At 32.5% G+C, this 65,783-nt stretch overlaps 2 protein-coding genes and 1 pseudogene across 2 annotated transcripts; 2 read left to right on the top strand and 1 right to left on the bottom strand.

The window, feature by feature from the left end:
• The first annotated feature begins 32,692 nt into the window (after positions 1-32,692).
• Positions 32,693-36,339, top strand: LOC120079871 (CASP-like protein 4A3). The gene is made up of 3 exons (XM_039034322.2): positions 32,693-34,322; positions 34,485-34,620; positions 36,053-36,339. The coding sequence occupies exons 1-3, from the start codon at positions 33,646-33,648 to the stop codon at positions 36,239-36,241; spliced, it is 1,002 nt and encodes a 333-aa protein (XP_038890250.2). The 5' UTR covers positions 32,693-33,645; the 3' UTR covers positions 36,242-36,339.
• A 1,412-nt stretch (positions 36,340-37,751) lies between these two features.
• On the top strand, positions 37,752-40,288 carry LOC120079873 (NADPH-dependent alkenal/one oxidoreductase, cytosolic). Its single transcript, XM_039034323.2, has 4 exons — positions 37,752-38,554; positions 39,028-39,351; positions 39,509-39,668; positions 39,760-40,288. Exons 1-4 carry the CDS (start codon positions 38,345-38,347, stop codon positions 40,026-40,028), a joined length of 963 nt encoding a protein of 320 aa, XP_038890251.1. The 5' UTR covers positions 37,752-38,344; the 3' UTR covers positions 40,029-40,288.
• A 12,069-nt stretch (positions 40,289-52,357) lies between these two features.
• LOC120079874 (uncharacterized) lies at positions 52,358-58,311 on the bottom strand (annotated as a pseudogene).
• Between the last annotated feature and the right edge of the window lie 7,472 nt (positions 58,312-65,783).

Consider the following 65,783-nt stretch of genomic DNA (forward strand, 5'->3'; position numbering starts at 1 on the left):
CCTAAAACTTTTCTTCAACTTAGAGCCTTGGCTGGAGTCCTTGAGTGACAGAGCAGCATGGCAGCTAACTTCTAGGGAGATGAACACTACCTGGAGAAAAGGAAAACATTTGAAACGAGTGAACTACTAGCCCAATGAGTGCCTAATAAAACATAAACATCATGCTTTATACTGAAAATTTCCAAGCAAATTCATACTTAATACTTTTAAACATAAAATCTCTGAAAACATATATAGTCATAATCCTTAGTTGAGAGAACCCTTTGCTCAATCCCTCAATATCAATCTTTAGTTGGTGTGGAGTATTCTCAACACCACCAACGTCTACTCTACCTACGTGCACATGGTAATAACTAAGTACTGTCATACCTTAGGTACTACTGCCTAGATACCTTCTCAAAGTCCTTCAGTATCGAGTTTATCATAATCAACATACATACTTATTCACTGAAACATGGATACTTGAAGCATGGATAACATAAACATATGCTTTAATTTCTTTATCATATCATCATGAACTTCTAACATATGCTTAGTAATCATAAGGTATATAAATACTTGGAACATGCTTTCCTAAACTTCTTTTAACTAAGCATGAGTTAATAGGCTCTTTGAAAACTAGTTTGCTTGGAAACTATCTTAAAAATTCTTTTAAATAAAGCAAGCATGAGTCTAAACTTTTAAGTAAAACATTTATTACTAAAACAATTGGAAAACACTTAGTTTTGTCACTCATAGTCTTGGGTGCTTCTCCTAGGGTTGATAAGCATTTTCTATTGGCGTTAACCCTGTGGAAATGATAAACATGTTTAACCAATACCATTAGTCCTCTTGTGAGACTAACTCACCTAAATCAGCTCAACGTTTAACTTAAAACATCACCTTTCACCTCAACACATACCTTCTCTATGCGTTTAACACTTAGGAAAATTCTTGGTTGTTAAGGCTAAACCATGCAACCAACAAGCATCACCCATGTGCAAGTACATGCCTATGCGCCCACTCAGCCACGTGCCCTTTTTCACTCCGCACAGCCCTTGTGTTCAGCGCAGCCTTACACTCAACTTAACCCTTCGCACGCACTTGCAGCCTGCCCGTATTGAGCTGCCTACTTGATCAACTGTTGCAGCTGCTTGCTTATTCAAACCAAAATTCCAAATTCAATTTTGAGCTCGAATAACTTATTTTTTAGATCTTATCTTGGAAAATTTCCTTCTATAAACTTGCTTAAAAATGCCTTAACTTGCTTACCTTAAAATTTGAGTTCTAAATTCCATGTGATCTGGTCGAAATTCTTCAATCTCTAGCTCTAGCCTAGAATCACCTGAGAGCCTGACCTTCTTGAAGAATTCTTCAGATTTCAACTCGAATCTCTAAGAATTTTCTTCTGGCAGCCCAGGAGCATCAACTACACTTATCACTCGTTAAAATGGCTTTGAAATCACTCTTTTAACACGAGTAGTTTGGCCAAACCGAGTTCATGAAGTGAGGCTTGCTTTATATACTAAGAACTGCATGTCCTCCTTTTAACCTTAGGCTGCCAACTCGCCCATTAAGTGGGTTTAATTTCCTAATGTTGACAGCTGACCCACTTAGGTCGGTGATTAAGCTGATAACTCCCTTTAATCACCAGCGCAAGGCCCATCATACTCTTACCAACATAACTTCACTTGGATACATGTCTCAACACCTCTTGTGCCCATCGCCTTATCTAAGGTCATCGCATGGCTTCTTTGCACGCAACCCTTCACCTAGCCAACGCATGCCACATCCACAATGCCTAAGGCCATCTTGCCCCTTGCCGCATGTGTTCATGTCCTTCTAACCTCAACATGAGGTTTGACTAGCGCATTGCCCATGCTTCAATGCATGGTCTAACTCTCGGTCACACTTAGCCATATAGCTAGCGCCTTTCTTCACACCTTTACCGCTCAACTAACCTCAAGATGCTTAGACTGCCGCACACCTCAACAAGACCTTTAACGCATCAATGCCTCCATACTTAGCCAAATTTTCCTTATTAAGTGCCTACATACCTTACTACCCGAGAGTTTCATTCTCAAAACTTAGAACATTTTCTCTTTCTTTAATCGTCCTCAAGCTTCTTCCCTACAACATAATATTAACTTACACTTAATCTTACTTATCATACTAATTAATACACTTAAGTAGGAAAAAAAGGGTTCGGGATTTACACAGAAAAAAATTGATTTTGATCAAATTCAACATGCCGCTAACTTGCATCATGGCTTGATACCTAAAACCATCATAAGAGAGTGGCGAATATTCAAGGTGGAAAAAATCCATTTAGTATGTCTCTTTTAATTTAAATTGATTTAATTTTTTTTCAAATTTTTGAAATCCAATTTCAAAATTTAAAAAGAAAAACAATTTTATAAAATATTAATTCAAAATTAATATTATATAAAATTCATTATTTTTTTAAAAAAAATCCATAATTAATTTTGTATAAAATTAATTCTTAAAAATTAATTAAAATAATTTAATATCAAATATTAAATTAATTGAACACATCAATTCTAAACATGAATCCCTATTCATGTATATAATATTTAAATCACATTTAAATATTTTTCTAATTCTCTAATTACGTAGAATATGATAAGTAAACATATAATTAATAATTCTCTTAATTTAAATTTGAATGTTTCAAATTTTCTCATCATACAATTCTAAGGTTTAGTCTATTTGTGAGCTAGTAGGGACCTAATGGACCTACAGGTCATGAGCTCCAAAGATCCGAAATTAATTTGATAAACTCTTTAAACCGAATCAATCAACATTCGTTAACTACTAAGTAACTCCAATAAAGCCCAGTAGCTGCACTCTCTGAAGGAACTGTAAAACTAGAGGACCTGTGAGCAGAAGCGGACCGTTCCAAACTCCGTTGTGAAAGAACACGTGAAAGAACACATACATTAATAGTCATACAGAAACGATTATGCATAATAGATAAATTACAACATGCTTCTTAAAAAAATAAAAGGGATTGAGTGACAATACTTTTGAAGAACTCTTTCTTCACGTATTTTCCTCGATCGTTCAGCAACGCAACAATCAACTCGAACGCAACGAGCAATTGGAAAATCCTTGATCACCAACGAGTAAAACTCGATCCTCGAACAGAACAAGACACCATCACAAGGTTACCTTGGTATTCTCAGCGTGAGAATCTAGAAGTTGTGGGCTCTGTATGATTTTGGATAGAGGGAATGAGGAAATAAATGATCGAGTATCAGGCAGCACTATCGTGTAGAAGAAGAAAGTCTATCGCATAGACTCGACACTCAATCGTGTGGTAAACAAGTACTATCGTATAGTAGACTCAGCGCCTATCGTTTAGTCTCTTGAAAGTTATCTGATAACTTATTTCGTGTGTCATCGAATGAAAATGAAAAACCATTTTTCTTCTTTATCCCACTTAGCCATAAAATCGTCATAAAACCACCCACTAAGGTAGTTATTTAGAAAAAGAAATATATATTATCATATAATTAATAAATTATAAATAAATACAATAACTACCTTATCATATTATATTTATAACCTATAGTTTTAAAATTGCATCATATGCAACACATAAACCATAGTTCTTTTTCTCTTTTTATGGCATTTAATATAAATCATATTTATATTAATTCCTCCAATCGAATAATGTATCAAATATATTATATCAATTATATCATATATAATTGAATTAATTTAATTATATCATATATAATCAAATTCCCCCTTGTTAATTTGAACATTTCAAACTAACCCAAAAACTGATTCTCAACTTGAATCCATTAAGCTACAAAGGGGACCTTATGGACTTGTAGTTTGAAGCTCAAACGGTATGTGAATAATTGACTAAACTCTTTAATCACGATATCCACCACCCGTTAACTGTCGAGCAGTCCACTAAAGACTAATAGTTGCACTCTTCGCACTACAGATATATTTCTGTGTCCATTGGATATAACCAATCAACAGTACGATGACCCTTCACAAATCGCTTGTAAGTACAGCTAGACCAAATTACCATTTTGCCCCTATAGTTACATCTAACTCCTTAAATACCACTAATTTCTCTAATGAAAATAAATCATAGTCCCACTATAAACTTCAATAGAGTTAGCAACACTTATTTCCTCTTCCTGGAGTTTAACTTGGGAACTGACACTACTGGTTTTGTCATCCATCCCTCTATGCTTGAAAAGTAAGAACTGATGTTAAAAAAAATCTTGCAATGAGTCATGATCTCACGTGCAATGATTATGTTCTCAACCTTTCTGGCCAAAACATCAGGTATGCTAGCCAATATGTGAAGTCGAGCCAATGAATTAGCCTTTATCCACATCTCATATGCATTGCAAACACTTCGCGGTGCATCAATGGTCAGGACTTGAGGACATTTCTCAACCATGACAAATTCGAGGTCATTTACCACGAAATATGTTTTACAAGACTCTTTCCACTGTATGTAATTGGTCAAATTAGAGGCATTACAAGAAAATACAAATATGTTGCTGAAAACAAAAAAACACATTGACCGAGAGATTGTAGCCTAGTCGGCCACAAATTTGTCCATGTGTTTGAATACGTATATTATCTTTTGGATTTAAGTAAGAAAATAAAGAGATTGTGAGGATGAAAATGACGTTAGGTTTTAAGCAAATACCCATTGAAAAACATACAACATCCAATAAGGTTTAGCAAAACTAACATGACCCCATGTGACATCTAATTTCGCAATGACGCTTCAAAGGTTTAGGACAAAAGCCGTTGAAAGGAGGTCAATTATCCCTCCTCTAAATTGAGAAATTCTCAACTAGTCATTAATACCAGAATAACTCTTGCTCCTATAACGACTAGCCATCATTGATTTGGTCAAGAAATCATTAACTTACTTAACAATCTCCCGTAAGTGTGACCCACCATTTTAGGCCCTAGAGGTCTGCCCCAAGCAACCAATCCGAAGTGAAAAATATGATTAGGGTAAAACCTAAAGCGACCCTATCCATTTCTGGAGTTCACCTTGATCTTGACCAACTACACAAAACCCATCCGAAGGGGGACGCTCCAAGGGCGCCACGAAGGAGTACAAAATGATCTCACGATGCGAACCAATGACAGAGACTGTAGGACGTATTGACACACACCCTTCACCCACTTACTATAAACACTCTCTTCGTTCACCTTGACATCAACTCATGCAAACACCATCCAAAGAGGGATGCTCCCAGGGCACCACGAGGCCAAGCATGAATCTCACGACGTGAACATTCAAGGAGAAACGTGAGTGGAATCATTGACATATCAGATACATCTCTTCCTCCCACTAAGTATTTTATAACCTAGAGTTTAGTTTACTTAAAAAAAACACGGTTAAGAATTTTAACTAAGTGACTTTTTAGGTTTGCCCAAGAGTAACTTTTACCTTGGATAGGTGAACAACTTTTGATCATCATCCATTAAACTCTTTAACGGAGTCTTTGACCAACTGCCGCATGCTTGTGAAAAATCTATCTAATTCACCTTTCCAGGTAGGTTCCCAGGTAGGGATGTTTCGTTTCCGTCAGCTTAAGTACCCCAGCCTAGACAGAACCCGCCTTAGACAAAAGGTCCCTTATAGATAGATTTAATACCATTTTAATCTTTTATGTCAATCAATTTAATCCTATTAAATTGATTTAAAAAGATTAAACTAGGTTACTAATCCTATTAGAACCTTTGAACTTAGGTCTATCTCAATCCAATTTTAAAACCCTTTTAAAAAACATGAGTTCACTCTAAGTCCGCATGCAACTTTTTCTTATTGATTTTAGTTCAAATTTCTATTATAACGCTTATAACAAAAATAACCAAAACCATTCATAACGCAAAGCAAACACATACAAGGCATTCATAATGCTTATAAACAGCCTAAGTGTCATGCTCCATGCATTGTTCATTCATTGCTACCTTTTTATTTTATACAAACAAGCAACGAACCAAGCAAAACATGTTTCCATTCACCCTTATATTATAACGTTTATAATATAAAGATGATGCATGAATATGCTTACTGCATGCACAAATATAACTTTTATATTTCATGATGCATGCACATACTTTCATGTAATTTCTTCATGCCATATTAACTTATAATACATGATGCATGAATAATTGCACAACCTAAGATGGGTTTCAAAACTATATGTCAAACATTTTGTCATATAAACCACATACATCTCATGTATAATAAACAAAAGTAGATGAACTGGGAAAAATTGCCTCAAAATTTTTAAAACTACAAGGTAACTATTACAAAAAAAAAAAAAAAAAGAAGTCTCCAATTCAAACAGGAGAACCGGGTCTTGAATCATCCGGTTGAAGCTTGCGTTTCCACTGATTGTGTACCAAAACTTCTCCGCTATCGTCTACACGAAAGAGTAAATGCTTTACTCAATCGTTTACTTATGATTCCAGAGCTAAGCGATTGTTTAGCAACGATCGTGTACCTTTTACTACGCGATGAAGCACAAGGTACGCGATCGTGCAGCGCACTCCATAACGCAAGCCTTATACGATCGTCTAAACAACAACGATGCTGTCAATTAAACCTGTCTCTGATACAAATTGAAGAAAATCAGACATGAAGATTTCCATGAGCAGTGGAATGATCGTTCCAAATTACATTCGTATTTGAACATAAACAATTACAACCACGAAACGGAAACATATAGGCTATGCACAAAACGAAATTACAGCATGCTTTACTAAGATCAAGGGAAGAATTGCACATATCTTTGAAGACTCATCTTCAACACCCTTGATCACGAACGCTCATTCACAACAAGACAGCAAACCCGAACGCTTAAACACTATGACTACAACATAGCATGATCACAACAATCACGAACACAACGATCTCTAAGATCACGAACACAACAACCACCACATGAATACTGCGTACACAGCGAATGGTCTCCAAAAACCTTGACTATGTCGAGTTAAGTACGACACCACCACAATGGCTACCTTGGTATTCTCGGTGTGAGAATCCAAAAGTGTGGGCTCTGTGTGGATTTGGTTAGAGGACGAGACTGAAGGAAGAAAAATCGTGTAAACGATTGAGCAAGTGGGAGATGACAAGGTCTATCATATAAACAATGCCCAATCATTTAACAAACGTTATCCGATCGTTTAGTAAAAGCTTTGCGATCGTTTAGCTAATCGGCCAGCTGAGTGACTATCGTGCAGTGTCACTCCACGATCATCTAGTCTCTCTTCAACTATCGTTTAATGAATCTCATTCACTTGACAACCACCGTGAGAACTTTTTGAGAATGGAAAATCTCAATCTTACAACTACTAAATTTAGGAAAACATTTTTCCTTTTATCTCACGGTTACCATGAAACCACCAATAACCTCCCACTCGATTGGTTATTAGAGAAAAAGAGATAATTATCCAATAATTAATATTGTTATAAATATATATGATAACCAACTTACCATATTATATTTATAACCTATAGTTTTAATATTTCATCTCATGAAATATATAAATCATAGTTCTTTTTCTAGTTCATGATCCTTAATGTAAATCTCATTTATATTAATCCTCCACTTGATGTATCTCATACATCACACCGATCATATCATATATAATCAAATTTTCCTCTTGTCAATTTGAACATTTCAAATCAACACCAAGAACTGATTCTCAACTTGAATCCATTGGGATATCAAGGGGACCTTATGGATCTGTAACTCGAAGCTCCAATGATACGTGAATAACTGACTAAACTCTTTAGTCACAGGATCCGCCATCCATTAACTGCCAGGCACTTCACTAAAGACCGACAGCTGAACTCTCCTTACTACAAATATATTATGTCCATATCAACCAATCAACAGTGTGATAACCCTTCACAGATCGCACATAAGTATAGTTGGACTAATAACCGTTATGCCCCTGTAGTTACATTTAACTCCTTAAGTACCACTGATTCCTCTAATGAACATAAGTCATAGTCTTACTATGACTTGAGTCCTCTCTTCCAAATAGAAGTTATGACTACTATGTTCAAGCCCCGCAATCAGCCCTTAAGGGAGCAATCTATCTACTTACCCTTTCTTTGGGGAAGGAGTGAATTCCATCTTGTGTAATTGAGTTCCCAGTTCCTAAATCAGATAAATCCCCAAAAAGGTAGACATGTTGAGTTGGCAATTTGGCCACTCTCACCCATACTAATCAAAGGACTGCCCTTAAAGGCAGGAGTTCCCAAAATACTCAGGATTGAGATCATGTCACCTATGGTCGTTTAGGTGAGATGTAAGTCTCCAATATCAACGACGTTATATACAGAGACGAATCATCTCGTGGTCCAGTCTTATACAAACTCTTTGTATATGACACCTCCGCTCGCATGTCTCCACATGAATGGTCAGGATCTACCATTTGTAGTAGTTCACAACACTTGCAAACCTCTCCAAAGCGGGTTGTATCCATAATGTTACCAAGATCAGGTATCCTTTCTTAATCTTTATACTACAGACCTATTAAGGTTATCATTTAAGGCATGATCCACTGGTATATCTCATATACATACTTAAGTTTACATACGATAACCATGGAGCTTTATTTATTAGATATGAGTAAATGCCAGATAAAATAACTCTTATTTTATTCATAACAATATGTATAGATTACAAACAACGAGACTTCAGGAGAATTAGGACACCAATCCCAACAACAAGAATAAAACCGGTTGAACCATCTAAACTCGTTTTTCCTTGCTCATCAAACCAGTTCAAACACTCTGCTCGACGCTCGATCGATTGAAACTTGCTGCTTGATCATCAATATGAGCAGCGTTGCAACGCTCAAGGGCAGCGTTGCAATGCTCCTGGATAGAAGCTCAGCAACAGATTTCTGCAACTCAGCCTTCTTCACTTATTTTTTCAATTACAACTTAATTTCAACTCTAATGATTCCAAATAAATTATAGACTCTTGAGCACACATATAAGCTCATTCATCAAGAGCCAATTACAAATTTAACAAAGGAATCAAAGAAAATTTTAATGCCAAATCTCAGAAAACCATATTAGTGCGCCATTTTCATATATCTCATGAAAAAACATCCACCAAACCAAAATTAAACTAGATTGAATGCTTAAATGATGCTGTGATACCAATTGTTAGAGTTAGAAAACACATAGCGGAAGTAAAACGGATCATTAAGCATTATAATTTATTAATTTTGGCTTTAAATTAAGCATGCTCATAAACTAATAAGAGAGTTTCATGACATACCTTTGAAGAACCACTTGAAACTCGAATTATAACTGCAAATCTCCTCTAAATCTGCTTGTGAACCATCTCAAGGCCTTCCCTACTATCCTCTTGGTGCCTTAGACTGAGTTGTAAGACTCAAAATAAGCTTGGATTACGGAAAATTGGAGATGAGGTTACTGCATCACCATGGTTGAAGACCTTCTTCAACCTCAAGTTTTTCAGCAATAAACATTCAGTTGCATGCCCGATTCTCACTTCAATCTTCTTTATTTGTTGCATGACTTTCATGCAAAATGAATTGTTGCATGAATTTCACCTCATGCTTGGAAGATTGATTGGCAAACATGGTGGAGTATGTGTGAGCTACTTTGTTGAAAGTGACTTTTGGGATTTTCCATTTTTCATCTCTTTTCAATTTTTTATTTACTAATTGATTTCTAAAATAAATTTTGTTTTCAAAAATGAAATATTTATTAATTTTACAAAATTAATTCATTAATTAATTTTCTAATAACATTAATAATAATCAATTAATTAAACAATTTAATTAATTCCAATTAATTCAATATCAAATATTAAATTAATTTAACACTAAATCCACCATCATGAATCTCTATTCACGAATTTAATATTTAAATCATATTTAAATATTAATTGATTCTCCAATTCCGTTTAATTCCAAAATTAAACACGTAATTATGTCACATATAATTACTAATTCCCCTAATTCTAATTTGAACGTTTCAAATTAACTTATCACGTTACTCTAAGGCTGATCCATTTATGAGCTAGTAGAGGGACCTCGTGGATCTACAGATCATCATGGACTCCAACGATTCGAGATAAATTGGCTTAACTCTTTACACCGAATTAACCCCTATTCGTTAACTACTGGGTTACTCCACTAAAGCCCAGAGTTGCACTCCCCTCATTGTAGATATATTATGTTCACTCGATATAACCATGATTAGTAAGTTAACCCTTCACTTTGTTCGTAATAACAGCTGGGTCAAATGGATGTTTTAACCCCAAGATTACCTCTTGTTCCTTAAGTCCCACTGATCCTCTAATGAACAATTGGTTTGCGATCCAATCATCAAATCAAGTCCCTTTCGAGCCAATGAGAGGGTGGGGCCCCTTGTTCAAGACCCGGAGTCAGCACTTAAGGTAACAACCTCTCTACTATCCCCGAAAGCGGGTAAGAGTGAATTCCATCTTGCACCCTTATGTCCCCAACTATCTACCCGTTTTTACCCTGAAATAGAGGTTTATTGAGTCGGCATTGTTGAGCCACTCTCACCTATGCAAATCTAAGGATAATCTCGAATAAACAGGAGTTCATAGTTAGCTCAGGATTAAGGTCAGGTTACCTAGGTCATTGCTTTGAAATAGTCAGTCTTAAACAATAAACAATGTTATAAAGTAAAAGTGACTTATTTCGTGGTCCGATCTTGTACAAACTAATTGCACAAGATACCCTCACTCTTCATGTCATGACATGTACGAATTAGGATCACTTCTTCTATAGCACTTTACAACTCCTTGTAACAACTACAGAGTGAGCCGCATCCGATAGCGTTACCAGAATAAGGCACCCAACCTTATTCATATACTATAGATCATTTTGACTATTTACTCGAACCTAATCTACTTTTATGTCTCCACATAAAGTTCAAGTACTCATGCAATAGTCATGGATCTTTTAGTTTATCGGATTTATTTCTAAAACGAAATAAGCAATTCATATATTCAATAACAACTTATTGAATTTTTAGAATAAGTTTAATTGTTTACAAACCAAGAGTTTTAGGACATAAAACCCAACAAGCTCCCATTTGGACTAAAACTCCAGTGGTAACATATATATTTGAATATATAATATGAGTTTTTTAGTTTTTACTGAGAAATACAATAAACTAGGGCATCACATACCCATGATTTATCATTCGGTATCACATACCCAGTTTTTCTCCCACTTGTCCTAAGTTATATACCTGATAGTCCTAGTCTTACTAGGAGATTCTCAAACACTTTAGTTGAGAGAATCACTGTAAACATGTTAGTATACAATGGATCTCTTATTAAACTATATGAGGAATGCATCTTATCACCATAACACTTGTTTCTCAATAATGGCTAGGAAGTCATACATTCCTCCCACTACATCGAGGTACTCTCAACTCTTTGAGTAAGACGCATCTAACCTGTCTGAAACAACTTTTGTTTATAGTGTCAGTTTTAATCAATAACTCTTTATTGATATATGCAAGCTTTTATGGAAACAAATAATACAAGGTGATCTCGAACAATATTCCAATACTTAAGGTTTCGGTATTAACATTTATATCGATCTTTTCAAATTTTTGAACTATGTAAACAACTTTTGCATTTCATAAACAGCTTTTTCTATATCTCATATAGAATTTCATAAATACCTTAAAATTGGAATGGTGTTGGAAAAACAATCAAGGCAACTAGGTGTAAAAAGTTTTTACTGGATTTCATGTTCTATCAAATAGTCCTAGAAATCTCAAACTTTCTAGACTTTGATCAAATCAAAATATTTCGGTTTTATTTTTTCTAATAAGTTTTGTACACCTTGAACTTTTCAAGTATTCTAAACTTATCACTTAGGTTAAATAATTATTTTCCTTTATTGATATCTAGCCATTTTAAATATCTAAATATTTGCAAATGGCTTATAACTAAGTTGGTCCTAATAGAAGTTGCTTTGCAACAGAACAAACATAACTTTTGTTAATGAGCATTTCATTTACAACAAAAATTTATACAATTTGTTCTTTATAACAACACAAAATAACTTTTATTACAACAACAAAAGTAGATAAGAATCATCTTCTGATAGCAACATCTCCCACTGGTCAACTTGAGGACAATAAGCAATCTTCAAGAACTAGTTTGCCTGTTTTGCTTTCTTTGCAAGGTACTGAGCTCGAAGAACTTTCTGATCGAATATTGTTCGTTGCTATCGTGATTCGCACTATGAGTGTATTGTATAAACTGATTTGGAAAAATAAGTTCTAAGTATGAATGATGTGTTGATGCTTTAATGCGTTGATGTATTTGTAACACGTTGATGTATTATAGATGTGCAACAGAACGTACGACACTCCACTATTGGCGTTCAAGTTTTCCTAAATCAGACCCCCAAGTATAAATCCAAATTAGGTTTCTGGTAAGTCCAGGGTCGAACTCAGAGATTCAGTTTAAGCTAATGCAAACCTTGCATTGTAGCTGTTATAAGAGTTTCCTAAATGCTTGAAGAAATGTGTTATTTACACTAAGGTGTTGTGCTTGTGTAAGAAGATACAAAAGAGTTGAGTAGATAATAATGGGTCGTGTGGAAATGGGTTTTAGTGCAAGTGGTATGCGTCGATCTAAGATGAATGTACACGAACTAGAATGGGATGATTTGCTTATCTTTGTTTATGCGTTAGACTCTTATTCGACACTTCTCAATGCGAATAACATACAAAACCTATCTCTAGGATGTATGCGTCGAACACAGAATGCAATAAACACTAGTAAGTCTATCTCTAGATGTACTTGCCGTTCTACTTGATGTTGGCTTATTTATTCTCTCTAATAATCTAAGCTAAGGATGAATTGATCAAGTTGGCTTAAGCATTTGAAATGAAATTTTGCATGAAGTATAGATGCATTCAACATAAACAAGAAATAAACAATGGCAAAGTGTGATAGATCAAATATATAAATTTATAAAGAAGCAGATTGTCTTTACAAAAGAAATACTTAATCAGATGAAAAGATGAAAGCGATAAATGAGATGAAAGGAACTGAGTCAAGCCACAGAGTACAATCTCTTGTATCTCTTTGGCTCAACTCTAGTTGTGTACAATCACTTGTATAAGAATTGGACGAAGTGTCTCTCTCAAGCTCGGCTTCCTCCGCTCCTTGATCGATGGTGATGGTGGTTCTCTTCCCTTCTGCTCTTATTGGCACCACAGCACAGCTCTAGAGATCTAAAACTAAGACTAAGCTAAATAATGAGAGTGAGAACTTGAAATTTTCTGAACCTGAACTCTGGAGGGATTTCATCTAGTTATAGGTGTTGGTCATCTCCAGCTTGGTGATGGCAGCATTAAAGTCCATGCCCTAGTCAGCTGCCTGACATTCAAAAGCTCTTTAGACGCCGCCTGCTGCAGGTGCCCATGCTTGCAAGTAGTGATTTGACACAAACAGCCTGAATCAATGAATCTTCTCTGCGTTGAATCCCTCCGACGCATGACCCATGCGTTAGAACTTTGCCTGCGACACTTCTTAGTCATGTGTTAGTCTTTTGTTGAAATCCTGCAATATAATGCGTTAGTGTCGCAGTATTTTAGTAATAAACATCTTTTTGCATGAGTTTGCTAATGTTTGACTAATTCCATGCGTTTCTTCTAAAAATGAGGAGAATTTATCATTAAAAACATTAGTTGTTCTAACTTAAGAGCCAAAATAACTTCTATTTCTACAAGTCATCAAATATCGTAAATGGTTGATGAACCTCGGTTGGACTAATCACTTCCTATTGTGGACCCGTTTACAGTGGCAATGTTATAGGGAAGCTCGGAATTGAGACAAGACGGCATCAACTGCAGGCTATATTTCGATCAGGATTACTATATGACAAGCTGAGTGAGATCCACTCCTCTTAGAAAGGGAGAAGCTGCATGCAAAAGCTTCCATAAAAACGGAAGGGTCGGACCTGCACATAGTTTCTCTTCTAATGCCCTTCTTCATTTCAATGGAAACATTTTCCTTTATATGCAACATTAGCCTTGCCTCTTTTACCAGCGTGTTTTTTTTTTCTTCCCTTTTCCCTTGTTCTTCTTAACTGTAATACTCTTAGTCTGTGAAGAAGAAGCAATATCAGGATTTTTGAGGACGTTCCTCTCTTCTCAACGGTAGTAATATTTACTTCCAGTTCCAGACCTTTTGCTCTCATTATAGTCTGGTAAGCCTGTAGCTCATTGAGAAGAGTAGTCAAGTTATATTCTATTTTATTCATAAGTGCGTTCGTGTATAACTGCAGAAAACTCTTCGAAAGAGATTCTAGAATAAAACCAACTTGACTTTTCTCGTCAACGACAACCTCATTTACTTTTACCACATTGAAATGGACTATCATATCCAGGACATGTTTTCTAACAGAGGACCCTTCTTTCATACGACCATTGTTAACATATTTAATAGCATCATGCCTCAGAGAGAAAGACGGTTGTCCATACATCCCACGAAGAGATTCCATAATCTCTTTGGCAGACCTATATTCTCGTGTTTCTTTGTCAAAACATTAGATATGCTGGCAAGAATATAGGCATGGGCTTTGTCATTTGCCCTGATCCATTTGTCGTATGCATCTCGAATAGTTCGATTTGCATTTGAGCTAGGAATGGGAGGACAGTTCTCAGTTAAAATGAACCATAGATCATCTATCACTAGTATAGTATTAAGGTTTGTTTTCCAGGTGACATAATTATCCCCAATAAGTTTATCATATGCCAACAATTGTACTAGTGAACTTGTCATTGTGAAAAATATAAACAAATTTTATGAGTAAATTGCTTTTTAAATCCAATCAAGTTTTTAGCAAAGTAATAATATACCCAATATTATTTTTGCAACGACACTACAGCAATACAGTTTTTACTAAATACTATCTCCAGAATAACTCATATTCCGATAGTCATTTAGTTACCATTTTTTTGTCAGAAATTACTAACTCTTTAGTAATTCTGTAAGTGTAACCCTTTGTTTTCAGACCTCAGAAGTCGGCCCCAACGATGCTTTGAAATTTGGAAAGTCAAAGTTGAAAACGACTTTATAAATGCTATCTATCTCTAGAGTTTAAGTTGTTCTGAATCCTATGTTAAAACCCTCTGACGGGATAGTCGTCGTTAAACGACTAGCGAGGTCGACTTAAAGACGATAAGAAGGCGCAACATAGAAATCTCACGGTCCAAACCAACAGAAGAGACCGTAGGATATGTTGACACATATCCTTCACTCACTTACTATGAACTACTTCCCCCATTTACTTTGATCTTTACCTCATGACGAACACTTTCCAAATAGAGGTCACTCCCAGGGTGACACGAAATGCTGCACGGATCTCACGGTGGGAATCTTCTAGGGACGTGAGAATTGAAATCAATATATCATATATTTGATTTTCCATTGAACAACTTCCCCTCATTTACCTTGATATTGATTCATGCAAACTCTTTCCGAATGGAGGTCATTCCCAGAGTGACACGAAGTGCCGCATGAACCTCACGATGTAAGCATCTCGGGATGTGAAAATTAAAATCAAAACATCACTTTTGATTTTAGGGTGAACAACTTCCCTTATTCACCAAAATCTCGATTCATGTAAACACTTTCCGAATGGAGATCACTCCCAGGGTGACACGAAGTGAAACATGAATTTCGATCGTAAATTATGTGACATGAAAAGCCTAATTTTCACATAATTAAACTTCAGCAATTACACTTAAATGTCCAAAATTTCAAAAACACCCTCAAATAATAAAAATTACTAAAATTACACTACCACAAACTTTTGTGGTGTTACACTAATCCTCTAATGAAAAATTAGTTTGCGGTCCAATCGTCAAACCGAGTCCCTCTCGGACGAATGAGAAGGTGGGGTCCCTTGTTCAAGACCCAGAGTTAGCATTTAAGGGAACAACCTCTCTACTATCCCTGAAAGCGGGTAGGAGTGAATTCCATCTTGCACCCTATGTCCCCAGCTATCTACCCTGTCTTACCCCTGAAATAGAGGTTTATTGAGCCAGCGCTGTTGAGCCAACTCTCACCTAAGCAAATCTAAGGATAACCCGAATAAACAGGAGTTCATAGTTAGCTCAGAATTAAGGTCAAGTTACCTAGGTCATTGCTATGAAATAGTCAGTCTTAAACAATAAACATCATTATAAAGTAAGAGTGACTTATTTCATGGTCCAATCTTGTACAAGCTCATTGCATAGAACACTCCTACTCCTCATGTCATGGCATGTACGAATTAGGATCACTTCATCTGTAGCACTTTACAACTCCTTGTAACAACTACAGAGTGGGTCACATCCGATAGTGTTACCAGAATAAGGCATCCAACCTTATTCATATACTATTGACTATTTACTCGAACCTGGTCCACTTTTATGTCTCCACATAAAGTTCAAGTACTCATGTAATAGTCATGGATCTTTTAGTTTATTGGATTTATTTCTAAAACGAAATAAGCAATTCATATATTCAATAATAACTTATTGAATTTTCAGAATAAGTTTAATTGTTTACAAACCACGAGTTTTAGGACATAAAACCCAACACTTATAACACGTATCCATAATGTTACCAAGATAAGACAACCAACCTTAATCCATATACTATAGACCTTTTAAGTTATTAATTGAAATATGATCCACTTGTATGCCCATTATATACTGTTTCAAGTCTCGTGAAATAACGTTGGATTTTTTTCATAATTGATAACTAATTATTGCAAATTAAAATAATAAAATATTATATCAAATAACTACAAGGTTTCAGGAAATAAATCGCAACAGATTGATGATTCCAACGCATAAGGCAGAAAAGAAAGGTTCTCTCAATAAACTTCATCTTTTTCCTCAAGCTTTCTCTCACACAAATTTCTCGTTTCTAACCATCCTTAATATTTGTCTGGAGAATAATGAGGAAACCAAGTGGTAATGTCTCACTTGGTGTTCATGACTATTTGCCAGATTGACACAAGGAGAAGAATTTTGTTAAAGGCGGTCTTCAAGAGGTATTCTTCTCATTCCTGAAAAGCATGTTGCAGAATTAATGTTTATCATGTACATGTTCTATATATTTTTTGTTTTTCAAGTTTTCCAAAATGAATTTCATTGGCACATACGTTCACACATTTCCATTGAGGAATTCGATTTCTTCAATATAGCTATGTGTCGTGGCCCTAAACAAAGAGGGATCAACAGAAAATCGAAGGAGGACTACAATGTGAAAAGAATGATTAATAAAGTATAATAGCAAAAAATATTAGTGTACTTACTGATAGACGATGGAACAATCAGATGATAGACCATAAAAAGTGTAACTTAGACATTGAAGCAAGAAGAAGACAAAAAAAAAAAAAAAATACAATCGGTCAAGAGATTTTTTTTGGGATGTTGTGCGAGGGACATCTTGTCGTTTGGGAGTAAATTTGGTTAAGGTTTGAGGGTAGTTTAGTCATTTTAATTTAACTGTTCAATTACAACTAAAAGGTAAACAGACACAATCATGATCAGACTACTTTTGAAAACATATATGGGAAACCGTAAAAAAAAAAAAAAAACAATCCACCCATTTTACAATTCAAGTCCATTTCGGTTGATCCATTAATTGGAATGCAACCATTACACAATTGTTCATTCCAGCGGGGTAAACGTGACCTGAATGTCTTTATAAATTAAATTTAGCATTACTTAACATATTTCTATATTATATTATTTAATCACTTAAAATAAAAATAAATGAATATTTTGTATTAAATATTAACTAAAAATAATTAAATAAATATAAATTAATTAGAATATTAATAATGAATAAATAAAATGTTGTATTAAATAGTTAAAGATAATATATTATTTGAAATATATTAAGTCTAAATAATATATTTATACTTAATAATTAACTAAAATTAATAATTATTATTAATTGATATTATTTTATAGTTCATAAACTATAATTGTACACGAGTTTTAAAATTTCCTAGAACAATAATAGCGTGAGTTTTAAAAAATTATATTAAATATCTACCGAAAATTTTATAGTAAAACATGCGAACAAACAAACACTTAAAGGTTGTTTGGGGCGCAGAGTTGAGATAGGATGTCTGAAGTTTATATGTCTGTAGAGTTCATATGTCTATGGTTGGAGTGTAGTTATTTAGTCTATGTTCAAGTCTATGTTCATATGTTTGTTTTTAGGGTTCAAATTGAGTTCATATATCTGGGTATCTGATGTAGTTTTTTAAACTTTTTTATTCAATAATATGCTTTATGATTAATATTTTTGTTTTGAAACTTTTTTATTCAATAATTCTACATATCTTTGTTTGAATAAAATATGGATTGAAATTTTCTCTTTTATATTTTTATTTAAAAAACAATTCTTTATTTCTTTCTTTCTTTCTTTCTTTCTTTCTTGGGCAATGAACAACAATTTACACATTACATTTCTTATAGAAATATGTTTAAATAAAATGAGAAACCAAAGCAAAATCAAAACTTTTGATTCCAACTAATTTTTCTCCATGAATTTCATTATCATCATCATTTTCTTCTCCTTCTTATTGTTGCTCTATATTTTTACTATGTCATTAATGTTTTTAATTAAATCTCCCTCATCATCATAGCACATTTCTTCAACAATTTCACTTTCATTTCCTCTCATTTGGAGGAGAGAACAAATCTTTATTTTTCACTAATTCTTATTGGAAAATGTTCCAGGAAAAAAAATTATTTTATGGTTTTTTTTGTTATATGTTACATACTTTTCAATTATATACATACTTTTCGTCTAAATATTCTTAACACTCATTTGATATGTGAATTCAATTAAATAAAAAAAAAATACAAATTTTTACGTATAAATATTGCACTTAATGTACACAAAATAATATTTTTATATAATCAACAACCCTACAACATAAACCGTCATCAATCTTATAGTAGTCAAAAGTGGTTGTCGAAGTTGATTATTGAAAATGATTTTGGTTGGAGTTTGTAGTTGGAGGTAATTGTCGGAACCTGAAGTTGGTTGCATGAAGGTGCATTAGAGTTGGTTGTCAAAGTTTGTCATCATAGGTGGTTTTTGAATCCCAGAGTTCGTCAGGCGAAAGTGGTCGTCGAAGTTGATCATCGAATATGATTTTCGTTGGAGATTGTAGCCGGAGGTGATTGTCGAAGCCCGAAGTTAGTCGCATGAAGGTGGTATTAGAGTTGGTTGTCGGAGTTTGTCGTCGAAGGTGGTTGTCCAAGCCTCGAGTTGGTCATCGGAGTTGTTCACTCAAAGGTGATTATTGAAGGTGATTTTCATCAGAGTTTGTAGTCGGAGGTGGTTGTTCAAGCCTACGAAGGTGGTTGTCGGAGTTGGTCATCAGAGTTTGTTGTCGAAGCCAATTGGTCGTCGGAGTTGGTAGCGCGAAGGTGGTCGTCAGAGTTGGGTCATCGAAGGTGGTTGTCGGAGGCCAGAATTAGTTATCGGAGTTGGTCATGCGAAGGTTGTTGGAGCTTTGGAGTTGGTCGTTGGAGCTGTCATCAGAGATAGTTGTCGAAGTCCGAATTCCGTTGCAGGAATTATCATCGAAGGTGGTTGTCGTAGCCCGGAGTTGGTCGCCGGAGTTGTCATCGAAGGTGGTTGTCGGAGCCTGAGTTAGTTTTCATAGTGTGACAGTGGCCGATAGTAGAGCCATCGAAAAAATGGGAAGAAGAGAGAGTTAGGGTGAGTTGGTAAAATATACCAACTCAACTCTACCAACATTTAAAGTTAGCGAGTCAAACAATGAGTTGGTATATTATACAAACTTAAATCAACTCATGTTACCGTGTCAAACACCCCTTTAATATTTTTAATGAGGAAAACTCCCATTTATTATTAACTTTTTTTACTAATTTTTAGAAATTCTTATTAATAGAAAAAATATGAAACTACTTACCCATATAGCAAAAAAAAAAAAAAAAAATACGAGATTAGCCTATTTGATAAATTTTGCTATATGTAAATAGTTTGCCCTATTTTCTATATTTGATTTTTTTTTTTTTTTTTTTTGGTATCTTAATTTTTTAAAAATTATTTAAAATAATTAAAAGATCAGGACCATCAATCAAGAACGGTCCAGATTCAATCCATTCGTAAATAAAACCTAATCAGCAGCCACTTGTACTTTAGTTAGTGGCATCATGGCTGGGCCCACACGACGACAGAAGAAACAGCCAAAATTGAATTCGGCCTTCCAACTATTCACCGCCCAATAAGAAAATGTGACACCTTCACCTTATTGGTTTTATATTTTAATTCATTATTGTTTATATAAAAAAGTATTTTTTTGAGTGTGAGACAATGGGAAGAAAAAAACTTGTGATGTATTAAGTTAAAATTATGATAAATTTATATATATATTTTTTAGTATAACATGTGTCATGTAGGAGTGGATAAATAATGCTGGAGTTGATACATATAAAATAATTTTTGAAAAAAATACCTTTTTGATTTCGGGTCTAGTTTCTATCCGATCTTTAATTTTCAAATGTCCTTAAATTTTGAGTTTTGTTTCAATTTAGTACTTACAATGTTGTAAATTTACCTTTGAGCTTTGACTTTTATTTCAATTTGGTCCCTAGGTTTCAAGATTTTACATTTTTAATCTTAATTTTTCATTAAATACTTATTTTCAATCATTAACATCAGTTTCTATTAATTAATTAAAAATAATTATGAAGTGAAAATTTAAAATTAAATTTAAAAATGATAAAAAAAAATAGTGAAACTTAATTAATTATAATTCTATTAATGACTTTTAATTTATTAACATAACTTAATATAAAAGGTGGAAAATGAGTATTTAGTGAATAATCGAGATCAAGAGTGTAAATTTTGAAACATAAAAACCAAATTGAAGCAAAACCCAAATGTCAAAGCTAAAATAGTAACATTTTGAAACGTAAGGACTAAATTGAAACCAAACTCAAAACTTAAAGACCAAATGTATAATATTATGAAATTTGGAGACTAAATAGAAATTAGACCAAAATTTAGGGACAAAAATGTGTTTTTCTCATAACTTTTAGATTAAACATGTAGTAGTGGATATACAAATCTCTAGTCTCGTGGTCGAGGTATAATATACCACCCGAGTGAACTATTTAAGACAATTTTATGGTTATAGTTTGGGGAAGAAGATTGATATACTATAGTTAATAATATATTTATTGACATTTTTTTATCCATATAGTAACAAAAAATTCAATTAGTATTTTTACGAATTAATTATTAATATTTAATGATAATTTTAAAAATCAAGCGTGAGTAGATACATTATTTTAAAACTCAATCTATCATCATGCTCTTTCTAGGCACAATAAACATTAAACTGTTGCATTCCATGTTAAACTCCACAACTAGGCTTGAAGATGACATTCTTTGTTATCATGACAAATTCACCTAAAATTTTTATTTGAGCTATTTATCATAAGGTCAAGTATATGAGTAGATAGAATATTCAGTCGTGGCTTGCCTCTTTTTTAGTGTGAAGTTGTATTAACCAAATGACTGACAAGAGAAATAGTAAATTTTAAAATTTTCTTTAGAAAAATGGTAAAAAGGTTTCAAAATTATAAAAATAGTAAAATAAATTTATATAATAGAAAATACTAATGAGTAAATGACAAAACTACCATAAAACAACAAAATTAAGTACATACAAAGATACACTGCTTCAAAGACAACTCGAATATCACAAATACACTCTATTTAAACATTCTATAACCACAAATACTATCTAAACATTCTAGAATCACAAATATACAATATCTAAATATTCCAAAGGAAAAAATTAAAATCACCCAATATGGTCCTTAATGCTTCTAGCCGCCTATAAATGCGTATGCGAGAGAAGATCACAACCAGGTGGTGGGGATCATTAGAAACTTATGGATGTCTGCAATGATGGACTTCCTCCAATGTGAGGAAGAGTAAAGTTGATTGTATTAGTGAAGTTGTTGGCAAGTGAGTATTTGAAAGAATTGCTACTTATGTGACTATTAGAAATATGATTGCTTTTGACACCAAATCAGTTGTAAGGAGTTTTATCTTATTCATTCTATTGTGACAATTTTGATCATAGGATCTTGAAATCCAACTTTAAATATTATCAATCCTAGAATGTCATTGTTGAAAATAATGTTCAAAGTAGAAATAAAAGCAAAAAACATGGGTGCGAGTGAAAAAGGTCGGCGACCTAGCGAGGGTGGTCGTCAAAAGCTAGTCAAGACGATGAAATTTACAAAATGGTTGCTGAACCAACGATCGAACACATGAGATTGAGAAGGAGATAAAGAGATTTTGGAGGCGGCTAAGCGAAGAAGATGAGATTTATGGTTTTTTTTTTGTTAATAATAATAATAATAATAACAAACTAAACATATATATTTATATATACATGTGCATGTTTTAAATATTTAAAGTTTAATGTCCATTTAGATTACGTGTTTTATATGAAAAACTGAAAACATCGAAAAAAATGGGGAAAAATCAAATTAATTTGATAACAATATGAATAAATGAAAAAAATAGATACAATTGAATTTGTAACAAATATTTAAACAAATTGAAAGTTAGATAAAATTAAATTTGACAATAAAAGATAAATTCAAATATAAATTAGAAAAAAAATCAAAAAGTTTTTGTTTATTGTGATTAATTCGATAAATAGCTAGATAAAATCTAATTTGATAATAAAATATAGATTCAAATATAATTTGGGAGAGAAACATCAGAAAGAGAGCTCGTTTATTTACAATTACACTGTATTCATAATTTAATTTTCATTTAAACTTCAACAATTACACTATATTTATAACTTCATCAACCATCAAACTGTAGAAGCTTAGCTCGTTATAAAGGCATAACAAAAACAACAAGATTACAAAAGTGAATAATGATTTGTTTGTCAAAAAGATAAATTAATGATATAATGATATAATAAGATGATAATGAATAAAAAGTTATTAAAAATATAAAAAATGATAAAAATTAAATAAAATATACAGTTTGTTAGATAATAATATGTATAAAATATTAAATAAATCCTAATCAGGATAAAAAAGATTAATTCGAATTTAAAAACAATCAAAATAAAAAAAAAATAATGTAAAATCTAAATATATATTATAAAATTAAAATCACAATGATGATAAACAAATTAAAAATTGATTAATTTTAAATATTTTAAAAAAGTGGTTAAATTAAATCAAAACAAATATGAAATTTTTAATTCAAATTTTAAAATGGAAGAAAATTTTAGCATCTTTATCTCTTGAGTTCGTTAGATTGAAGTCTCATAATAGACGACTCAATTTACATTGTATTTCTATTGAAAATTGATATACCGTCTCATAACTGACGGTTTCATATTTCTATTGAGAATTTATACACGCATAGCAATTATACAGTACTCGAAAATATGGTTAGTCGACCATACCAAGGACAATTTGCAGAATAAATATATATATATCATGTGCACGGCATGCTTTTGCCAAAAATCTTATTATTTCCGTTTTTTTATAAAAAAACAAAAGGCACCCCCGATTTTGCTATTTCCTTCATTGTCCCTAAACCAAAAAAATAGGGTGTTCTAATGACTTGACAACCCGATAACTCGAACTACTCAACCCAAAATGCATTGTGTTGGATTAATTTTTTTTCCTATTTTTGTTGGGTTGGGTTGAGTAAAAAAAAAATGGGCAACCCAAAATTTTAAGTACTTAATAATTTATCCTATTAAATGAAAAAATTAACCTATTATCCTCATCCTCGACGGATAGCAGGAATCAAACCCGCATCTTTTTCTTGGCAAGGAGAAATTTTACCATTCAACTATATCTGCATTTTTTTAAATCTGCAATGTATAATATACATCAGTGTAGAGCTAGCCTATTATACTAGACTATTAATACTAGGTTAGAATATACTAGGCTATTTTTAGATAATTTAGATATTGATTTAGCCAATTATATATATATAAAAAATATAGTTTCTCTATTATCAATATCTAAGTATTATTATATACTTTATGATATATTATTTTTATGTGAATTATGTGAGATATATTAAATTTTGTCAATACAAGCAAGAGATCCCTCTCTCTAATTTTTTTTGATTATTTTGTATTGTTTAATCGCTAAATTTTTATTTTTTTTATAACTTTTATGATATTCCTTTGTTTAAAGTTTGTAATAAATATCATAGATATTTAGTATTATATGTTATAGATAAATTTACATATTTTAATTAAAAAGAAAAATATAAACTATAGCCCAACGACCCAATCAAAGTTGAATTTTAAGGGTTGGGTTAAGTTGGTTTAGACATTTTATTTGGTCTTTTGGGTTGCCAACCCATCTAATCCAAATCTTTGGGGTTGGTCGAGAAAACACCTTTAACCCAGTCCAACTCAACCCATTTACATCCCTACAAAATACCCATTAAGGCTTCGTTTTAGATTGGTTTTTAAAATAATTGTTGAACGAGAAATTTTGGACCAATCACAAGTCACCACATTGTTTGCTAAATTAACGACAAATTTCTAAATCATTAACTTTGGGTCCAATTAGAAGTTGACACATGTCCCGAATTGAATTGAAGACAAGTTTCGATGGCGTCACACGGATGAATCGAATGAGATTAAATTGGTCCAATTTGATATTATTATTTGGGCTTAAAAGTACAAACTACAAAAAAAGTTGAATTGGACCTAAATCCCAGATCAGGCCCAAAACCAACTAATTGGGCCTAAGGATCAGGCTCATGGACCAACCAAGCCCACGAATCCCACCTGAGAACTCTAATAAATAGAGAAGTTCTCTTCATTTGTAAGAGCAACATTTTCTACACTCAAAAGACCCAGAGAGAATTCACTAACAAGCAGGGGACTCCCAAGACTCCTGAAGCTGCACTTCTATAAGATAGAAGACCTTTTAAGACACAAATACTCTTCCAAGACTTCTACTTCAAGCTTCCAAGACTCTTGAAGCTGAACTCCTATAAGAGAAGACCTTTGAAGACACAAATACTCTTCCAAGACTTCTACTTCAAGCTTCCAAGACTTCTGAAGCTACACTCCTATAAGGTAGGAGACCTTTGAAGACACAAATACTCTTCCAAGACTTCTACTTCAAGCTTCCAAGACTCCTGAAGATGCACTCCTATAAGGCAGAAGACCTTTGAAGACACAAATACTCTTTCAAGACTTCTACTTCAAGCTTCCAAGACTCTTGAAGCTGCACTCCTATAAGGCAGAAGACCTTTGAAGACACAAATACTCTTCTAAGATTTCTACTTCAAGCTTCCAAGACTCCTGAAGCTGCACTCCTATAAGGCAGAAGACCTTTAAAGACACAAATACTCTTCCAAGGCTTCTACTCCAAGCTTCCAAGACTTCTACTTCAAGAACGTTCGGCGCTTTTCTTCTCCAAGTCAAGCATATTCATCCAACTGAGAGAGAATCAGAGGATCAAATATTAGAGATCGAACCACATCACATCAAATCAACTCCAACACCAACACCAACACCAACTCAAGTTCAACTCCACGAAACACGTTTCTTTGGAAACCTCGCATGAACAAATTGGCACGCTCGGTGGGACATCTCTACCTCTCATCTCTCTCTCGTCATCCAAGTCTAACAAATCTACAAATGGCACTAAAGAAAGTTGTATCCAAAGCTACCATCGCAAACAACACTTGCATAAACTCTGTCATCACGGAGGAAATCTGGGACCAGCTGATGGAATCTCCTAAAGGCGGGATCGTCATCAGAAAAAACCCCTTGTTCGACAATTATGCTTCTACTACTGAACTATCAGAGAAAGAATCACATCTTGATGTAGTGTTTGTCATGATGATTGACGTAACGACTAAGTCGACCATGGCAGAGATGGAGGTAAAGATAAACCTCCTAATAAAGGCTGTAGAGGAGCGAGATCATGAAATCGCTACTTTTAGAGATCAGATACAGGCTCGAGATACTACTGAATCAAGTCAATCCCCAGCTACAAAAGTCAATGACAAAGGAAAGACTGTCTTGCAGGAAAATAAGCCACCACAATCCACCTCTGTTGCCTCCCTGTCAGTTCAACAGCTCCAGGATATGATCACAAACCCCATAAGAGCTCAGTACGAAGAACCGTTGCAAACCTTCTATATGTACTCCAAGCCATACACTAAGAGAATCGACAACCTGAGAATGCCAACTGAGTATAAACCTCTAAAGTTATAGCAGTTCGATGGAAAGGACAATCCAAAACAACATGTTGCACACTTCATTGAAACCTATGAAAATGCAGGAACTAGAGGAGACCAGCTAGTCAAGCAGTTCGTCCATACCTTGAAAGAAAGTGCTTTCGATTGGTATATTGATTTAGAGCCAGAAGTGATTGACAGTTGGAAACAACTAGAAAGGGAGTTCCTGAACTGCTTCTACAGTACAAGGCGTATTGTTAGCATGATGGAGCTGACAAACACTAAATAGTGGAAGGGAGAGACAGTCATCGATTACACCAACCGATGGAGAGCTTTAAGTCTGGATTGCAAAGATAGACTTACTGAATTATCTGCAATGGAGATGTGCACTCAAGGCATGCACTGGGAGCTTCTCTATATCCTACAAGGGATAAAACCTCGTACGTTTGAGGAGCTGGCAACACGCGCTCATGATATGGAGCTGAGCATTGCCAATAGGGGGAACTAAAGATTTCCTAGTCTCTGAAGGGAGAAAATACAAAAATGATGCCAAGGGCACTGAAAAGATCATGGGTAGTGCCACAAAAGAATCTATGGTCGTTCATGTGACTCCGCTGAAATTTTCCTCCAAAGGAAAACAAACAAAATTTGAAAGAAGGCACAATGAGGGTGAGAAGCATCGTCCAACTCTTAAAAAACGACAAGAGAAGGTTTATCCATTCCCTGACTCTAATGTGGCTGATATGTTGGAGCAACTACTAGAGAAGCAACTTATTCAGCTATCGGAATGCAAGTGGCCAGAACAAGAAGGAAAAATAGATGATCCTAACTACTTCAAGTATCATCGGGTCATTAGTCACCCAGTTGAAAGGTGCTGAAGGAACGAATTATGAAGTTGGCTCGTGAAAAGAAGATTAAGCTAGATTTGGATGAAGTAGCTCAGACAAATCACGCTACAGTAATGGTGACTTCAAATGTTCCAATACTGTCTGTGTCTCATGCTCAAAGACAAAGTCCGATCCAGTTTGGAGAATTCAAGCCTATAGTTGTTCGGTTCCAACAAGAGATTCAAACAGCAAATTCCGAAAAGAAAGATGAGCTTGTTGAAGATGACAACGAAGGGTGGATAGTAGTGACTCATCGAAAGAGAAGACAACCAAACTCCACCCAAAAAGAGTCGCGTTCCTATCGAAACTATAGAAGAAGAAACAAGACTCATAAAAAGAAAGGAAAAAAGATGACACGGAAGCCGAAGCCTGCTAAGAAAAAAGACAAAGACTTCCCTCAATTCCGACGGCCGGAAACTTTGGCAGAATTTCTCCCAAGAAGCTTTCTCAATAATCATCCAGAGAAAGTATTAGAAGTTATTTCATGTCACACTGTCGGCATAGTGAAAGTCGATAACAATCATATAACTGTCGAAGAAGTCAACGACTCAGAAGAAATGAAGCAAAGAACTTCTGTCTTCGATCGTATTAAGCCTTTAAGTGCTTGATCTTCAGTCTTTCAAAGATTGAGTATGGCCACGGTAGGAGAAGAAGACCAATGTCCAATAACTACTTCTACTCAAACTTTAGCTTTCAAAAGGCTAAGTATATCCACATCAAAGAAAGATCAACCTTCAACATCTACTTCTGATCGTCTCAAGACAACAAGCAATCAACGTAAATAAAGGATGAAAATCTTGAAGCCAACGTCATTCCATGAAGAAAACAATGACGAAAAGATTCACAGTCGTGTCCCTTCACGCATGAAGAGGAAATTTTCTGTTGACATAAATACAGAAGGTTCCTTGATAGTGAAGCCAAAACTCATCATATTGACGAATCCTATAAATGAAGAAGATAATCAAAACCACGATGAAATAAGAGCTTCTGAAGTTTAAATGAAGAAGGTCTTCATCGCAAGAGTCTAAACTGCATGATGCTCCTAGCCCACATGAGCTTAAAATGTGAACGGCCCAAAAAAAAAAAAAATTGTATGAACTACATTACGACTTGATTCCTTTCATTATAAAGGGTATGTAGGCAACTTAAAGAAATTTAAGTTCAGTCGCGCATAAAAAGGAAAAAAAAATCTCTTCGAACTACATTATGACTTGATCCCTATCATTAAGAAGGGTATGTAGGCAGCTTAAAAGAAACTTCAAGTTTAATTCAGTTAAAAAAAAAAAAAAAAACTTGAACTACGTCATGATTCGATCCCTTTCTTTAAAGGTACGAAGGAAACTTAAAGAAATTTAAGTTTAGTCCATCAGAAGAGGTATCATAACCACCTAAGTATAATACTACAAGATTGATGTTGATCATCCCCGTCAAAGAATGACATTTCAGATTGAAGATGTTCATCTCTATTGGGGGCAACATAATGGGTTGAAGATGTTCATCCCTCGTAAGCAGCCAACACAGTAAATAAAAGGCACACACGTGGAATGCACTTAAACTTAATACGCCCCTCCATCTTCAAGTTTAGAGGCTCCAACGATGCTTCATCTTCATGCTCAAAGTCACAAAGTCAAGCCTACTGCCAAAGCTTCATGCTTCGTCAAACTCAAGTGCGAAAGTCTCATCGATGCTTCTCCATATTTAAGTTCAAAGGCTTTATCGATGCTTTTCCATCTTTAAGTTCAAAGGCTTCGTTGCCTCTTCATCTTTAGGTTCAAGATTGGCATGCATGGCCCCACTTCCATCTTTAAGTTAAAGGTCGGTGTGCATGACTCCGCTCCATCTTCAAGTTCAAGGTCGGTGTGCATGGCTCGGCTCCATCTTTAATGACTCGGCCTACAAAATCATGACGCAGCTTCACTTCATCTTCAAACTAATGACGTGGCTTCGCTTCATCTCCAAGTCGTGGCGTGACTTCGTTTCATCTCCAAATTGATGACGCGACTTCGCTCCATCTTCAAAGTCGTGGTGCGGTTTTGTTTCCTCTCCAAAATATTGGTACAACTTCACCTTTTCTCCATAATTTTTGTAGCTTTGCTTCCTCTCCAAAAATGTAGGTGTGGTTCCACCTCATATGCGAGATCAAGTTTAGTTTGTCTAGCTCTACCTCATATACGAGGATGACTTTATTCCATTTGGCTCCACCTCATATGCGAGGAAAACTCAGATCCGTTTGGCTCCGCCTTGTACGTGAGATCAACTCTAGCCAACCTGAATCCATTCAAAATCTTGATGGCACATTCTTCTCATCTTCAAGGTTTGATGGCATATCCGCCTCATCTTCAAATACTCAATGGCATATTTCCCTTATCTTCAAATTTTGATTAAGGAGTAACATAACAAGGCAAACCTTTCGAAGATCCTCCTTAGGGAGATCGAATGGGAGAGTTGTATGCCTTTACGAGGCCCATTTCTATGACGATCAGGATACATGAGGGCGCTACAAGGTAGACCCTTTCGAGATCCTCCCTAGGGTGATCGAATGGGAGAGTTGTAAGCCTTTGCGGGGCCCCTCCCATGACGATCAGGATACATGAGCAGCGTTACAAGGTAGACCTTTCCGAGATCCTCCCTAGGGTGATCGAATGGGAGAGTTGTAAGCCTTTGCGGGGCCCCTCCCATGACGATCAGAATGTACAAACGGTGCGGGATCCACCTAGGGTGATCGAATGGGAGAGTTGTAAGCCTTTGCGAGGCCCCTCCTATGACGATCAGGATATACGAGTGCACCAAAGACGGGTCGATGAGATTAAAAAAAACTTGTTTTATTGTGCTCCTTTGGTTGCACAGTCACTCCTATAAAAAAAAAAAAAAAAAAAAAATTAGTAGAGGGGCAAGTTAGTAAAAATAAATAAATAAATAATAAAAAAAGAGAGCAAAAAAAAAAAGAAGAAAAAAAACGAAAAAAGAAAAAAGAAACTTCTGAAAAAAAAAAGAAGAAATAAAAAAAACATGTGAAAAAAAAAATTTAAAGAACAAAAAAAAGGAAAAAAAATATATATGAAAACAAAAAGGAAGGGAAGCCCTAATTCCCATCTTTCCTTCTTCCTCCCTTCTCCTCACTTACAGCTTCCTACTGCAATTCAAGGCTGATTTGCAATCCGAGTCCGATTGACAAAGGATGTAAAGAACGTAAGATCGAAAAAGAATCACAATTCAAACTGCAAAGGACGTAAGAACGAAGGAGATCACACTACAAGATAAAAAAGAGCATGCGTCCTACCAGTATTTATATAGCTAAGTTCGATGGGATTTTTTTCTACTAATCAGTTGAAATCTGATAAAATCACGGGTTACTCGAACTAAATACTATTTATTTTGTTGTGGAACTCCGATTTTTACTGAAATTAGTTAAGAGTCAACAAAAAAGATCATGCTCGATTGGAGGCTGCCTGAATTAGGGGTCACGGTGGAGTTTTGAATCCCCAGATTCAACGGTGAGGAGTTTTGAGCTCAAAACTTGAGAGAATCTGGCATAAGCCAACAGTATGGAGAAGGAAATCTTGCTAAGGCTGGTATCGCTAGCCACAAAGCAGACGACTACCTGAGATTAAAAAAAAGAGGAATAATAATAATAATAATAATAATAATAATAATAATAATAAGGGAGAATCTTGCTCGAAATCCTCTCGCTGGTGTCGCTCTCTCCCAAAATCTCGCTTGAAATGCTCTTGCTGATCTCGCTCTTTCCCACGATCTCGCTCTTTCAATGTCGCTCTCTCCCAAAATCTCGCTCTCTCCTAAAATCTCGCTCTCTCCCACGATCTCGCTCTCTCCAGTGTCGTTATCTCCCACAATCTCGTTCTCTCCAGTGTCGCTCTCTCCTACAATCTCGTTCTCTCCAGTGTTGCTCTCTCCTAAAATCTCGCTCTCTCCACTCTCTCTCTCTCTCACTTTCTCGCTCAAAATCTCGCTCTCTCCAACAAACTTCACGTGGTAATTGCAAGCACTGCAAACAGAAGATTATGAAAGGAGAGGAACTTATGAACTTAGTCACCGCCTTGGTGCTTTCAGAGACAACATGTTTGGCCAATTCTTGAAGATATCGTTGATGAAGCTGTTCATGATACCCATGGCCTTACTGGAAATACCAATGTCTGGATAAACTTGTTTCAGCACCTTGAAGATGTAGATCCTACGTTTCTACACTCTTCTTCGTCCTCTTCTTCTTCTTGTCTCCGGCAGCAGAGTATCATTCCTTCTTCGGCTGTTAAACGAATCGAATTCGATTCTCAAATTACGTTCCTGGTGAAGTTGGTAGGGTATCACCATGAAGTTGGTAGGGTATCACTGGTGAGGCTTGGTATCGCTGGTAATGGCCTGATCTCGCTGGTAATGGTTTGGTATCACTGGTAATGGCCTGATCTCGCTGATAATGGCTTGATATCGCTGGTAATGGCCTGATTTCGCTATTAATGGCTTGGTATCTTTGGTAATGGCTTGATCTCGCTAGTAATGGTTTGGTATCGCTGGTAATGGCCTGATCTCACTACTAATGGCTTGGTATCGCTGGTAATGGCCTGATCTCACTGGTAATGATTTGGTATCACTAGTAATGGCCTGATATTGCTGGTAATGGTCTGATCTCGTTAGTAAGGCTGTCTTCCAATACTTTGGCTCTCTAAAATCTCTTCCATTTAAGTTCAAATTCATATTCCATTCAAATTGAAATTAAAATCAACTGTTATTCCAAATCTCAGTCTAAAGCCTCTAATCCAAATTTTTTCAAGCCAGACAAATCGAGTGAGATAAATGTCAAATACGTCCCAAATTAAAATTTGGCCATATCCCAAATTTTATCAATATTTGAATGGTTAACCTTGATATTGAGTTATGAATAAAATGCCGAGTCAAAATTGGCAATATTCCAAATTTTATCTCAAATTTAAATCAACCTTAGTTTCTATACTCATTTCCAAGTAAAATTGAGCATATCCCAAATTTCTATCTCAAACCAAAATTGATCAAGATTCAATTTCACCCCAAATTCTATTCCCAATTCAAATTAAAATAAATTAAATTTGCAATAAAGTGGAACATAAATCCCACTTTAGTTGAAATTAAAGTTTACTTAGCGAAAGTGTGTCAAACGAACAAGATTTCAAATCAAAATTTTGAGCTAAATTCTCATATTTTGATCATAATGATGCACCAAATTAAAGGAGTAAAAAATCATACTTTGATCTCAAATTACATTTTTTTTTTCGAGATTCATCCACCTATATACGTGCATAAATCTCGAAAAGGGGCATTTGTGGAATGAAAAATTTTGGACCAATCACAAGTCACCACGTCGTTTGCTAAATTAAACGACTAATTTCTAAATCATTGACTTTGGGTCCAATTAGAAGTTAACACATGTCCTAAATTGAATGGAAGACAAGTTTCGATGATGTCATGCGGATGAATCAGATGAGATTAAATTGATCCAATTTGATATTACTATTTGAGCTTAAAGTCCAAACTACAAAAAAATTGAATTGGACCCAAATTCCAGATCAGTCCAAAAAACCAACTAATTGGGCCCAAGGGTCAGGCCCATGGACCAACCAAGCCCACGAAGCCCACCTGAGAACTTTATAAATAGAGAGTAGCATTTTCTACACTCAGAAGACCCAAGACCCAAGAGAGAATTCACTAACAAGCAGAGGACTCCCAAGACTCACTCCGGATCAAATATTAGAGATCGAACCATATCACATCAAATCAACTCCAACACCAACTCAAGTTCAACTCCTCGAAACACGTTTTTCCAGAAACCTCGTGTGAACAATAATAGCTGACAACTATGATTTTAGAAAAATCAATAGTGTACGGTAAATTTAACTTAAATTTGAAAAAGTAGGTTTGAGAGTTTAGTATATAAATACAAAAACATCTTATTTTAGATATAATAACTAAAATAGATTTATAATTTTTTTTTCTAATTTTTTGTTATTTAAAAATTTAAATAATTATTTAGTATGATAAATTTGTTTGTTGTAGATTAATTTTTAAATATCAAGAAAAATATTTATAAAAAAATCAATATATTAGAATTGATACATAAAAAATAGAAAATAGATTTGATAGTGAAAAATATATAAATATATAAAACAACTCTTTTCTTTAGAAAAATTCTACATGATTCATTCTCATAAAGGAGAAATTAATGTGTTTTTTTAAATATGATCTTAATAGATTTGATTTAAATCTCTTTCGCAAGTTTGTGAGTTTTATGTAAATATTCTATAAAATTAGGGTAATATTTAATTTCCTTGCTTTTGAATTTATTTATTTACTTTTTTTTTATAAAAAATAGCCATTTCTTTTAGACAAAATTACAAAAACCAAACATCTAGCTTCCAGTTAGAGAGTCACTCACCAGTACAGCTTCCATGGCAGCATCAAGCTCTGAAGCAGAAATGAAAAAGGAAGAACAAGCAAAAACCATGGAAGAAGAAGAAGAAGAAGAACAACAACAACAACAACAACAAAAACATCACCATAACCAATCAGAAGAAAACGAAAACGATGACGAATCCCATCCTCCTCTCTCTGCTCGCTCTTCACCTCCCCATTCCCTCTCCAGCAGCAAAGATCCCTCGCCGCCGCTCCATTCTCCGTCCATCTCCTCGGATTTTTCCGATCATACTTGTCACACTCATGGAAACTCCTCCATCGACGACGCTCTTTCCATTACACGACTTGAGGACTTGCCACCGTCGGCTAATCCTCCGTCTCCCAGACCCGTGGCCGCCAACCGCGCGCAGCCGACGGAGCCGATTGTAGTGACCAAGGTGGATGCTGAAATACAGGGAGTACGGAAAGTGGAAGAGGTAAGTGATAGTGATGGTGATGTAGAGAGTGGCGATGGCGGTAAGGTTGGGCGAGGACGGAAGCTGATGGCGAGTTTGTCGATGAAGAAAATGAAGAGGGAGGAATCGAGGAAGAAAATCTTGCTAGGGTTTAGAATTTGTGGATTCGCCTTCTGTTTGGTTTCGTTTTCGGTTATGGCTTCTGATAAGAATCAGGGCTGGGCTTTGGATTCCTTCTATCGCTACAAGGAATTCAGGTTCGTTCAATGACATCACTTCCCCCTAAACTTCAATTGAATTGGCTATCGTTTGATTCTTTCGATTGCTCATGTTATAATCTCTCTGTTAGTTCCTGTTAGTATTCAATCAAAATTCTTCTTTTGGAGTTGATTCAATTGGGAATTTCATCAAATTTGCAGGTATTGTATGGCAGTGAACATTATTGGATTTGTTTACTCTGCACTTCAATCCTATGATCTTGTATATTTTCTCTCCACTGGGAAACACATGATCCGTAATCACTTCAAGCAATACTTCGATTTCTTCATTGATCAGGCAAGTTTCTGTTTGGCTTGACATTGGGTTCCTGAATTTCAATCTCTTAATTATTAATTCTGTCATAATCTCAGTACCTAACCCAAGCACATCACACTGAGCACATATTGGATGGCCAAGATTAGGCCAATAGTTTAGTCCAGAATTCAGATGATATTATTGTGTATCGATTATGATAGCTTATAGGACCCACAGAAGATAAAAAGGTAAAGCATAATGTTCAATATCCACTAGATAGATGGTTCTCTTACTGTATTCCTTCACTGAAATTTTTGCCATTCATCATGAAGCTTTTTCTTACCTTTTTTGTACCGAAGATTCTGTAAGCTATTTCGCATTCAATATACTACCGGTTTCTTTGATACCCAAATGTCATAGGGTCAGGTTGTCCTTTGAGATTAGTCGAGGTATACATAAATTACCTTGGTAAAAAAAAAAAAAAAAAAAAAAACTACAAGCTCTTCTGATCTACCTTAAATCCTCTAAATTAGTATATCAATAACACAGTAGTAGTTGGAAAAACTTGGATTGGTTTGGTTGAGTAACTTTCCTTTTATTCTTTCCTTTTCATTTGCCTTAGCTTTTGGGGCATCCTTTTTGTTACCTTTTCTCTCGTAATGCTGCCTTTCCCTCGCGTCTTTCTTACTTTTCCTTTTTATTCTTAAAGTTTATAAGGAAACTGGCTTTATTTTGCACCAAAGAATCATATAGAAGTTATCACTTGGTTGTAAAAAATTTAAAAAGAACATCTGGTCACAACTAACATAAGCTACTTAAAAGCCTTTAAGCACAACCACAAACCTTGCATACTATTTTCTTTAAAGATGAATTCACACTTCTAAACTTGTAATTTAAGGAATTTTCTGTCAAAGTGAGTATAGCTCAACTAGCATATTGATGTGTTAGTGACTAGAGGTCTGTGGTTTGAACTCTCCACCCTTATCATATACTAAAAAGAATAAAAAAGGAATTTTCCTTTGAAGTTAAAAAATCGTTGCAATTAAATCTTACACGTACACTTAATATAAGTGGTTGAGCTTAATAGTCATTGATTTGAAAAATTCAATAGTGCAAGTGCAAAACTAATTTAAGAATGATTTAAGGTTTGGAATTTATGTGTAACAATCTTGAACCTTGTAGTTAGAGGTAGGCTGCACAGTTTTCCAAGTTGCAATGATATGGAGTCGGGATGACTGAGTTTAAGTGCAATTGATTTCACAAGTTTGAGAGGGTATAATTGCTTAAACTGACAAAAGCCAAGATACAATTGTAATAACTCTTAGGCAAACCCTGAACTTTATGGATAAAACTGAGTCATGATGCAAACATTCAATTGCATATATATGAAGTTATTAGTACATTTCATTAGTGTTTGAACTTGGCTACATTTGGTGATAAGCTTGAAGAATTAAGCAGTGTTCTTCTGTTGCAGATAATAGCATATCTTCTTCTATCAGCTTCGTCTTCGGCTGCGACCCGAATTGATGATTGGCAATCCAATTGGGGAAAGGACAAGTTTCCAGATATGGCTACTGCTTCTTTGGGATTGTCCATTGTTGCATTTGTTGCTTTTGCCTTGAGTTGTATAATCTCCGGTTATACTCTCTGTAAATCTGCTTAGATAACATTTCTGGACTTATCATTGGCAAACTATTCAATGATGATAGCAACAAACAAACCGATGCTGGTGAGCATAATATAGAAGAAGATTTATTTCAACACTCTGCTGTGAATTAGGTATGCTTCACTTGAAAATATATTTGGGTGTTTACTTTTAATTCTTTGTAAATAGGATGAAGAACACTTGTTCTGCACTTTACATCCCAGTCTGAAATCTGAATCTTTACAAGTTGAAGGGAAAGAATGGATAGGCAAAAGTTGGATAAAGTTATAATATGTTATTATACATTGCGAAAATGGAGAAAACACCGACTCAATTTTTCATGATAGAACAGGTATCTAAAACAAGACCAAGTCCATAAACAATTTAAAGCTATTAAAAGACAACTGAAATCATTGCTTCGGTCAAGGATGGTGGGCTTAACCTCTTACAACAAAAGGCCCAAAATAAAGTCTTTCACATTACAAGAGTATAAAATCCTTTATAAAATATTCATCAAGTCACAGCATGAAAATGAAACTACAAATAGATGATTTGTGAAAGCGAACTTAGCTTAAACTTAGCTTAATGTTAATTAGTAAGTTCTTTATTGAGATTGAAAGTTCATTCTTTTATATTGAAATTGTTGTACTAAAAGGAAATTAGACGGGTCTCCTATCTTGTTGTCTCTTGAATTTGCTTCCAATTTTGATCGGGTATTATTGTATTTTGCCTTGATATCCTTGTTGATATTAGTTTGATCAATACTTGAGTGCATTTTAAGATGCACTCATCTCTATGTATCCCACTCTCAATACACAAAAAAAAAAAAAATATTTTAAGAAAGATGTAAGAAGAATTTGTCACGTGGCAAATTATGATTGGATAATTTGGTAGGATGCACGTAAATGAGTGTTACTTATGGTTGAACCTAGATATTTTTCTTTTCGTTTGCAATGATGGATCTACTTAGAACTATTGGATCAAAGTTTTCTCTTAGCTGCTGGTTAGAGATGTCCACTGGGTGGGATCATGGATGGCTTCCCCATCCCCGCTCCCCATTTCATTTTCCCTTCCTGTGAAATTTTCACAAAGAATGGGGTGGGGATTCCCCATGGAAAATTCAAGAGGATCATATTCACAGGGAGTTTTTTCTATTTAATTTTTTAAAAAAGAAAAAAATCAATTAACTTAAATCAATATTATGGAAAAATTTTAATCAAATAGTTAAATTTTTTGCTAACTTTTATATATATAGTTTCACATGGACAATTAGAAATTACTCAAATTTTCTAATAGAAGAAAATAATTACTTATCAAATTATTCATATATAATATAAATTTAGAATTCAAATATATCTATTTTTATACATTAATTCAAACATATTTACTATCAGTAAAATTTAAAATTAAAATAAATATTTATATTTAAATAATAAATAACATAACATTAAATTATTATAATAAATATAAGAAAAGAGACTAACGCAGTGGGGACGCGAGACAGGGGTGAAGATGGAGAGGCCGCGTAGGGAAGTGTCAAAGTGTACAGTAAAGGTGGTGATGTCATTGATGATATCACACCATCTTATGAATTCAATTTAATTTTAACTTGGGATCCATAAATAAATTAGGTATTTTTTCAGTTTAGTTGAATGGCTTAATTAATGGAATTATGTGTAGCAAAAATACGTATGCATGTATGTTAAAGTGCCTTTTATCAACTAAACTATCTTCGGTCTTCGAATCAACCCAAATATAAAATGGATATATTTCTTGAACAAGACGAAAATATCCAATTTTTTTAATAATACAATCAGATTCCATAAATGGGAAGATATTTTCTTAAATAGTACCACGTGTAACTCGATTTAGAATAACGTTAAAATAGCTTTAGCCTTATTTGTGAACAAAATTATGGGTAATAAAATCATGAAATTGAAAATGATTGAAATGGGGTCCCAAATAGATCACCATTCATCTCCTCGAGATTTCACATTATCTTATAAATCCTGAGGTAAGGATATTCAATTCAATTAACCAGTGAAGTTTTCGAGTCAAAATCCAAAAGCTTCGGTCGAATCTCTCGCTTTCAATTTGGGATTTGTTCTTCTTTGTTCATCCATGGCTGCCCTTTCTGTTCCGACCCACATGAAGGCTTGGGTTTACCATGAATTCGGCAACACTGCCGATGTTCTTAAACTGGATTCCAATTACCCAGTTCCGCGAATCAATGAAAATCAGTTGCTCATCAAGGTTGTTGCTGCATCTTTAAACCCCATTGATTACAAGAGAATTCATGGAGCTTTGAAAGCCTTCGACTATTCCCCTCCGGTCAGCTCTCTCTCTCTCTCTCTGTTTCATTGAATTTTACTTGGGAATTATTGTTTTGATCTTAACTTTTCTGGGTCTGTTTTTGATTTTGCATAGATGAAGTGAAACCATCAGTTCTGGGTTTTAGGTCATTCTCCATGAGTATTGGAAAATAGGAGTTTCTTTTATGATAAAGCTGCTCTTGAAGGAATTCATCTAACACTTTGATTTAAACAGATTCCACATACATAAGTGAGAATATCTTGGTATATAATGAATGATAACATTTTCAAGATTTTGGACCCAAACTAAAGCTTAAACAGGTGTAAAAGAAAATACCAATTAAATCTAAACTATTTCACAGATGCAAAATCAGGGGGGCTTTTTGAGATGATTTTGTTTGTGTAGTTGCTAATTATCTCATGACATTTCGGGGATGATTGGCTTCCTGACCTTTTCTTGGTTTCTTTCTTTAATTGATTTGTTCTTAACAGTATGTACCTGGCTATGATGTTGCTGGTGTGGTGGTGAAGGTGGGAAGTGAGGTGAAAAAATTCAAGGTAGGAGATGAAGTTTATGGAGATATAAACCATAAAGCCCTTGATAAGCCAAAAAATGTTGGCACTTTGGCAGAGTACACTGCCACAGAAGAGAGAGTTTTGGCACTGAAGCCTAAGAATCTGAGTTTCTTAGAGGCTGCTAGCCTTCCTCTTGCCATGGAAACTGCCTATGAAGGTCTTGAACGGGCCGGGTTATCCGCTGGAAAATCGATTATTGTTTTGGGAGGTGCCGGGGGAGTTGGAGCTTATGTTATACAGGTAAACAATGGCTGTGCAACTACATTCATTATTTAGAAGTTGGATCAGTTGTTCTTGTTGACATTCATATTGAAGTACAAAAGTTGTGTGATAAGTTTTGTTTCTTTGCATTATTGGCTAATGTGATCTTGGTATTTGTTTTTTCTGTATGAGGCAGCTTGCAAAGCATGTGTTTGGTGCATCAAAAGTAGTTGCTACAGCAAGCACATCGAAACAGGATCTCTTGAGAAGCTTGGGAGCTGATCAGCCTATTGATTACACAAAGGAAAACTTTGAAGACCTTGATGAAAAATTTGATATAGTCTACGACGCAGTTGGTAAGAAAATGTATCATTTTCTTCATATTTCTGCATCTGAAGTGTAAATGTGAAAATGTTCACAAGTGATGTTTTGTTTTTAAAACTGCAGGTCAGCCTGATAAAGCCGTTAAGGCATTGAAAGAAGGCGGGAATCTTGTTAGCATCGCCACACCCGTTCCAGGGTTCCCAGATGCTTTCTTCCTTCTCACTTCAGATGCTGTCATGTTGGAGAAACTAAATCCTTATCTGGAAAGTGGGAAGGTGAAACCGATCATCGACTCAAAATCTCCGTTCCCTTTCTCCGACACTCTCGATGCATTTGCGTATCTTGAAACCTCCAGAGCTACTGGAAAAATTGTGATTTATCCAATCCCTTAAGAGGCAAGTTGTTGATAATTAGTAGTTTTGTGCCACATGTACTGGAAAATCCCTTGTGTTTGGAAAAATAAGTTGTGCAAAATCATTTGCACACTATGTTTCTTTCTTTTTCCTCCTGTGTCCACTGCCTCTGTTTTGATAATGTACATTATTGTGGTATTGCTTATTGCTTTGAAGATTGAAAGAAAGAGAGATCTTTTTGTCATTTCATCAACAGATATGATACCACAATTTAATGCAAGAATGAAAGTGTTGATGAAGTATCCTTTTTATTTTGTAAACTATAGTTGGAATCTCGAACCATTGATTTTTGAAATTATATCTATCAAACTATCGAAAAAACAATACTACGTAGAATTTAAAGAAATCATTACTATATGGGAAGATAAAAGTATATAGATGAGTGATTGAGACCACATCATGTTTTTTTTTTTTACTCATTCTTCTCAATTATTGATCTGGCAGGTTAGGAATACTAGATTTCAAATGACCCAATGATCTCATAAACTCATATCAACTCCATGTAACCCGTTTGGTTTGAATTGGATCAAGTTTTGAGCTAATTTTTATTTGACTTGTAAATAACAAAATGTTATATTTTTATCATTAAATTTTGAGTTTAATTTTTATTTAATCATTGATTTTAAGATTTTATATTTTTATCTTTAAATGTTTGCTAGTGCTCACTTCTAATAATCTAGGCTCATTTCTAATAATCTATGCTCATTTTTTATTACTTAATGTAAAAGAATTAAATTAATCAAAATTGAATTAGTTAAATAAATTAATTTTCACTACTTTTTCATAAAATTAATTAAAAATATTCACATCATAGTTAATTTAAATTAGTTAAGTGAAAGTTAATACTAAAGGGGTGTTTGGCTCATCGATATGAATTGAGTTGAGTTGGTATGATATACCAACTCAATGTTTGGCCTATCAAATTTAAATGTTGGTGGAGTTGAGTTGGAATACTTTACTAACTCACCCCAACTCACCACATCTCTTCATTTTTCTAATTTTTCCAATGGCTTCATCCATCGACCATTGTCCGCGACTATCGCTGTCACACTCGAAGAACCAATTTCGGGTTCTGACAACCACCTCTGATGACAACCTCGATAACCAACTTCAAACTTCGACAATCACCTTCGATGACAATCCTGACGACCAACTCTGACAACCACCTTAGGGCAACCAATTTTGACAACTAATTTCGGGTTCTGGAAACCACCTTTGTGACAACTTTGATTACCCAACTCCGACGACCACCTTCAAGCGACCAACTCCAACGACTAATTTCAGGCTCTGACAACTACTTACGACAACAAATTCTGATAACCAACTTTGACAACCACCTTCGTAGGCTCTGATAACTACCTCCAACTACAAACTCCGACAAAAAGCACCTTTGATGATCAACTTTGATGACCACCTTCGAGTGAGCAACTCTAACGACCAACTCCGAGCTTCGACAACCACTTTTGATGATAAACTCCGACAACCAACTTGAATATCACCTTCATGTGACCAACTTCGGGCTCCAACAACCACCTACAACTACAAACGCTGACAAAAACATCTTCGATGATCAACTTCGACGACCACCTTAGCGCTACCAACTCCGGGCTCTGAAAACCACCTCCACGACAAACTTCAATGACCATCTCCAATTCCACCTTCATGGAACCAACTTTAGGCTCCAACAACCACCTCCATCTATAAGCTCTAGCGAAAATCATCTTCAAAAATCAACTCCGACAACACTTCCGACTATTATAAGACTGATGACTTTTAAAATATGTTGTAGAGTTGATTATATAAATAATAGTATTTTGTCTACAATAAATGTAATATTTATACGTAGAAATTTTTAAAATATATTTTTATTTAATTGAATTCACATATTAAATGATTGTTAAGAATATTTGAAAATTTATGTATGTAGTTGAAAAGTATGTACCATATAACAAAAAACCCATAAAATGAAGATTTTTTCTAGAACATTTTCTAGCAAGAACTAGTGTAAAATGAAGATTTTTTCTATGATGATTTTCCAAATTTGGAGAAATTGAAAGTGAAATTGTTGAAGAAATATGGTGACATTCAATTGGTTGCTAAGATGATGGGATTCAATTAAAAAGAATTCATAATAGAGTAAAAATATAAAGTAATAAGAAGAAGAAGAAAAAGAAGAAAATGAAGAAAATGACGATTTAGTTCATGGAGAAAAATTAGGAATCAAAAGTTTTGATTTCACTTTGATTTCTCATTTCTTTTAACCATCTTTGTGCAAGAAATATAATGAATTAATAGTTGTTCATTACCCAAAAAGAAGGAAAGAAAGGAAGAAAAGAAGAAATGCTTTCAAAATTAAAAGAAAAAAAATTATAATCGATATTTAATTCAAACAAAGATGGATAGGATTATTAAACTAAAAAGTTTTGAAAAAAAAATAGTAATAATAAAAACAATTTATTTAGGTCTCATTCGATAACCATTTGATTTTTTATTTTTGTTTTTGAAAATTAATCCTATAGACACTAATTTTCTCTCCAAATTTCTTCATTTATTATCTACTTTTTACCCATGGTTTAAAAGATCAAGTCAAATTTTGAGAACTAAAAAAAGTAGCTTTTAAAAACTTGTTTTTGTTTTTGGAATTTGGCTAAGAATTTAACTATTGTACTTAAAGATGCAAATCATTGTAAAAGTTGGGGGAAAATAAGCTTAAATTTCAAAAGCCAAAAACAAAAAAACAAAATAGTTACCAAAGAAGGCCAGATACCCAGACATATGAACCCAACTCTGCATCCAAAATACTAACATATAAATTCAGACCAAATAACACCGCACCCCCAAATATATGAACTCAGATTTATAAATTTTAGTCATTCTATCTCAATTCAGGGCTTCAAAACACCCCTAAAGGCTTAAAGCCAAAATTACAAGAATTTAAATAGGGCTAACAAGAAGAATGAAAAATTCTAACTTTTTGTTTGTAAAAATAGCAAATCAACGTTTCATTTGTAAAAATGAAAAAACGTATTAAAAATAAAAAACAAACGAATTTATAAAAATCTAAACTATCCCCAACCGTACAAATGAAATTATAATTGACTTATTAAGAAATATTTGTAATTAAAACAAACATCATGAGACACTATCGGTTGGCCATGCTCTAAGCACCGCATCGACCTCTTATCCAACCAAGTTGCCGCTATTTTTCTCTCTGAAACCGGCTTTTCCACAACAAAGCGCGACACCTCCAACTTGAGTTTTATCTTCATCCTTTCCTTTGTTGGGCGTGGCTCCCCCTCCTTCCACCAATACTTCACCATTAGCTTCGACTTCAGCTCCTTCTCCACCGACTTCATTTATTGCTCCTTCAGAGCCACTAATGATCACTCTAGTTCCATCTTCTTCTATCTCAACTCCTTCGACACATGCTCCGTCACCAATCTCAACTCCTAATAAGAACTAGTGCAAAATGAAGTTTTGTTCTATGATGATTCTCCAAATTTGGAGGAATTGAAAGTGAAATTGTTGAAGAGATATGGTGGCATTCCATTGGTTGCTAAGATGATGGCAGAGATTCAATTAAAAAGAATTCATAACAGAGTAAAAATATAGAGTAACGAGAAGAAGAAGAAAAAGAAGAAAATAACGATTTAGTTCATGGAGAAAAATTAGGAATAAAAAGTTTTGATTTCTCTTTGGTTTCTCATTTCTTTTAACCATATTTCTTCAAGAAATATAATGAGCTAATAGTTGTTCATTACTCAAAAAGAAAGAAAGAAAGGAAGAAAGGAAGAAATGCTTTAAAAGTTAAAAGAAAAAAATTGTAATCGATGTTTTATTCAAACAAAGATGGATTATTGAACTAAAAAGTTTTGAAACAAAAATAGTAATAATAAAAACAAATTATTTAGGTCTCATTTGATAACCATTTGATTTTTTATTTTTGTTTTTGAAAATTAAGCCTATAGACACTAATTCCCTCTCCAAATTTCTTCGTTTATTATTTTTACCATAGGTTTAAAAGACCAAGTCAAATTTTAAGAACTAAAAAAAAGTAGCTTTTAAAAACTTGTTTTTGTTTTTGGAATTTGGCTAAGAATTTAACCATTGTACTCAAAGATGCAAATCATTGTAAAAGTTGGGAGAAAATAAGCTTAAATTTCAAAAGTCAAAATCAAAAAACGAAATAGTTATCAAAGGAGGCCAGATACCCCAGACATATGAACCCAACTCTACATCCAAAATACTGACATATGAATTCAGACTAAATAATACTACACCCCCAAATATATGAACTCCAGAGTTATATAATTTTCAGACATTCTATCTCAATTCAGGGTTTCAAACCACCCCTAAAGGCTTAAAGTGAAAATTACGAGAATTTAAATAGGACTAACAAGAAGAATGACAAATTCTAACTTTTCGTTTGTAAAAATAGCAAATCAACATTTCATTTGTAAAAATAACAAAAGGTATTAAAAATAGAAAATAAATAAATTTATAAAAGTCTAAACTATCTGTTGGGATATTTCAGGAACGCGTTTTGTTTTGTTTTATTTTCATCATTTAAGGATGGATGGGTTTGAACATGAAATCATGCGTTAGACATAACTGATGCGTTTACTCCCATGCGTCTGAGGTCATGCGTCGGAATGATGATGCGTTAATCTTAGCATACAATGACCACGTTCCTATCATAAGTTTTCTTACGCTTGCGCCAAGTATAACACAAACGCAAGTTTCTCGGGTAATCTGAGGTTGAACACGAGGACTTGTCACTCAATAATATTTGTGAAGTGATGAGTTCGAGGCGATGAATAAAAATAAAGCGAAGAAGGTTTAAATGTTTTACACATTACTCCTACTCCTAACTAAACAAATTGAGCAATAGAAGACTTTCAATGAGAATAAGTAGAAACACAACAACCAATAATGCATAGTAATGTTTACTATCTTAAATCGTCCGAGAAATCCCAGCTCATTGCACTAACGCATCACACCTCTTATTGGTCAGCCGCATGACTATATCTCTATAATGTATGGTTGCGTCAAGCATAAGATTGTATCTATCTCTAGGAACAATATGAACATTGCTTAGTGCGTTCCATCCTTACCTTCTCAAGCAGTTGGAAGTGACTACTTAACTTATAGACAAGCAATGCAGCATCCCATAGACAGGCGTTGCCACAGCCTTTCACCAAGCAAAGAGGATTAACTCACTATACTCGCACAACGCACACCTCTCGGTGGGTTACTACATGCGTCCTATCTCTAGGCCACACGATTAAGCATGCGATTGACTTTGATAAATAAATGCTGAAGATAAACTATGATAAAGATACAGATGATGAAGAAGACGACAATGAAGGAATGAAGATTTGCATTGATCACAAAATATCTTAATATCTCAAGCTAAAATGTAATACAATACAGAGATTAGAAGGAAGATGAAGGACTCTGCGTCAAGGCTGCCGGTGGTACCATGATTGAATGGTGGAGATGTCTCTCTCGAGCTCTATCTCCGGCGAATGCTCTGATCGTCACTCGGTCTGGGTTGTGGAGATGAAGAATTCTCACTGGAAATCTCTTTCAGGCTCTCATCTGTGATCACAAACTTCTGCCTTGAGATAGAAGCTCGGATGTCTTAAAATGAAGGTCTCAAGGGCTATTTATAGAGTTTGGACGCCGATAACTGTAATGATGAAGATATGGCTCACTGCTGCTTTTATCGCGGTATGGGCATTGTCACATCGCTTTATCTTGTTGATACTCCCAAGGTATGCGTCCGAGCTGAATTCAGCTGAAGTTATCAATGCGTTCTACCCATCTTGCGATCTTCTATTATGGTTATCAATCCATGGCCGAATTCTCTATTTGTTCACCACTTTCTCCATGCGTTAGACGTATGTGTTTACCGCAACTTCCATGCATTAGACGCATGTAATTGTCGTCCGCATTGTCTTTGCGATAGACTGGCTTCAGCGCATGCATTTGTCTGTGATTGTTAGCTTCAAACGCATGCGTTTGATTCCTACGATAGCTACAAATATAGACACTTTGGCATGGAATAACACATAATATTAGGTCAGTGAGGATTTAGGTGCTAATCGACGCAAAACTGAAATTTTCACAAATTCTAAGTATTCTATCCCTAACCGTACAAATGAAATCGTAATTGACTTATTAAGAAATATTCGTAATTACACTGTAATTAAAACAAACATCTAGAGACACTATCGGTTGGCCATGCTCTGAGCATCGTACCGACCTCTTCTCCTACCAAGTTACCACTATTTTCCTTTCTGAAATCGACTTCTCCACCAACAATGCGCGACACCTCTAACTTGAATTTTATCTTCATCCTTTCCTCCGTCGGGCGTGGCTCCCTCTCCTTCCATCAATACTTCGCCATCAGCTTCGACTTCAACTCATTCTCCACTGACTTCATTTATTGCTCCTTCAGAGCCACTAATGATCACTCTAGTTTCGCTTTCTTCTATCTCAACTCCTTCGACACATGATCTGTTACCGAGCTCAACTCCTAACAATGGTGTTGTCGTGAATAAAATCAACAAATCTGAATCTATCGTCGTAGCCATAATTTCCTCCACCCTACTACTTTAAATACAATTGGTTTGTTTCACTCTTCACTCTAAAATTTTCAAACTAATTAAAAAATCAAAATGCAAAAACAAAAAATCAGTTGAAGAAAGATTAAAAAAATAAAAAATAAATAAAATGATATGGAAAAAAATGGTTTAATTTTGATATTTGAAAAAAAAAATAACAATATGATTTGATAATTTTAAGTAGATGAGATAATTTAGGAAAAAAATAAAGATGAATGATTTGCAAAGGAAAAATAGTTAAACTCTAATTTGGATGAGGGTTCTTGTAGTCTCTTTGGGAAGTTTTTGGCGATGCTACGTAAGTTATAAATACACAACTACGTCTAACAAATAGACTAAACTTAAAAACAAATACATTACAATTGAAAATCAATTAACTAAACCATCTAAATCGCTTTTGTACTCACCCAAAATTATGTAACAATACTTTTTCTTATTCTAGACCAAAAATATTAGTTGAGAAAGTAAGGGTTGGACTGATAAAAAATTTATCTAAATAATTGCATTCATGAAGAAAGAAATCGATTTAGATTGGAGTATGAAAATCCTAATTAAAAATCGTCAATTGAAATTACTAACCAATTATGATGTAGTGTTGATGTCAATCCTGGAGATCTCATGAACAAAAGATAAACAAACAATATGGTATATCCTTCCTTGATCGAATCTGTCAAGGTGAGTTTAAGACCCCAAGGCAAACAGGTTAATACCAACCTCTCTATCAGAATCACTTTGGAAAGAAGAGATTTTACGATTTGAACTCTTGGTCGATGGTTGCTTAAGTCGAGTCTTTCATCTATGCACCAGTGGATTTGATCGATTACGTCAAGCCTCCAAAGTAGACTTGTCGTCGATTGAGAACAAAAAATAAAATCAATAGAAAAAGATAAAAATTGAAAAATACGTGTCCGAAGCAACAAAAACCTCAATAAATAAAAAGTCATGATAGTGGTTATTTTCGTCTCAATTACCATTGAACAAAACTTGAACAACCATAACAAGAAAAGAAAGCTAGGGCTATGTGTTGTATTCTAATATTTTATGTTTGGAACAAAAGGATAATAAATATAACATCAAAATAATTTAAAACCAATGAATCTTGATTAAGATTAATGGAAGTATAATAAAAATAACAAATCTTGGTTAGGATAATCAATATAATATGATATTTTAAATTTTAAAACAAATTTTGAAAATTAGTTGAGATAGAAGTTTTGAAAATTCAAAAAAAAAAAAAAAAACTATTAAATCGCGATATTTATGACAAATTATCCATTTGAAATGATGATCTTAATTGACGTTGAAAGTCTGTTGGAATATATAGTCGAGCAATTAATTACAGTCTCATTAAAAAAGATGTCAAATTAATTACACTCCAATTAAAAGGGACGATGTGGGCATTTTAAGATTTTAGAAAACTGGACTAATGTGATATTCATGCTTTTTGCTATAATTCAAAAGGATCTCACTTTTTATTATTTTTCTAAATGATAGTATAATTACCGTTATATATCTGATTATTTCATTTAAATAGGATTTAAATCAATTTAGCGTTGGGCTTGGTCTAATGAGACGTGTGGTGTATGGGCTGGAAGCCCACCTAGTTAGTTAACGTCTTGTATTTCTGCTGATGTAATGTAGCTGGTTGTAACCCTGTTTTGAGGTTTGCTGTTTAATTTGTTCTCTTTTATTAAAAAAAAATATCAAAATTAGGAGAATTTAAATAGGATTGTCGCTTTATTAATTAGGATTGTCATGAAATATTTTCTTTAATTTTTATTTAAATAGATGGCTTTCTTCCAATATTAACTCGATCGCTAATTTTGTCTGATCTTGAATTCACAATTGTTATTGAAACTTTCTGATATTCTCAAGAAGGATTGAAATCATGAATGATTATCGGAAACATGCATATTAATATTCTTCCATCAGGAAATAATTATTTTTAACCTATAAAAATTTTCATCTTTCAAAACTAACCGTTTTTTTTTTCTAACTTATTTCTTACTTTTTCAGATTATAAGGGGGATTCCACACGGTAAAAATGTAAATTTGTCCCTTATTCAATGCCACCAATATTACCTCCCTCAATTTTAAGTCTAACTTCAATTTTAAAATTGAAACTTCATTTTTTTTATTAAGCTTATTATTCTTATTCTTATTCTTATTATTATTTAAATTGAAGCTCCAATATTAGATTTTGAAAGTTCCAATATTTCAGTAAAATTAGATTTGGAAATCCCAATTGTTTCCCAAACATTAGATCAGACTTGGAAGTTAAAAAATTAAAAATAAATTTATAAACAGAAAAAAAGGATTTTTTTAAAATTTCTGGAAATTTGGAAATTTAGAAATTACGTAAGATATATATATATATATATATTTTAACACAAAATGGTATAAAGTAACCCAAAAAAAAAATCTTAGTATAGATTATGCTTAAAAATTAATAAATATATCATGGAATTCTTGTAAGTATAGTTTTTTTTTTTTTCTTTTTGAGATTTTTTTAAGATTTGGAAATTTTCAAATCTTAAAAAAAGTGTTGTTAAGATTTATTATAATCATTAATATAAATTTGTAACTAACTAGTTCAATTAAAAAAAAAAAAAAAAAAATCTGTACGGGAACTTCCCGTAAAGATCTTTACAAGATTTCCCGTAAAGTCTCGTAAAGTTCAGTAAAGTTTGTTTGTTTATTTGTTTATTTGTTTTTTTTTTTTTTTTGTTTTTTAAATTGATCCAGTAATTGACAGCTAATAATTATTACTGTAGGTTAATTAGTTTCAGCAAAACATGATTTAAACTTACCGGAAAGCCCCTTTTTTAATTTTAATATTTAATTAATAAAAATTAAAAAAAATTATGGGAATGAAATATTCTACTTTTCAAAAATGATAATAATAATAATAATTAAAATTAAGTAAGACCAATTTCATTCTTTTTTTAAAAAATTAATAAATTCCATTTTTTTTAAAAAATAGATGATATTATTATACAACAATAAGGGATCCCACCGGAGAAAGATAGAGAAAAGAACCCCAAACCCCACAAACTAGGGACTATAGCAAAACATAAAACAACGTGAAGTTCAAAAAGAAAAAACAACTGTACACACTAGATAAGGTCAACCCGCTAGGAAGTAGCATGAGCACAAATCGTAGAGATGAACATAGACACCGACCTTGGTCGACCTCCATGCAGCCGCCGATTACGCTCCTACCAGATGTAGTATATGGAAGCACACCAGAAAATATGAAACAACTTACTACGCACCCCTTACCCAACCCCACGCGGCACAACCAACTCAACTCTGCATCCCAACCAGCCACTTGATGCGTCGAACCCAACTGACGCAACATACTAGACCACACCTCCTTCCCAAACCCACACTCAAAAAATAAATGATCCCACGACTCCACACCTCCCCACATAAAAGACACCCTCTCTAACAACACACCCCAACTCCTCAACCAATCTCGCGAGTGACGCGGAATACCACCCCCGCCCACAAAATACCAGCCTAAGACACCCTAGAACAACGAGGACGTATACTCTCCCAAACACTAGAGATAGAAAACCGACCACTAGCATCCGACATCCAAACCCAAAAATCCTTTCCCGCTCACCCTAGGCCCCACTGCCTGGATAATACCAGATCTTAAACAACCGCGCTTCCAAACTACTCCTTGCATTATGAACCACCGTAGACCCGTATGAATCCAAAATCGCGCCCCCCGGCAGTCAAGGATCCTACCAAACAAAACAAGACCGTCCATCGCCAATCGCTTCATAATAGCAGTCTGGTTCCAAGAGGCCACATGCTTCACACCCAACCCCCCTCTCCCAACGGCAAGCACACCTCATCCCCCGCCACCCGTGCACCACCCCGACTCACCACACTACCCTTCCATAAATAACTACGTAACAGACGATCAACATTATGAGTTACACACGCAGGCAACACGAAGATGCTACACCAAAAAACCTGAAAGGACCGTAAAACAGACCTAACAAGCTTCTAATACGAGCTGTAATCCTCTGTATCAAAGGCGCATAATCCACAGTCCTCAACCGATCTGCCAAGAAGGGTAAATCCAGATACCTAATAGGCAACGAACCAAGAGAGACACCCATATACGCAGCTAGTTCCTCCACCTCCCCCGACTCCACACCCGCAACAAATATGAAACTCTTCCCAACATTTGCAACTAACCCAGATAGCTCTGTAGACTCAGTCAATACCTGCCTCACAAACTCCAAAGAATCTCTCTCAGCTGCACAAAAAATCATCAAATCGTCTGCAAAAACCAAATGATATTCTAAATTTCGTAAGCTTTAGTCTCGTAAGAACTTTACGAGAAACTCCGTAAAGCTTTTTTTTTTATTATTATTTGAATTGAACTCATTGGTTACAAAGTTATAATAATTATTATAATAAATCTTAACAACAATATCTTAAGATTTAGAAATTTCCAAATCGTAAGGAGAACTCAAAAAAAAAAAAAAAAAAAAACTATATTTGGGGAGAATCTATTATATATTTACTAATTTTTAAGCATAGTCTATACAAATATATTCTTTTTGTCACTTCAATATTGGAGTTTCAAATTAAAGAAAATTCTTATAAATAGAAAAATCTAAAAAATATTTATACTTTATAGCAAAAAGTCCAAAAAGTACTTTGTACTTTTGCTATAAAATATAAATATTTTTAAATATTTTTTATATTTAAAAAAGTCATTTCAATTAGTAATAATAAAAGGTTTAATGAAAAAATGAAGTTTCAGTTTTAAAATTGAAACTGAGACTTAAATTTTTGTTGGGTAAATGTAACATTGGAGGCATTGAATGAGGGACAAATTTATATTTTTACCATGTGGGACCCTCCACTTATAATATCAAAAAATAAGAAAAAGATTAGAAAATATAGTTAAAAAAGTTAAAAATAGCCCCTTTTCTATTCCACCTTTGTCACCACAACATATATTTTTTTTATCGAATACAATGATTGTGGAGATAGAGAATTGAACCTTTGACTTCGAAGAAGAAATAGCTCGCTTTAGTCATATATTCAACCTACCATCATAAAAAATACCTTACAATAATTATTGAAGGGATTAAATGAGTTAGGGACAGAGACTAAAGACACATTTGTGAGTAATTTTGAAATGGATAAAATTACATTTGTCGTTTTAAAAATCACTTCAAAATATGTATCTAATCAATCAAAATCAATATAATGATTTATTTTATACTTTTAAACACGATTTCCATAAATTAAAATTGATTTTGAAAGATAGAAAACATGATTTTAAGTACGACAAAAGTGATTTTAACAATTTTACAATTACTTCTAGACATGGCATAAAGTATTAATTGAACACATGGAATTCATTAAAAAATAAATAAAAGTTAATAATAAAGAAGGAGAACTACCAAAAATTGAATTTAATTTATTCATAACATATAAAAAGCACAAGCATATGACTTCCATTTTAGATTTCTCATACATGAATAAAAAACATGCATAATACATAGTCTTCTCCAATATGTTTATTACAATATTCTTCAAAATTCCTAACATTATACTATATATAATATTGAATAATTGATATATATAATATTTGTCTTTATAACAATTATAAAATTAATTAATGTTTGATTAAGTGTGTAATTATTAAGGGTTAGAGTCCAAGCACCAACAATAGTAATCAGATCTTGAAATTTGCAACATTTGTTGAGGGGTCATCTTCTCAAGTTCAAATTGCTTCCAATTGCAAAATTTTGTTTATTTTGTGGATCAGAAGCCAATGGATATTCCTCTCTTTTGTGAACTTGGGATTTCATTCTCATGTATAATCTCATTGTGGCAACACACTCCTCATAACCTTCTTTCCTCCCATTTTCCATATTGTATCTGCATAACAAAATTCCAAACTCCTTATAAAAATTCACATACTAGCTAAAATATACAATATTATTACTCTAAGTTTAAATGCTTTTTAAAAGCTTAGAAAATACGTACATTCAAGGTTTAGAGACTTATTAAACGTTGAAGATTAGAAGATATAACATTCAACTTTATTAATTTTTAGTTAACAATTGGAGGACTGAACCTCTGACGTTGAGAGACAGAGCGCACATGGTATCAAAACTTGGAGATTGATTATGTGTTTCGAACCCTTGTAATGTCATTTTCTCTCCAATTAATATTAATTTCTATTTATCGAGTCTTCTACACAATTTTTCAAGTTCACATATGAGAATAATATTGTTCACTCTAATAGCATTAACTTATTGGATAAAACACAAACTACCATCTCAAATATCAACGACTTGATCTCCGCCCTCATAGTTATGTTGAACTAAAAAAAATGAGAGGAATATTATAGTGATGATATCATTACAATTACTCTAATCCATTGGTTCAAGCTTTTAACTAGATTCAATAAAAAAGCATCTAGGTTTTATTTGTTTGTTGGTTATTGAAAATTAATTTATAAACTACTTTCACTTATAAGATTTTTCATGTTGTTATCTACTTCCTATCAATATTTTTTTTAAAAAAAATTAAGTTAAAATTTGAAAACAATATAAAAAAAATAAACATAAATTTTAAAAACTAAAAACTAAAAATAAAAATGTTGGACTTTTCAACTTTTTAGTCTAAGTTTCTAAGTATGAGATTTAAAGGGAAGAAAAAAAAATGATATTATGAGGTAGCTAGCTAGGGTTACATAGAACTTGCCCAAGATATGTCTGTGTCAGATAGTGGAGAGAATTGCTGAGCTTGCTTGTTTTCATCAATGGTGGATATTTAGCACTGACCCTACACTTTTATAAAAAAATTATTATATCGAATAAATAATGGAAATTAATCTTCTTTCTAATAATATTTTGCTTCTCCTATTTTCATGCTATCCCCTCTCCAAAAAAAAAAAAATATAAATAATATCTCTTATAAAAAGTTTTTTTTTTCCTTTCCTTTTTGTGTGTTACAGCTTATGGGATACATATGAAAGGTACAAAGATGAGTTTATCTCCAGAATATACCTTCATATTTTTTTTGGATAGTTGCAAATATATCAATTAGACCCAAAGTATTAGTAGATATAACATAATGTAAAAAAAAAGAAAATTATTTCAAATAGTAAAACTGTTGAAAATATTTATAAGATATAGCAAAATTTTAGAACTATCACACTGATAGACTTCTATCCGTGTCTATCTGTATCTATCATTGATAGTTCTAAAATTTTATTATATTTTTTTATATTGAAAAACAACCCTAGAAAAATTACAAATATGACAAAATATAGATAGTCTATCAGTGATAGACCATATTATTGGTAGGATAGACCATATCGTTGGTAAGAGTCTATCAACGATAGAAGTCTATGTTATACAACACTTGGTTATTACAATTAACCTCTTCTTGTTTAGGCAAATATTATTTGAGTTTAGAAAAAACACTATTAAAAAATATAGATATTTTTTTTTTGGGAAGAATATCAATTTATATCCTAAAGTTTATATCAATTTAATCCCTAAATTAGTAATTGTATCAATTTAAATCCTGAATTTTGGAAGTTGTGTTAATTTAAACCCCAAACTAATATTTGTATTAATTTAGACCCTACACTTTTATAAATGTATCAATTTAACCTTGAACTTTCATAATTATATCAATTTAATTAAACCCTCAATTTTATTTTATTTGGATATACTTATGAAAGTTCAGAGTTTAAATTGATACAAATATTAGTATGTGGTTTAAATTGATACAACTCTTAAATTTCAGGGTTCAAATTGATACAATTATTTAGAAACATTAGCTCGTAATAGGTCACTTACGTGAGTTGCATAAAAATGGGGTAGCCGGGATGCATCCAAATATTCAAAAAAAAAAATAAATAAAATAAAATAAAATAAAAATTTGACCTTATCATGATGGTAGGATAGTCAATTTGCTCCATGACCCACAAGAATTCTTGCTTTTCCTGTAGCTCCAGGTCGAATCTTCCACATTTTTTCTCCATTGCATAAAAACTCTTTAATTTTCTTCTGAACTTGCTTTAATGGCATTGCATCCCTCAAATATTCTGGACGAATACCTGTGGACTCATACCTATACCACCCATATATATATAATTAATATCCAAAATTATAATTCAAACTCTTAAATTATCGATTTGACCTAAAAACTTAAGTAAATGAGTAAAAGTAAATTTAATATCGTACACATTTCCTTGAATTAATCGCACCTTAAGACAACTTGAATTGGATTTAACTAATAACCCGTTTGATAGTAAATTTTTTTTTTCTTTTTGATATTTTGAGAAACACGATCATTTGGTATTGGCAACCCTATTTGTGTTTTTTTGCTACTTTTCTTTGTTCGTAACATATAAATAAAAGTATTACGTAATGAATGTTTAAAAATAGTGTAATGACAACGGATAGTACTTTTAAGTTTTAAGGCCGATAATTATGTATAACAACTTTTTTAAAATAGTACAAATATATAGTAAAACCTATTACGATAGGCTCCTATTATTGATAAGTTCTATCAATGATAGACTCCTATTAAAGATGATTTATCGCGGATAGATTTTGAGAGTTTGATCTAAATTTTGGTATATTTGCAACTTCTTTTGCATTGTATTATATATGTTAATACTTTGGATCTGCCGGTTATATTTGCAACTACTTTTGATTTTTTAAAAATAAAATATAATTTTGATATTTCAATTTAAAAACTATAAATTTTTACATTGTTAATTTAACCATAGAACAAGAAACAAAGAATAGTGACTACCATTTTTTTATTTTTTAAAAATAAGAATGAAAGAAACAAAAGACAAAGAAATAGTTATTAAGACCCATATGAATTTTATTTTTGAGACAGTTGCAAATATAGCAATTAGGCTCAAAATATTAATAGATATAACATAATATAAAAAATTATAAATATGGTAAAATTAGATAGTTAATTCGTGATAGACCAATCACTGATTTAATATGATTTTCAAATACTTAAATTCTTAATCATAATAATAAAATTTCGAAAAAAACTACCCTTCTTATTTTTTAGAAAATGTAGGTGGACAGTGGATAATAAAATAAACACTTACTACTTAGGTCTCGTTTGATAATCATTTCATTTTTTGTTTTTTATTTTTTAAAATTAAACCTATTCCCATCCCATTTTTTACAATAAGCATCTTCATCTTCATTTTTTACAAAAACAACTTTTTCAAAGATAACTTTTTTCCCTTCAAATTTTGGCTTTTTTTTAAGTCATTCAAAAAGTAAATAATAAATGAAGAAATTTGGAGAAAGAAGTAGTGTGACTTTAGGTTTAATTTTTTAAAACAAAAATTAAAAATCAAATAGTTATCAAACGGAGTCATAATTAAAAAAGATATATATATATATAGTCTAAATATAGTTCTATTATTGTGTTTATTTATTAAAATAAAAATGAAATAAGAAATGAAAAAAAATAACAATAATAAAATAAAACAAAACCATTATGAAGTGAAGACATAAGATTATACCTATAGTTTGTGACGGGGAAGGGTAGGCTGAAGATAAGTAGAAAAGATGACGGACTCATTTTGGTCAACAAGGCAAAGCCTTGCGCAGATAAATTAGCGAGCCATCGCTGCCAGCTCCCACCATTGTGCAACTCAATGCCACTGCTTCATTGCCATTTTGCATCGCTCCCAATTTGTCACAATTTCCCAACTTCCCAAAACGCCCCATAATTTCCCTCTAAAACAAGCCATACAATTTCAATTTCAAACAATAACACAAAATTCAACTCAATTTCAAACTTCATTTCACCTCACTTAGGTCATCCTTCCACTCATTTTCATGCATCGCGTGGCTATTAAAAATGTTGATATAATTAAATTTACCATAATTCACCAGTTTTAAATCTTTGTAATGTTATTTTTTAAAAATTTTAAAAATGTCGATTTAATTTTTTTATTTATTAAATCTTAATAATATCTTTCAAAGTAGAGACTAAATAGTTACTTAATTTAGCTCAATGACAAAATTATTATAAATATTAAAAGTATAGAAACTAAACCATAAGTTACCAACAAAATTTCAAGGACTTTAGTTGAGATGTTTAGGTACACTTACAGACTTTTCTTTTTCGCTTTGGTAAATGATTCAAAAGATTACAGTTTAAGTACTAAATTGTTACTTACATAAAAGTTTAAATGCTAAAAATATTTTTAATCATAATATTATTATTATTATTATTATTATTATTTTGGTGATTAGAGTGGGATGCAAACTTTTAAGTATAATACACTTACAGAATTTACAGGCCTAAGTTGACATCTTTCATGGTGAAGGCTGAGCTTGAGTGGACTCTCAAAGATGGCTAAGCAGATTTTGCATCCTCTTGTGTTGAATATGTTGTTGCATTCTTGCTTTGGCAGTGGCCCTGAAAATTAGGGTTTATACACACGCATATAATAAGAGAGATACAGTTTTCTTTTTTAATTTTTGGTTAAATTTTCCTTTGAATAATAATAAAAGTTTAGTATAATTGCAATTGGTAATATTTTTTGGGATAATAACCAAGTGTATAATATCGTTTTAAAAAAATTGCAAATATAGCAAAGTCTATCAACGATATACTTCTATCGTTGATAGACTATTACCAGCGATATGGTCTATCACCGATTGACTCCTACAAACAATATGGTTTATCACTGATAGACTATATAAATTTTGTCATATTTATAATTTTTTACATTATAATATATCTTTTAATACTTTGTGTTTGATTACTATATTTGTAGCTGTCACTAAAGATTATTTATTTTAGTCTTTTGAATGTTGTTTTTTTTTTTTTCCTTAAAGTTTGCAAGACCCCAAAGCTATATATAATTTCAATTCTCTTATTTCTTAATTCTAAGAAACATTTCGAAGATTGTGTATAGAACAACAACTAAAGTTCTTGTTCATCTCATTAACTTTCAATTTTTACAAAACATCATTGTATCATTTTTTTTACCTATCAAATGCATGATAAATTAAAAAAAAAAAGTAATAAATATAATATAAAAGCAATGGTGTTTAATTTTGAAATATAAAATATATAAATATTTTCTCATTAATTTAAGATTTTAGAGAACAAGAAACAAAGATTTCTATTTTTTTTCCATAAAAAAATTAATAAGTATGAAGTTTAAAATTCTTTTATATATATAAAGAAGAAACGAGAAACAAGAAACGACAACGTTACAAAACAAAACCCCTAAACACAATATCAAAATGAAATGAACCGAAATAGGATTCAATTTGAAACATGAAAGATTGAGGTATACCAATAAGATGTTCTCTAAGAGATTCAAAGGATCTGCAATGTTTGTAGCAAAGGGAGCAAGTGGGTTCATGAAGTGAGTGAAATGAGATTCTCATATGCTCTACTAAATGCTCTATTTTGTTGAACTGCCTGAAACAAGCTGCACATTTGTGCCTGCCATTTCCAATTGAATTCATAGTGTATTAACAAACAAAATTTCATCTAACAACATATCCAAAATCCTAAAGAAAACGAGAGAAATTAAGAGGTCACCTTAAAGTTTCAGATGAGTGATCCATATTATATGTTGCTATGTTTAAATCAACTCGAACCGAATCGCTTACACTCCTAATATTATATATACTGCTAATAACGGAAAAAGAGAAGGGTATTTATAGTGGTGGCTCCGGGTTCTCGAACCGCATATGCGACTTGATTTTGTGGGAGAAATGAAGTTTGAGAGGTGAATATTGAAACCCTATTCTTCCTTTTTGGTTCTAAATTGTTAAGAGGGAACATTCTTTAATTTGGAGTGATCCAAAAAGGGTTTGGGACCCATAATAAAGGAAACAAGAATATATATGTAAATCTCATCAGCCATATATAGCTACATGGTGAGGATATGACTTCCACAAGAAGGAAAAAAAAAAACAGGTAAAAATATGAATTAGAGCTGTGCTTTTCTTCATTCTGACCGACCCTTTGAATTCATTTTGTTCTTGCCATCTTGTAGAATACATTTGATAACGTTCATGCTTCCTATTTTCTATTTTTTTAAAGTAATAGAAATACATTTATTTTTAAAAAAAAAGAAATAAAGATAGAAATTTGTATGATAACTGTTTTCTTAATTTTCATTTGCTCTTTTTTTTTTCATTTTCTCTTTTTTAAAGTTTTAATATAATTTTTTATAATATAAAAATACATAGTTTTCATCCAAATGCATTCAAAAGAAATTATAAAAAAACTTACATCATCTAATACAAACTAGTTTCAATGCAAAATTAACCAGAATAATAAAAATGCTTCTATCCTTCAAATGTTGTCAACTGTAGATTTGGAATGTTTTCTCTCACTCGAAATCTTTGTCTTAAATGATGTTGATTCAGATCCAACTCAATTATATTATTGCTATGTAAATATTGTGGTTGGAAATATTAGAGTACTACGTATCGGCAAATTTTAAATTTAAAATGAGTGCAGTCAAAATTTATTTCTTAATTATAAAATTTATCATTTAAATAATATACACATATACAAAATTAAGAAATTAATTAAATACTATTTAAATATACATATTGCAAAATTAAAAATTTTAAAAAATGTATAGATATAAATATGCTAAGTAAGATGATAAAAAAGAAATAAATTAAAATAATAGGTCAAGAAATAAAGAAGTAAAAACAAAACTAAAATAATAGGTAAAGAAATAAAAAAGAAAAATAATTACATCCACTGGGATTTTTTTTTTTTTTTTTTTTGGGAACTTAGGTCTTGAGGTTTATAATGGATTTGAGGAGGCACTACTAGAGCAAATGGTCATCTATAGTATATGTTTATTCCCCTAAAAATCTGGAGAAACTATTTGATCATACTTTTAGAAACATTTTTTAAAATCTAAAACAAGAAATAGAAATGATTATCAAATAAGTCTGTTTCTTGAAAAATGAAAAACAGAAATGGGTATTTTTATTTGTGCCTGCCATTTCCAATTGAATTCATAATCTAAAACAACATTTTTTTTTTTTGAAAAGCTAGTATTTTTATTTATTATATCTTTGTAAATTAAATAGAAATGTTTTTTTTATTATCTATTATTTTATTTTTAAATGGCTATAGAAATCTTGATCGAATCTTAATTAAAAGTAAAAACTTTTTTTTTTCTGAAAAACATTTTTTTTTTTTTTTTTACGATTTATAGATCTCTAAAAGAAAATGAAGGTTAAACCACTTTTGGTTTCTTGCATTTTTTTTTTCTCTATCAAACAAAATTTGATTTTTTTTTCTTCATATTATAAAACAAAAATATATATTTTTCTAAAAAATAATGAAGGTATTAGTAGGAATTAAGATTATTGCATATTTAAAATCAGACTATACCTCTCTCGAGAAAAAAAAAAAAAGTTACAAAAAGCCATCATGATCGAAGAACAAGTTTTTTTAAAAAATAAACGAATAAAAACAATTTTTTTAAAAAAATAATTCCTCTAAGGAATGTTATCCAAACCTATTTTTGATTAAATTGTGCTTATAATAATAATAAATTATTATTTAACTAATTAAACACACAATTAAAATAGAAAAATTAAGAAACACAATTTGAACCAAAGCTTAATACAAAAGAGGACAATAACATTATAAAAGTCGATAATTCAATCTTAACTAATAATATCGAGTGAATAAAAAAAGATAAATAAAATGACCCATTTATTCTGTGTGTAATATTCTTTTTATTAATTATGCTGGCAAAATAAATTCAATATTAAAAAAGTAATTCGTGTATCTTTATAAAATTTACGATGACTCTTCATCTTTTTTAACGAGTGGAATACGAAAATAGAATGCTCAACTATATTATTCCTTGATTCTTACATGAAGATTCACGACTATACGTAAAGAAACAAAAATGTTCATCAAAAGAGTATTTTTTTTTCTTTTTTTCCTTCTTTGTCTAAAATTGAAGAGATCAAACCATATTTAAATGAAGGAAAAAAAAAAAGAAAAAAAAACGACAAAGTTTCTTTTGTGAGAGTGATCCTCTTTTCCATCAACATGTATGAATCAAATGATATAGTTCACTAATTAAAGAGAGAAATAAATAAAAAATATATATTGGGAGGTACCTTTTAAATGTAGAAAATTTTTGTTGGTATAATTCGAAAATATAGGTTATCTAAGCTATATATCTAACTTTTTGTTCAAATTAAAAATAAAAATAAGCTATATCTCTTATTATTAATGGAAAAAGAAAAAAAATAGTTAAAAAATACTTTTGGTTCCTAAACTTTTGTGAAAGCATTTTAGACGATGAATTTTAGTTAGTAATGATTTCGTCTATGCATTTTCAAATTGTAAGAATAGCCTTTGAATCTTAATAAGTAACAATTTGGTCACTGTACTTTACAATTTGTAATGATTTAATCTCTATCATTGAAAATATAATTAAGATTTAATGTAATTTCTTACCATATAAAATTATCGGAAATCAAATTTATTTATAAAAATTATAAAGACTTAAATCTTTACTTAAGAAAAATTTACGACATTTAATTTTGATGAGATTTTTTATGATAGAGACTAAATTGTTAAAAATTTCAGAGTATAGGGGCTAAATTATGTTACTTCTATGAAAGTTAATGAATCAAAAGTGTTTTTTTTAAAAAAAAATTACAAGAATGATTTAAATACAATAAATTATAGAGAAATTTTCACAGATAGAAAAAATGTCAAACTATTTATAAAAATAGCAAAAAAAAAAAAAAAAAAACAACTATCAGCGTCTATCAGTGATAGACTTGAATCAGTCTCGATCACTATAGTATCAATGATAGATTTATCAGTTTTTATCACTGATAGACACTGATAGACTTTTCTCAGTCTCTATCAATGATAAACTTTTATAAGTTTTTATCCTTGATAGACACTGGTATACTTCTATCGGCCTCTATAAAAAAATATTAAAATTTTGTGGTCTTTTTCAATATAAAAAAATATTTAAAAATATTTACATTTTATAGCAAAAACTTAAAAAAAAAAAATATAGATATTTTTTAGATTTTTCTATCTATGAGAATTTCCCTTAAATAATTTTGGTAGTAATAAGAAATTGTATATAGTTTTACGTTTCTCCTTTCAAGAAAACAAGAATAAAGAATTAAAGAGTGAATATTGAAAAGTGCAAGAAATGATAAGATTACCAAAATAATCAAATAAAAAAAAAAGTAAAAGAAACAAACGAGGACGAAAAGTTGGATATAACCAAAGCACATCGAATCAATGGTGTGATCAAGATCAATTGTAAGTCCTGTAATTTGATCACGATTCTGTTTTTTTTAGGTTTCCTTTTGTTTCTTCCATTTTTTTTTACTATAATTTTTTTTTACTATAATTTTTATCTACGTGAAGGAATACTTAAATTCTTCGTCAAGTTTTGAAAATAAAAACAAATTTTTGAAAACTGCGTACAACTAAGTTTTATAACCATTTATACTTGTTTCGTAATCATTTGATTTTTTATTTTTTATTTTTGAATACTAAATTTATTTTCTCTAAATTTATCATAATAATTTGATAAAAAATAGATTACATTGCAAGAAATTTAGAGGTAAGAGAGGCGTTTATAGGCTTAGTTTTCAAAAGCTAAAATCTAAAAATTAAGCTTCGGTTTGATAATCATTTCATTTTTTTACTTTTGAAAATTATGCCTACAAACACTCATTTCATCTCTAAATTTCTTGCTTTTTTATTACTTTTCACCAATATTGTAAAAAAGCAAGCCAAAATTTGAAAACTAAAAAAAAAGAAAGTTTTGAAAAGTTTGTTTTTTATTTTTGAAGTTTGGTTAATAATTATAAGAAAAGATGTAAACTATAGTAAGAAAATATTAGAAAATAGGTTGCTTAATTTTCAAAAATAAAAAAGAAATAATTACCAAAAGATGTTTAAATAGGCTGATTAAATGGTTATTTTTGGTATTTAAAAATTATGCTTGTTTTCTTATCATTTATTAACCATGGTTTTCATCTCTTCTAATTGTTCACTTGAATTCTTAGTCAAATTCCAAAACAAAAACAATTTCTTAAAAATTACGGCTCAGCCTGATAACAATTTCATTTTGGTTTTTGAATATAATGCTAGTTTTCATACAATTTTCTAATCAGGATTTTCATCTTTTGTAAGTAAAACAATGGTAGCTAAGTTCTAAAAACAAGAACAAATTTTTATAAACTATTTTTCTTAGTTTTCAAAACATGGATTGGATCTTAAAAAAAGACTCCTAAAAACTAGACAGCAAAACAAAGAAATCAATAAGTTGAAATAGTGTTTATAAGCTTCATTTTAAAAAATAAATGGTTATCAAAAGTAACTTAGTTTGATTTTTAAAAAACTCTTAAAAAATAGATAGCCAAACAAAGAAACAATATTTGTTCGAAGTAGTGTTTATAAACTTAATTTTCATAATAGAAAACCAAAAGCTAAGGCCATGTTTAGTAACCATTTCAATTTTAGTTTTTGATTTTTAAAAGTTAAGTCTAATTTATCTTAATTTCTTATAATTATTTGCATCTTACTTAAGTACAATAGTTGAATTTCTAAGCAAATTCCTACAACAAAAATCAGTCTTTAAAAATTATATATTTTTTAATTTTCAAATTTTAGTTTGGTTTTCAAAAACATTGGTAAAAGGTAAATGTATTGACAAGAAATTTAGCAATGAAAAGAGTGTCTATAGACGTTATATTCAAAAAATAAAAACTAAAAACCAAATGGTGATAATCAAACAAGTCTATTTAATTTTAGTTCTCAAAACTTGATTTGATTTTAAAATTGAATAAGAAAACATAGAAACTTATGGATTGAAACAGTGTTATTATAAACTTAATTTTTAAAAATAAAAAAATCAAATAGTTTGGCCTTTATAATTAAGCTATAATTTATGGTCCCTAAATATTACATAAAAAAATTGATGTTCGTTGGTGTTGTATGATTTCTATATAAGAATTTATGAGTCTTACTAAGGATATGTTTGCAAGTGATTCTGAAATGGCTAAAATCATTTTTGTCATTTTTATAGCTACTCTAAATGATGTTTTTAATCATTCAAAGTCAATTTTGATGATATGAAAATTGCACTTAAAATGAAAGATCAAATATTAAATTAATTTCGAGTAATAAAAATAAGTCGTGTTTCAGGGTAATTTTAAACATATAAAAGTGATTTTAGAACATGTTTGGGAGTGATTATAAAATAGTTAAAATCACTTATAAGATGTTTTTAATAATTCAAAATCAATTTTAGTAGTATGTAAATTGCATTATAAAAGTGTAAGATTGAGCATTAAATTAAATGGATTTTGGATGAATAAATGTTTGTTGCAAAGTAATTTTAAACACGATAAGAGCGATTTTAACCATATTTCAAAATCACTCCGAAAACATGCACTTAACAATTTTAATATCACTCTAAAAAATGCACTAAATCTGATTCAATTATTTTGAAAACATTATTAGCAAGTACAAAATCATACTAATATTGCAAAACTAATAATAAAGGACAATTAGAATATCCACATATAAAATTAGAATTAGGGTTTTGAACCAAATTGTAAGATATTGAAATCAAAACAACATATATAGAATTGTAGGGAATTGATGGGGAAGCATGGGTTTGACTTTTAGAATTGGTCAGACATTTTATTCCTTAGACAAAATAGGGTTTGTCTTTGATGTGCCTTTGAAGATACTAAGAATAGAACAAAGTTAGAGAATTCAAAGGGTAAGGAACCCATTTGTGTTTGGTCATTTTGTGGGCCTTTGCCAGTGAGAGGGGATCTTTCAAAGTCAACTCTAAGTTGATACAAACAACACTTCCAAAAACTCAAAGGGCCCACTCTCACCCTCTGTATGTTCTTTTTATAAAAAAGAAAAAATTTTAGGTGCATATCCAACCGAATTATTTAATTATTTTTTTATATGTATGTGGTCGGAATGAGCTGAAAAAAATGAGTGCAACCACCCATGTATTCTTCCATTGAAATAACGTACTTTAAGATACAATGAAGCACACCTATGGAAGAGAGCGAGAGAGGTGAGAGGCATAACTTTTTTTTTTAGTACAACGGCTACGAGATTGGTGAGAGTTTTTGAAACCTTCAACCTCTAGGGAGAAAGACTATTGTGAGAGTTTTTGAACCTAACTTAGATGACCAAACAGAACGCAAATAATCAGCAAAAATAAATCGAAAGCAGTAAAGAACACTAAGATATATAGTGGATTAATTTTATTAGTGAGCAATAAGAAATTTACAAATTACAGATAATCAACGAAATTACCAATCTGTAATTTCAATATCCACTGATACCGAGAGATCCGCACACAACGTCGCCTCTGAAAACTGAGAACAACCTGCTGCAAAACAACCCAAATCAAATGTGCTATCCGCCTCTGACTAGCAAACCACGCGCAGACCCGCGCGTCTCTCGCTGACAAGGGTTCTGAACCAATCGCTGCCGGACGCAGCCACCACGGCGAAACCGAACTGGCAAAGCTACACTCGAACTCGACAGACCGAACCGCCACCCACGCCGCAAACTTCCCAGATCGAACCACCGGACGGAAACCAGTCGCCACCCTACCTGCACACTGCCGCACGTCCGAACACCAGACGGCCGCGTTTTCTCGACAATTAGCCGGCGGCTTCACTCCGTTTTCACTTCAGTCAGCTGTAGCGTTTTTCTCCCAGGCAGCTGCTGTCTTCTCCTCAGCAAAGAGACACAATTTCTCACCCTAATTTTGGAGAAGAAATGAATAATTATAAAAATGCCACTATCCATAATTATCAAAATGCTATTCGACTTTTAAATTCACAAAAAAATCCAATAAAACCTGATTTAAAGTCATCACTTTGATATAAGCGGACCTAACTTACCTATATATATACTTGTGTGGTGGTGATGAGAATATATATATAACTATATATAGCAACGTCAGGTTTTGTTAGAAAGACAAATAAAATTCATGACCAAATTCAAGAAAGAACTCAAAATATAC

This window comes from Benincasa hispida, chromosome 6, assembly GCF_027475165.1.
Source record: "Benincasa hispida cultivar pf3 chromosome 6, pf3_genome.v1.1, whole genome shotgun sequence".
Taxonomy (NCBI): domain Eukaryota; kingdom Viridiplantae; phylum Streptophyta; class Magnoliopsida; order Cucurbitales; family Cucurbitaceae; genus Benincasa; species Benincasa hispida.

What these genes read in the sequence shown, in the direction of transcription:
- LOC120079873 (XM_039034323.2), top strand. Translation starts at nt 38,345, where the DNA reads ATGGCTGCCCTTTCTGTTCCGACCCACATGAAGGCTTGGGTTTACCAT. An exon ending in CCTTCGACTATTCCCCTCCG is followed by an intron (nt 38,555 to 39,027) that starts GTCAGCTCTCTC and finishes TGTTCTTAACAG; the next exon opens with TATGTACCTGGCTATGATGT. An exon ending in TTGGAGCTTATGTTATACAG is followed by an intron (nt 39,352 to 39,508) that starts GTAAACAATGGC and finishes TGTATGAGGCAG; the next exon opens with CTTGCAAAGCATGTGTTTGG.
- LOC120079871 (XM_039034322.2), top strand. Translation starts at nt 33,646, where the DNA reads ATGGCAGCATCAAGCTCTGAAGCAGAAATGAAAAAGGAAGAACAAGCA. An exon ending in TATCGCTACAAGGAATTCAG is followed by an intron (nt 34,323 to 34,484) that starts GTTCGTTCAATG and finishes TCAAATTTGCAG; the next exon opens with GTATTGTATGGCAGTGAACA. An exon ending in TCGATTTCTTCATTGATCAG is followed by an intron (nt 34,621 to 36,052) that starts GCAAGTTTCTGT and finishes CTTCTGTTGCAG; the next exon opens with ATAATAGCATATCTTCTTCT.